The sequence below is a fragment of the Zootoca vivipara genome, chromosome 4 (assembly GCF_963506605.1).
Source record: "Zootoca vivipara chromosome 4, rZooViv1.1, whole genome shotgun sequence".
In the NCBI taxonomy this organism is placed as follows: domain Eukaryota; kingdom Metazoa; phylum Chordata; class Lepidosauria; order Squamata; family Lacertidae; genus Zootoca; species Zootoca vivipara.
In genome coordinates, this window is record NC_083279.1 from 87,222,211 (window position 1) to 87,278,593 (window position 56,383).

Consider the following 56,383-nt stretch of genomic DNA (forward strand, 5'->3'; position numbering starts at 1 on the left):
GCTCTGTCCCAGCTCCTGCCAACCTAGCAGTTTGAAAGCATGCCAGTGCAAGTAGATAAATAGGTACCACTGTGGTGGGAAGGTAAATGGCATTTCCACGCACTCTGGCTTCCATCACGGTGTTCCGTTGTGCCAGAAGCAGTTTAGTCATGCTGGCCACATGACCTGGAAAGCTGTCTGTGTACAAACACCGGCTCCCTCGGCCTGAAAGTGAGATGAGCGCTGCAACCCCATAGTCGCACTGGACTTAACCGTCCAGGGCTCCTTTACCTTTTACCATAAGCACCCATAACTGGCCTAGATATTATTGAGCTAGATGGAGCTCTTGATTCAAAATAAGACAGCTGTTTACAGCCCATTTATCAGAAAGCGTCTCACTTAAATGTCACAAATGGTCCTCTCCAACAATCAAAAGGCACCCTGTTTTATTTCCTCATGCTTTATATATTGCCTGGTTGTAAAAAGCGGTTTACAAAAAAGGATAAAACAGTAAGATTGTCAGTAAAAGGAAGAAGTTAAGAACGACTTAAAACGTTCAAAACATAATAATTTAAAACATTCAAAACATAAAACCACCAGTAAGCTAAATGCCAGATTAAAACACACGTCAACATTCTGCATGTCTGGGTAGGCTTAGAAGGTTTTTTGTTTTGTTTTTTAGCAAAGCTGCCTGCAATCAGTCAATAGGCAGAGAGTTCCAAAGTTTGTGTGCCACCACACTAAAAGATGAATTTGCAACCTCCAGTTCTGCAGAGCACAGCAGCTGAGCTGGCATTCTGCATTAACTACAGCTTCTGGATCAAATACAGTGGAAGCCCCATTCTTCATTTTATAGGGATCCACTTTTATGCAACGCATCTACTCAGCCTTTGCTTTTTCTTCCCCATGTCCTTCCTCAGAAGAGATACAGGATGTGCACTGGGAAATGCTCCAAAGGCATTGGGATTGCCCTCCTGCCTCTCGCTGTCTGTGCTATCGTCTCCAATCTCCTCCTCTACTTCCCCAACGGAGAAGTGTTGGAAGCACGCAAGATCACAGACTTGGTCTGGTTTTTCCATGGTATTCTTGGAGCTGGAATATTGGTAAGGAAAAAGCTTGCACTGTTTCTCTTGTTCATGTTTTCAGCTTTATGTGAAATGAACCTAAAGGGAACCTATCGCAGGGCAGATCTGGACTAGAAAACAGTGTGTGTGTGTGTGTGTGTGTGTGTGTGTGTGTATTGTTGTTGTTGTTGTTGTTTAGTCGTTTAGTCGTGTCGACTCTTTGTGACCCCATGGACCACCAGGCACTCCTGTCTTCCACTGCCTCCCGCAGTTTGGTCAAACTCATGTTGGTAGCTTCAAGAACACTGTCCAACCATCTCGTCCTCTGCCATCCCCTTCTCCTTGTGCCCTCCATCTTTCCCAACATCAGGGTCTTTTCCAGGGAGTCTTCTCTTCTCATGAGGAGGCCAAAGTATTGGAGCCTCAGCTTCATGATCTGTCCTTCCAGTGAGCACTCAGGGCTGATTTCCTTAAGAATGGACAGGTTTGATCTTCTTGCAGTCCATGGGACTCTCAAGAGTCTCCTCCAGCACCATAATTCAAAAGCATCAATTCTTCGGCAATCAGCCTTCTTTATGGTCCAGCTCTCACTTCCATACATCACCACTGGAAAAACCATAGCTTTATCTATACAGACCTTTGTCGGCAAGGTGATGTCTCTGCTTTTTAAGATCTGCAGTCGTCATGGAACCCAATATGTATATATGTATATGTACACACACACACACACACACACACACGTATACATATACGGTACATATACATATACAATACTTAAAAATACATATACATAAGATTCCCCTTTGTCGGTCCTATTGTTAATCATTTGCTCCTGCATCTTTTATGATAATCCAAATCTTTTACCTCTCCATTGTGTCCAAAATTCACCATTAAACTACAAGTGATATTCCAATCCTACTAATGATTTTAACTACAGGTAGGTAGCTGTGTTGGTCTGAGTCGAAGCAAAATAAAAAAATTCCTTCAGTAGCACCTTAAAGACCAACTAAGTTTTTATATTGGTATGAGCTTTCGTGTGCATGCACACTTCTTCAGATACACACCAATATAATACCAATAGCTCATACCAATAAAAAAACTTAGTTGGTCTTTAAGGTGCTACTGAAGGAATGATTTTAACTGTTTACAATGGTCTTTAAGATAAGTTACAAATTTTCCCCATTCCGTATTAAAATTTTGGTCTTCCTGATTTCTGATTCCATTTTAGCCTTTTCAGCATAATCCATCACCTTAATCTGCCCTTCTTCTCTGGTAGGGACTTTATCTTCCTTCCCTCTCTGGGCCAATAACATATGTATAAAACGGAGTCAAATGTATGCTGGAAATGTAAGGAAAAAGAAGGCACCTTTTATCATATGTGATGGAAATGTAAGGTTGTAAAAGAATTTTGGGGAATGATATATATAATGAGTTAAAAAAATGTTTAAAATAACATTTTCTTTAAACAAAAAACAAAAAAACCCCAAAGCCTTCCTTTTAGGAATTCTAGGTGCTGAAATCCCAAGGGAGCAGAAAAGGCTATTTATGTATGTGACCACGGCTGCATGGATGTTACTGGCCCAGAAATCAATACAGTGGTGCCTCGCTTAACGAATGCCCTGCTTAACGAAATTTCCGCTTAACGAAAGGATTTTTCAAGCGGAGGTTGCCTCGCTAGACGAATTCGTTTTATGAAAAATTCATCTAGCGAATCGCGGTTTCCCATAGGAATGCATTGAAATTCAATTAATGCGTTCCTATGGGCAATAAAATAAAATAAAATTCAATGCATTCCTATGGGATTCGCTAGACAAATTTTTCGTTATAAGAAAAGACCCGTGGAATGAATTAAATTCGTCTAGCCAGGCACCACTGTATTGATTTTATACTTTATGCAAGATGTAATGATGACCACCAACTTGGATGGTTAGACAAATTAATGGAGGATAAGAATGGCTACTAGCCATGATGATGATTCATAAAAGAATATATATACCTTTCATTAACGCAGCAGTTTGACTTCAGTCTTGACACAATGGAGTGCACCTCCAGTGATGAGGTCAAACTGCTGTGTCAGCAGCACCGAAGTGACCTCTCCAGGGCTCAAGCCTGGGCAGTGTATATGGAATTCTGGACTGATGTCAAGACCCCCCCCCCAGCCTCACTGATGTGGTCCAAAGGAAAGCAGACCAATACATTTGGGCCCAGGCTGGCTGCAGGAGTTGCGAGAAGGAGGCATACAAGGCACCGTCCAACCATCTTAGAAACTCCACTCTGAATTTGTGTAGCGTTTACTCCTTGGCCTTTTCATCTCCCGAATATATATAGGGGAGGTTTAGGATCAGAATTTCCATTCTCCTGGATGGGGGACCTTCCCAGATTGATGGGCCCCCACCTGCCCCTCACTTCTGGCTGGCCGTTAGAAGGACAAAGGCCAGAGTTGTGGGTTTGTGAGCTGAGTTAGAAGCAGACGCAGGCAGAAACCTGTGAAACCAAGGCTGAGAAGAGAGGAGGAGGACAGGCTGCCGAGCCCCTGCCCCGTGTGATGAACTGTCTCTAAGGGACAGGCAGAGGGCAGGGCCACCCTGGGCGGGAAGAAAGAGGGAGCAGTGTGGAGCAATGAGGAATCTTTGTGCGTTTGCATCTAATCTTGCCCCTTTCTAAAATTTATTTCTCGGTTTGTGTTTTTCTTTTGGTTTGTGGAGGGAAAAGGGAGGCCGCCGCAAAGCTCCCCCACTTGCTGGGGCGCCCCTCAGCACCCCCTTGATCGCCCAGGCACCGTGGTGCATTGCGCCACTAGAGTTAATGGGCGAGCCGGGCCTGGTCCCATTGGGGAAGTGGCTGTGCCAATCGCGCTACTTCTGATAGCAAATGTTCTGGGTGAGGGTGGGTGTGACAAAAATGGGGGCTTGAGGAGGGGCAATTGGGGTGGGGGAGTGAGAAATGTCCCTATTTTCATGTGGGGAATGTTGTAGGGTATGAGATAAGAGACTTATGGGAGGCCACAATCAGCCCCCTCAAACAGCTGATTTATGATGCATTGCTTTTTAAAAGAAAAGAAGCAGCACCCAAGCGTCATTCTAAAGGAAAGGCGTGAGCAGAGAAGCAGCGTGGTTTGTGTTCTCAGTCAGAATATAACTTCTTGTGAAACATTTAAATAGAAATAGCCTAAGGCCAGATTGGTTGGCGTCAGACACGCGCATGAAGAACAGCCAAGGGGGAGGCGCTCCCATCGATCTTCCGAATACCAACAGCATCACTCTGAGAGTAGATATTGACCCTTAATGCAGACTGCTGCAATTAAAGTGCATATTTCCCTGTGAAATGACATATGCACTGACCGTTGGCGGGTTGTTCATTCCTGCAACCGCTGTTGTACATCAACATCAGCTTGTACTTCAACATCAACTTCGTTGGACTGGTCATGTTGCTTGGATGGCTGATGATCGTCTTCCAAAGCAACTTCTCTATTCCAAACTTAAAAATGGAAAGCGTAATGCTGGTGGTCAACAAAAGAGGTTCAAAGTCTGTCTCAAGGCAAATCTTTAAAAAATGTAGTATAAACACTGACAACTGGGAAACACTGGCCTGCGAGCGCTCCAGTTGGTGAACAGCTTTTACCAAAGGTGTCATGGGCTTTGAAGACACTCGAACTCAGGACGCAAGGGAGAAACGTGCTAAGAGGAAGGCACGCTTGGCAAATCCACACCGTGATCAACTCCCGCCCAGAAACCAATGTCCCCACTGTGAAAGGACGTGTGGATCCAGAATTGGCCTCCACAGTCACTTACGGACTCATTGTTAAAACCGTGTTTATGGAAGACAATCTTACTCGGCCGTGAGTGATCACCAAAGAAGAAGAAGAAAGTAGAAGACTGTTTGCATTTTGGATGCCATTGGTTCATTGTTAAATAACAGCTGGTGTTTTACTGCTGTTTCCCTGGGGAGCCCTTAAAACGTTTACCTTCCCCATGATTCCAGACACAAGGGCTTTACTCTCTATTCATCCCTAGGATGAAAAGGAAATTGTCACTGAACACACTACATCCAGAAAAGCTTGATTCAAATCCAGAAGAGCATCTCAAAACATTAGGCTGTTAAGGCACTATTGCTTATTTTTCAGGGCTACTTTGTTTCCAGTGTGTTATGTTTATAGCTCTTTCGGTGCTGGTACTGTAATGAAAGCCAAAACATTGAAGATCGCTTCCCCATCCTGCATTGTATAATAGCCTTTTTGAAAATTTAATGTGAGGTTAACTTATCATTTGGGGCAAAGCACATATTGATTTAAACAAATCCATCAACGAATGGCTCAAAAACAATTGGTTAGTGGATTTAAACTCTTAAAATGGCAACAACTGTTAGTTGGAGGGAATTATTATTATTATTATTATTATTATTATTATTATTATTACACTGCCCATCTGGCTGGGTTGCCCAAGCCACTCAGAGCGGCTTTCAACACATACAAAAGCATAAGATAACATCAAACATTAAAAACCTCCCAATACAAGGCTGCCTTCAGATGTCTTATAAAAGTTCAGTAGTTATTTATCTCCTTGAAATCTGATGGGAAGGCACAGCGGGGTTGCCGTGGGCGCAGCTGCACGTCAAACCGGCGGACCATGGTGGCCGTGGTGCCCTGCGCCACCCGTGGTCTACCTAGAGCCGGCCCTGGGAAGGCATACAAATAACTGTTGTTGGAGGCTATAAAAATGTCCCTTAAATGTCCCTTAAGCAGATGGAAAGTTGTGTTGTTGTTTTTTGCAGGGGTGTGGGGTTGTGTGCATTCACAATGTTTAAAAAGGAAAAGTGACTCACATAATCAATATCAAGAAGTGCTTAGAATTCCCGGGTCAATTAGGAAGTTGAGCCAGAGGTCACCATTCTGGGCTGTGCTAACTGTCTGAACCACCGAGAACATCTCTCCATTATGCCAGCCTTCTGGCAAAGTTCCACTTTAGCTGCAAAAGGGAAAGAGAGCGAGAGAGAGAACACAAATACAGCACGTCCTCTATGGCACACAATTGTCCTTGGAATGAGGCTAGATAAAATAAAAAGCAAATTTGCAGATTGTGCAGAAGGGCCTCCAGGAATTAGTTGGCTTTGGATGTCGTATGAAATGACAGAGAGCAATGGGTTGCTGAACTTCCTTTTTCCACCACCAGTTCCCTTCTGCAACCGAGATAAGAAACTTCAGCAATATCCTTAAAGTCTCAGGTGTTCTGAAATGGAGTGTCTGGCCTAGACTTGATGGGGTGTTATGGTTAGAAGAGTGTTGGACTATGACCTGGGAGGCCAGGGTTCAAATCCTCACTCGGCCTTATAAAAAGCTCATTGGGTGACCTTGGGCCAGTCATTAACTCTTAGCCTAACCTACCTCACAGGGTTGTTGTGAGGATGAAATGGGGAGATGGAGAACCAGCAGCACCACCTTGAGCTCCTTGGAAGAAAAGGTGTTATAAACAAACAAACAAACAAACAAAATAGCAAATCAAAGCGGTGAACATAACTCTTCTCATTGAGGTATTCAATTTTTAGTTAAGCCTCCCCACCCACCAAATGACAATTTATTATAGACTCTGTGCTGTTCATGCCTACAAGTTTTGTGCCATGTCTACAGGACGTCATCCTCAGCGAAATGATATCATTTCCCTATTTAATCCAGATTTACAGCTGCAGAAGTTCTGGTAAGGAGACAGAACCAACCAACAAAACGCCGTATTTACTTGAAAGTATCGCACACCTTTTTTGGCCAAACGGCGTCGAAAAAATTGGGATGTGCACTATAGATTTGATGGCGCATTTGCATCCGCCAGCGAATACTTTTTTGGTTTCAAGGTTTTGAAAATCTGAGGTGTGCATTAGATTCGGCGGCACATTAGAATTCGCGTAAGCGTAGTAGTAAAACTGGATTAAGGGGTGGCACCGTTCTGATGTGAACTTGCATGCACAAACAGCATTGCAGCTACAATAAACTGCTGCGTATGTGGAAGTGTCCTGTGATAAATGGTTACAAAAACGCTCTGGAAATCGGAGCAGGGAAGTGTAGTTATGACGTTATAGGCATTACCCAATAGACACCTTCCACAGATGACTTTCCCGCATTCAAGCGAAACCACTCTGAAATCCTTCAGGGCTGTTCCTATCCCATCCTCACCACCACAAAAAAAGTCTGCTTATTTGCAGACAAGAAGAATAACTATCAGACCCCGTCCGGCACTCCTGTTTAGAATTTTACCTTGCCTTCAGCTTGATGTCTTATGCATGCCAGCTACCCTCAACATTGAACACAATTTTGTCTTGGCAAAAGCCTAACCTATGGCACATTTTAATAAGCCTTTGTTTGCTTGTGTAACAACAACTACTGCTTTCTTCCACCACCATCTAATGTGTGCTTTTCTTTCCCCCCAGGTTTTCTTGCCAGCATTTATGATATTGGGTGCAGGCGAAGCCAAATGCTGCGCTAACAGATGTGGGGTAAGCAAAGCCTTGTAAATTGGGGGGAGGGGAGAGAAATCCTCCTTTCTGTTTCCCCTTCAGCCCAGTTTCGCCACATCATCTCTTAGTCAGCATTCCATGGTCAATGAGAACAGACAGTCCTCGCTGGGTTGTTTTGAAATCTCTTCCCCTTGATATCCTTCTCTACTTCTTCAAACTCTGGCTGGGTAACACAGAATCTAGAGAGAATAATGCAACTTAAAGCAAATCACATATAAAATTTAAAGAAAATGGAGGAACTTAAAGCAAAGCAAAATTTATAATGGCACAAACTAACAGCTATATTGACACAGCAATCAATTGCAGTAAGTGGCACAGTTAATATAGTCTCCTCCTAACTTCCTCCAGCCAGCCGATCTAGTTGTAAAACAGAAGTTCTAACTTCCCTTAAAATTCTGGTTTTCCCTAATAGCTTGGAATAAAGTTGATTATTACCAGTCCAGGGCAGTATGCAAAGTTCCCTCAGCTGGAACTGTTGAAGCATACGCTCCAACATTCCTCAGATGAAAATAGGGACATTTCTCACTGCCCCCCCCCAGCTGACCCTCCTCAGACCCCCCATTTTCTGTGTCCCCTCCTGCAGAGATTTTCCTATCAGAAGAAGGACGAGTGCCCCCTCACCAGCACATGCCCCCCACCATCCTGAGAGGAACCCTTAACACCCCCACTTTTAAATTCTTTGGTATATTTACAAAAATAAAAACACACACCAATAAATAAGTTTTAGAAAGGGACAAGATTAGACCTGGACACACAATTCTTTTTTATTAAAAAAAAACAATAGTCCTTGCACTCTGGTCCCACTTCTTTCCCACCCAGAGCGGCCCTGCCCTCTGCCCATGAGTGTAGCCAGAATTTTTGTTAAAGGGGCGGGGCAGGACTTCTGTTATGGGGGGCAGAGCCAATGTGATTGGTCAATTAGTTAAGTATTTCTATTGTTTAACTTGATCTAGGGGGGCAGCTGCCCCCCTGCCCCTCCTGGCTATGCCCATTTCCCGTCTGTCCCTCTGCAGTTAGGGTTGCCAGACTCAATAGAGGACAGGACTTCTGTGCCTTTAATTGCCCTGCTCTCTTTTGAGTCTGGAAACCTTAAAGAGAAACCAGCAGACCCTTTGCTTAGAAATTAAACAAAGGGTCTGCTGGTTTCTCTTTAAGGTTTCCAGACTCAAATGAGAGCAGGGAAATTAAAGGCACAGAAGTCCTGTCCTCTATTGAGTCTGGCAACCCTACTTGGAGCTCCTACATGACACAGCTTCTCCTCCTCCTTGCCCGCTCTCCAGCAGCTGATTTGAGCTGCCCAAGGCAGGAGGCCAGCAGCAGCAGCCATGCAGAGGCTATGGGATGCTTCCTTGCCGACGCTGCTGCTGCTTGGGACAAGGGCCAGCTCATTTTCCTCCCTGAGCTTGGCAAGGGCAGCAGCGCTGGCAAGGGAAATAGGGACATTCCAGGATCCAATCAGAATCTGGTATGGCTTTCGTAATTCTAGGACTGTCCCTGGAAAATCGGGACACTTGGAGGGTACGCGAGAGCACAGAAAGAAGATATAAGCAGCAGGCAACAAAAAGAAAAAAAAAGTTACCTGTGGATCATCTGTACAAAAATTACACAAACACACACACCATATACATATATGGTTTTTTAATTTCGGTTTGTACCGCATATGAAACAGAGAACAATTATAACAGCAGACAAAAATTAAAAGATGAAAACAAAACTCTAAGATGGCCACACAGAATGAGTACATTTGCCTGCGGGTTAAAATAAAGTCAAAGAAAAGACTGTCGGTGTGGTCAGATTATCAGTGTACGCTTTTTCATATTGATCCGGAACCGGGCCAGGGGATGGACTTTTGCATAAATGTCATTACTTGTGTTGCCAGGTCCATGTAAGATATAGAATATAATTTACCATACTCTAGGAGGGGAGGGGAGCATATGCGGGGGCCTTCCCTCACCAGTGGTTTTTTGTGCAGGCACTGTTGATCGTTTGACCCGCTCCAAGGCCTGTTTTTTCTAAACATGTTATGGTTTCGCTTTTGTTTGGCTTCCTTGCTGTTCTTCGTGTTGGAGACATCTTGTTCTGGTGACAGCACGATGCTTCCTTCTAATCTTATCCTTCAGAATGCCAAGGTCTTACGTAGGAGGCTGCTGCCTAGCACAAAACTGTAAACAGCTCACTCAGAGATGATTCAGAGTTGCACATTTAATCTATCTTTGATCCATCATGGCTTCTTTGCTGTGTGCTTGGAAATTGCCCGGAGGGTTCCTCCAGAAAACCTGTTTATTAAGCATCCGTCCTGATTTGTTTGCAGTGAGATGAGACGACATTGGTTATTTAACGAGCGTTTGCTCTCGTTATTCGCTCGCAGAGAGGTTAAATGACTGTGTTATGTCACAGAAAATTTTACCCCACAGTAATTTCTCATCACTTTCCTTATCGTCCGCCCAACTTTTGGGGAAGCTGCTTCGATGAGCAAGGTCTCCCAGTCAAGTACAATTGTGCAAAACTGAATTTGCAAATGTGTGATGGAATCCCACCTGAAAATAGCAACAATTTGGAAGTTGCTGGTTCCATGGGCCTAGCTAGGTTCAGGTGAACAAGCAGGGGATCAACCCTCTGCTAGTCAGGTCGAAATTACATATACCTTTTGGAGTTCCAAACAGCTTTGATGCTAACGTGTCTATTGCCTTCCAGATGGTTCTCTCTCTCGTCTTTGCTGTGCTTGGAGCTGTTGGTGGACTGTACTGTGTGATCATCTCATCCTTGGGGTTAATCAGTGGTCCTCTCTGTGATATTGGTGACGAAGTATATATCTACCCTTTCAGGAATGACACCTTAGCGTGAGTATAATGGAGCCCTTCTACCATCAACACCACCACTGCAAAATTTGCGCAAAAAAGTGGTATACCCTGCGGCAGCAAGGACATAGCTGCCAGGTTGCCCAGTTTTCCCCTCTCCCATTCTTCTGTCAACTTTCCCATTTGCTGTAGCAAGGGGTCCGGTGGGGGGGGGGCACACTTGATGGAGAGGGCAGAGCCAGCAAGCACAGCCTGCCCTCCCTTCCCCTGAATATGATGACAACCATATAAGCTGCAGGTGATTAAAATGGGCCTCCATGCAAGAACTGGAAAGCGTGGTTTGGAAATGCATTTTCAGCTTAGAGGCAATCTTATGGTTTATGGTCACTATAGTTTGTTGTCTTTGGCTGCAACAAGAAACAGTGGAAGTTTCTTGGAAACCAGGAAGAGGAAGAGAGAAAATTAGTGTGCTTCAAAAGAGAAGGAGAATATGAGAGCCTAAGGCACAGTTCCAACATAATTAGAAGACCCAATGCCACTTCAAAAATTTGTTTTAAAGGTAGCTATACCAACGAGATGGTTGGACAGTGTTCTCGAAGCTACCAACATGAGTCTGACCGAACTGCGGGAGGCAGTGAAAGACAGGAGTGCCTGGCGTGCTCTGGTCCATGGGGTCACGAAGAGTCGGACACGACTAAATGACTAAACGACAACATACCACCTTTTAGGCCAATTGCCTCACAAAGTGATCATAGTCACAACACACCAATAAACAATTGTTAAATATAGATTATTGGGACCCAGGTGGCACTGTGGGTTAAACCACAGAGTCTAGGGCTTGCTGATCAGAAGGTTGGCGGTTCGAATCCCTGCAGCGGGGTGAGCTCCCGTTGCTCGGTCCCAGCTCCTGCCCACCTAGCAGTTCGAAAGCACACCAAAGTGCAAGTAGATAAATAGGGACTGCTCCGGCGGGAAGGTAAACGGCGTTTCCGTGTGCTGCTCTGGTTTGCCAGAAGCGGCTTTGTCATGCTGGCCACATGACCCGGAAGCTGTCTGCGGACAAACGCCGGCTCCCTCGGCCTGTAGAGCGAGATGAGCGCCGCAACCCCAGAGTCGGACACAACTGGACCTGCTGGTCAGGGGCCCCTTTACCTTTACCTAAATATAGATTAAAGTACTGTAACACTTTATACTGAGTTCCCTATGACCCATGCCTTAAAATGAGCTAAGAATGTTGGGAAATTAAAGCTACACTAGGAATTTGGTTCATTTCAGACAAGTCATAGTTAAAATCAGCTATGGTTTGTTGGGTTCAGATGATGTTGCAAGGTGTGGTTAATTAAAAAGGGAAAGAAAAGTTTCTGAACTCTTCCCAGCTGCACTGGGGAAGAGGAAGTGTGTGGACCCGATGCAGGCTAGGCTTATTCCCGTTATGATAAACCATTGTTTCCTAGGATTCCTGAATGCAGCCTTTCAGTCTGATGAAGGAAGTATTTCTAAGCTGAAAGTTTCTAGCAAAACTCAGTTTTGACCTTTCCCTTTGTAGGGACAATTATTTGTTTAACCAGACAACCTGGAGCGTCTGCAAAAAACCCGAAAATATCATCCTTTGGAACATTGTGTTGTTTTCCCTCCTGCTGGCAATCGGCATGGCTGAAGCCATCCTCTGCCTCATTCAAGTGGTCAACAGTCTCATTGGCTTCATATGTGGCTTGAGGGAAAGAAAGGTGAGTGCATGAGAGAAAATTGGGGTGTGCACTTCAGATCTTCCCGCCTCCAATAAAGTGTAGCAGTACAGGGGAAGAGAGAAGAAAAGGCAACACAAGCAGCATTACGGGGCATTGAATAAATTCCTTATAAAGACAATTGTGCGAATGAGGTCTAGAAAACCATGAGTTGTGTTTGAGAGAATGAACGGGGAGCTTTATCCTTGGTTTATGAAGGAGTGCAACTGGTTGGCCATTTTGTATTTGGGTTTTAGTTGTGAAACGTTTGCTTTCCACTCAGAGCAGGTATTGGGAACCTTTGGCCCACCTTTGCATGGCTACCGCTACAGTTGCCCATTTGCATTCAATGTGTCATGGTTGTTGTGTCGTGGGTTTCTTAATACTAGTCATTGAGTGACAACATCTTCATGATAACAGCTCTTTATTTAAGGCAACAAGACAAGACTGACACTGAGGGCAGGGAAGCTACATTTATAGGGACGGGGGACTAGCTAGAAAGGGATACATTTTGGAGGGAACAATATCAGGCAATCACAGTGCTGCCTTTTGGAGGAAACCAATAAGACAGAGGACCCAAATACAGCAGCTTAAATGAACCAATAGTAGCTGTACTGTTATGTACTGAGCTGAATCATAGAACAATAGGATCCAGAATCAGCAGTCTGATTGGTCCGCAGGAGCCACCCAATCCAACTCCAGGTGGAAGTGAATCCGCAACCTGATTGGCCTGCAGGAGCAGCCAATCAGGCGGCTGGCAGAAGTGAATCCGCAACCTGATTGGCCTGCAGGAGCACCCAATCAGGCGGCTGGCAGAAGTCAATCCACAAACTGATTGGCCCACTGGTGTAGCCCTGAAGTAGCCAATCACGCAAAGCCCATTGTGTAAATAATGTATATAAGCAGATGGTTTTGGGAAAAGGGCATTCTTCTCCTTGATGACTACGAGCTGAATAAAGAGCATGAAATTCACTCTCGACTCCGAGTATATTTCATGTACCTTCTGGAACCAAAAGGCAGTTACTTTATCCTAAAGCAAATACAGACAATAATAGTACAGATATAAAATCCTTTGACTCAATACACAACACTTGTATTCCTATTTGGGGGGATCTCAGGCCTCTAGGTCAACTGTGGCCCTCAGACCTCTCTCTTAGGCCCCAAGGACTCTCCCCAACCTCTCTCCAGGCCTGCCCCTCCTCATCTGTGCTCTAGGCCCTCCTGACTGGAATGTGCAGGGCCGTCTTAAACGCCCCTGCCGCTGTGGTGCGCCGGATCTCTCCGGCGCCCTCCCGCCCCGTTTCCCAGCGCGGTGGGCGGGTGGGCGCAGCGGCGGGCGGGCAGGCAGGCACAGCGCAATCTCTCTGGCGCCCTCCCGCCCCGTTTCCCAGCGCGGTGGGCGGGTGGGCGCAGCTGCGCGGCGGACCGGCGGATTGGCCGGCCAGCGGGCGGGCGCAGCTCGCGGTGCCTTTCTGGCGGGCCGGCGCCATGGTGCCCTGCGCCACTGGGGGTCTACCTAGAGCCGGGCCTGGGAATGTGTCTTTGAACAGTGATAATCCCTCTTGGCTGACTGGCTGGAAGACGGGGGGCGGAAATGGCCTACTGCACAATGATAAAATTGACATGGTGGGAAGCAGCAATGCTTCTGAATACCAGTTGCTGAAAACCACAGGAGAAGATTGTGCTATTGTGCTCAAATCTGGTCAGTTTTATTGTATATAGCCAAAGGCCTTTACAATGGACGACAGGGAATAAAAGGAAAACTTGCTGCCAGCACAAATTTGGCTACCTGGGGTGCAATATATAGATGTTTATCTGCTAGGAGTTGTGCTCGGATCCTGCTTGTATGCTTCCCACTAGCACCTGACCACTATAAGAACAGGATGCTAGATTAGATGGACCATTGGCCTGATCTGGCCTGCTGTTACCGTATATAGCGTAGGGTTGCCATATTTCAAAAAGTGAATTCTGAAATAGTTTTTTTAAAGGAAATTCGCCCAAAACCTCCGACATGTGTTGTCATACTTCCAGATTTTCCAGGACATTTCAGCGCTTTCAGCCCAGACCCTGCTTCCGACGGCCGAATCCCAGCTATGTCCAGGAATTTCTGGACGTATGGCAACCCTAATATGGTGGTTCCCCATAGCTTGGGTGCACAACCTGTATCCACCAAAACTGTGTGTTCCGTATTGCAGGCCCAAGTTCATGGAACTCCTTTCAAGTTAAGGTCAGATATGACTCCTCCCTACTGAACATCTGGGGCCGAGTGAAGACTTTTATTGCTATTTTTACAGCAGACATTTAAACTAAATTCTGAAAAAGTAAAAGGAAACTATGCTATCTGACTGCGATCTTGACTTATTTTGTTAAGAGAACTCACCCTCCCTTCTTTCGCTTGCTTGCAGACGGATATTGCAGGAATGTGACCGACCTATGGAGAAGACAAAGGACAAGCAACCAACAGCCAACATGTGTAAAGTCAGGGTAGTGTGTGTTGTATATTTATAGCCGAGGTGGGGAGCCTGGGGCCCTCAAGATATTGCTGGACTCCCAAATCCCACCAGCTCCAACCAGCATGGCCAATGGTCAGGAATCATGCAAGTTGCATTTAACCTGGGAATATCTGGAGTGTCACAGGTTCCCCACCCCAGATTTATAGCAACCAGAAACACAGCGGATTCTTACAACCAAAAAAAGAATCCCAAAATGTTCTTTCTTTCTTTTTCAATAAAGTGAAACACTATATAGGTAGGGGAAAAGGTTGTGTGTAATTTATTTAGGACTTTTCTGAGATTATACTAGATGGACCATTGGCCTGATCCTGGAGCCTATCCTTATGTTCTTGTGTTTCATTTATACCATCTCCCTTTTGAAAGCAAGCAAAGGACAGGTGAGTGTCCTGCCCCCCCCCAACATAAATCCATTGGCTTTTAGCAAATAAATTATGCTGTTCGATTCAGACATATTCCCGTGTCATGTGGAATAGCAAAATGAATACAGTGGTGCCTCGCAAGACGAATTTAATTCGTTCCGCGAGTCAATTCGTTCTACGAAAAATTCGTCTTGCGAATCATGGTTTCGCATAGGAATGCATTGAAACTTCTTTTTTTGCCCATAGGAACGCATTAATTAAATTTCAATGCATTCCTATGGGAAACCGCGATTCGCAAGACGATTTTTTTGCAAAACGAATTCGTCTTGCCAGTCACCATCAGATCGCAAGATGCATTCGTTTTGCAAAAAATTCGTCTTGCAGGGCATTCATCCTGCGAGGTACCACTGTAAAAGGCCCTTTACGCTGCTGGGTGCAATACAAAGAGAAGCCAAAGTGCCCCAGCAATATTTAATCTTCTGTCCCACATGCAGATTCTACAGCTATTATTATAAATGAGCTAATTTTTGTATACTACCCATGCAAACAAAAATCTTGCCCTCCTCCTCCTCCTCCTCCTCCTCTCCTCTCTCTTTCTCTCTCTCTCTCTCTCTCTCTCTCTCTCTCTCTCTCTCTCTCTCTCTCTCTCTCTCTCACACACACACACACACACACACACACACACACAAAATGTGTTTTACATCACAGTCAGAATCAGTACGCCTCTGAATTGCTAGAAACCCCAAGTGGGGTTAAGTGCAGTTGGACCCATGTCTTGCTTGCAGGCTTCCCATAGGCTTCTGGTTGGCCACTGTGAGATCAGGGTGCTTCACTTGACAGTAGAGGTTCTTATGTTCTTAGTTGCCCGAGATTAAATCCCAGGAAAGAGAGAGACTGAGATTGATGTTTATGGTGTCTAGAATGGACAAGCAAATATTCTGAAACCTTTCAATTTACCTTGTTTTAGAGACGTGCGCATTTAAACCAGTCTTGTTTCTTATCTGTGCTTCCATCTGTATCATGTCTTGCCTGTAAATATTAAATGTTGTTGCATTATTGTTTGAGGCATGCTTCTTTTATTAGCTGGAAGAATGATTGGCTGAAAAGAGGCTGCATGGCAGAGTCCACTCAGGCAGGCTTGAAAAGTCCACATGTATCCAGTCTTGAAAACCTCATTTTGCTTCATATCTATTTGCTGCAGGGCATCCTTCTTCAAAGGAGATGAACATCTTGAATTTTGTATTCCTAAACAGTGGCAATGTAGGTTAGGCTGAGAGTAGAGATTGGTGATTTCATTTTTCCAATCTCTAATTCACTTCTTCATGTTTCTACATCAGTTTGCAAATTCTTCCTTTTTAAAGTCTTCGGGAAGATTCATAATCATTTTAGTGTGAATTGGCACATTTTTTCTGCAGTTTTGCCCAATGTACACATTTCTTGCAATGCATTTTTGTACCTTGTTTTCACTAATATACACTTTGCCCTAGTACATACATTTGCATACACATTCCTTGGTTGGAGAAGTGCACTGCAAAATTCAATTCAGAAAAGTGCTAAATGCAAAGGATGGGCATGTTTTGGTTTGCATCTTGTTTTGTGAATTAGGCAAGTGTGAATTGCATAAGTTCACCTTTAAATGTGAACTGGATCAAATTCCAGTTCCCTAGATGAAAGACATTGACTTGCACAAGGCCATCCAAATCATGGGTTGGCAACCTAAGGCCTGGGGGCTGGTTCCGGCCCAATCGCCTTCTTAATCCGGCCCGTGGACGGTCCGGGAATCAGCGTGTTTTTACATGAGTAGAATGTGTGCTTTTATTTAAAATGCACCTCTGGGATATTTGTGGGGCATAGGAATTCGTTCATTTTTTCCTTCAAAATATAGTCCGGCACCCCACAAGGTCTGAGGGACAGTGGACCGGCCCCCCTGCTGAAAACGTTTGCTGATCTCTGTTACAAATGCTTGAGATCTTCCCTCTCCCTTTCTTTCTCTTGTAATCCCCCCCCCCAATTCCAAAGTACCTTCCTTCTAAGTTTAAATGTACATTATTTATTTGTATCCACTCTTCTTAGCAACGAGGAAGAAATTCAGTTCGGTTCACAAACCTACCTGATTTGTACTTCCCAAAACAAGATACAAACGGGAATGCAGCAAAATCCACACGTCTCTGAATTCTGCAGTGCAACTCTCCAATGCTGAAAGTAACATTAAAATGCATCGTATATGGGAGAAATGGTTTGCAACAATGTGTAGGAGAAATGTGCTCTAAAATGGAATATAGGACACTGCCTTGCACCAAGATAGATCACCATATCTCAGGATTTCCTACAGTCATTGGCAGTGGATCTCCAGGGCTTCAGACAGGAGTCTCTCCCAACTTTGTCAGCAGATGCCAGGAGCATAGCTGCCAAGTCTCCCATATTCCCCGGGAAACCCCTGTTTTTCCAGCCGTTTCCCGCTGGCAGCCTGGATTTAAAAAAAACCCTGTGAATCCCCTGGATTCTTACTGGCCTGGGGAGGCTCCTTCTGCACATGTCTGGAGTCTCTGGACATGCGCAGAAGCAATTTCTGGCACGGTGGCCATTTTGGAAATGGGCATAGCATGTGTAGAAGCAACTTCTGGTGTCGCTCTACCCAGTTCCAAAATGGCCGCAGCACAACTTCTGGTTCCGCGCAGCTGCCGATCCCGGATTTTTCAGTCTGGAAGTTGGCACCTATGGCCAGGAGCTGAACCTGGGACCTTCTGCATAAGGGGTGGCCCAGGATGTTTTGCTACTGTAAGCAAAACATCCCCCCTCCTGCTGCTGCCCACAGATTCAGGCCCCCTCCCTGCCCCCGCTGTCGCCTCTGTGTGCCACCTTGCCACCACAACTACCACAGAACACAACACCTTATAATATGATCATGGGGCATCCAGAAAGTATAGCACAAGGACACAAATCATTCCCAAAGTATAATTGCAAACTAGCCTCTTGCATAAAATGTACCTTAAGGATGCCTACAAACTCAATGAGAGGTGTGAGCTTGCTTTTGCCAGGTAATCTCATTTACCGCGTTTCCCCATGTATAAGACGAGGTTATTTTATTTTTAATTCATGCTAAAAAAAATTGGGTCGTCTTATACATGGGACCCAGGTGGCGCTGTGGTTAAACCACTGAGCCTAGGGCTTGCTGATCAGAAGGTCGGCGGTTCGAATCCCTGTGACGGGGTGAGCTCCCGTTGCTTGGTCCCAGCTCCTGCCAACCTAGCAGTTCGAAAGCACGTCAAAATGCAAGTAGATAAATAGGAACCGCTACAGCGGGAAGGTAAACGGCGTTTCCATGTGCTGCTCTGGTTTGCCAGAAGCGGCTTTGTCATGCTGGCCACATGATCTGGAAGCTGTACGCCGGCTCCCTCGGCCAATAATGCGAGATGAGCGCACAACCCCAGAGTCGGTCACGACTGGACCTAATGGTCAGGGGTCCCTTTACCACATGGGTAGTGGAGAGGTGGGATGGGGGTTTGGTGCCTGCCGCAAGCAGGAGATTGTCAGTGGCATATTTGCGGGTGATTGGTCGGTGCGGCAAGTTCTGCAGGCTATTGGCTGCTGTGGCAATAGGGTGGGTGCTGTGCTGTGCTGTGCTTGCGTGCCAAAGATTGGTGGCTTCGTCGATGTGCGTGCGATTGGCTGTGGCGGTCCTGCAGGTGAGCGATTTTCAGCAGCCCCCCCCAAAAAAGCTCAATAGCTCTGGGCAATCTCCCCCCATTTTCTCAATTTGAAGTCCCCCAAAAGAGGGGGTGTCTTATACATACACGACATGTTATACATGGATAAGTACGGTATGTTAGGTCCAATGTGAGACAAACTCTCATCTCATCAACTCAAATAAACATTTCTCTTTTCTGATCTTGATAGTATTCTGTGCTATACTAGACGGACACGTTTAAAAGTCGTTTGATTGTCGTTGAATCTTCCTGCCACGCTTGCCATCCAGTGTGATGTGCAACACCCTTTAAGAACCACTGCTCCAAGACCTCACTTGGTATCCACAATGCCTATGCTGCATCTTTTTTGTTTGTTCCATTAATCTCTCATTTTCCCCCCAGTATTAAAGGACACACCAGTAGAGATTGTTTTGTCTGTTGAGAGAGAGAGATAGGCGGGGTCCTATTCCTTGACTACAACGTCATAAACTGCTCGGCTCCCACTTTGCGCACACCCCAGTTTAGTCCTTCAGACAGCAAAGGTTCGCCAGTGGAAGAGTTTGCAGAAGGTACGTCTGACAAGACACGGGCGTTTGCTGCTTGAACTTGGCTCCACTGCCAGAAACTCACAGCTCCTGATAGCTGGAGAAGATGGCTTTGAGCACAAGTGGCTCGGTGGCCCTGGTTGCTTTTTATGCTGTTACTTTAGCAACTGGAATATGGGCTTCCTGGAAAGCCAAGAAGCTCAAGAGCAGGAAGCCCAGTGAAGTGGCCATGGTGGGAAACAGGAAAATGGGTTTTTGCCTTGGACTGTTCACCGCTACCGGTAAGTACCAATTTCCCAAAACCAAGGAGGTTGTGGACTCTCCTTCTGTGGAGGTTTCTAAGCAGAGGTTGGATGGCCATCTGTCATGGATGCTTTAGTTGAGATCCCTGCATTGCAAGGGGTTGGATTATATGATCCTTGAGGTCCCTTCAAACTTACAATTCTAATGACTCATGGTGTGAGGCATCATGGTGTTATAGGATTCCCAATTTTTAAAAGGAACTAACATGATATCAAGGCAGAGTCTAGAAATGTGGTTGGGTGATTAAGGACCCCGGGAAAATGCCAAAATTCAGAAGGGGAAAGTCAGAGTTTTCGTGTTTGTGTGTGCATTTTTGTGTCTGTGGCCTTTCCTAGCTTTAACGGGGAGATGCCGGGGATTAAACATGAGACCTTTTGAATGCAAAGGGAGTGTTCTACCACTGAACTACTGCATCTGAGTCTTAGGTCTAGAAGTTTTGCAGCAGATTTTATTTTAAAGCACTTCTTTCCCCAGGTTATTTATTTATTTATTTATATTTTAAAGTCCCCCCCCAGTTATACAAAATAGTGAAAAAAGAAAGAAGGTTCAAATATACTAATATAGCAGGTTTTTATTTTATTTTAAAGCACTTCTTTTCCAAAGTTTATTTATTTATTTATTAATATTTTAAAGTTTTTCAGTTATACAAAAAATTATACACACACACACACACCGTATATATATATATATATATCTTATATGCATATATGTTTATTAATAACCTGCTATATTCTGTACACACTTGTTCCAAATATCAATATGTCTATCCAAACAAAGCCGGCATCTATAATCAATCTATTCATATGTTGCAAGTGCTGTCGTGTCTTCAATCCATTGATTAAAGAGGGCCAGATTTTTGTTTTTCAAATTCATCAATATCAGTCTTTTGGGCATACTTAGAGCATGTAGAAACCGTTTTCGTTGTCCAGATGTCAACTTCCATATAATAAGTGTATAATTCAAAAGAATATTTCCCTCTGAATATTTTAAGTTTTTCCTTACAGTTGTATTTATACAGTTCAACCCTTTCACCCAAAACATAGTGGGAACAGGACAATGTAAGAACACATGTTTCCAAGAGGCATTATCCTCCAACAAGGAGCTGCATCCGACAGTCCTTTTCTATACAAAAGTAATGGAGTCCAATAGATTCTAAATATTGTTTTCTGTTGTGTAAGCCTTAGTTTAGAGGGACCCAGGTGGCGCTGTGGTTAAACCACTGAGCCTAGGGATTGCTGATCAGAAGGTCGGCGGTTCGAATCCCTGTGACGGGGTGAGCTCCCGTTGCTTGGTCCCAGCTCCTGCCAACCTAGCAGTTCGAAAGCACATCAAAATGCAAGTAGATAAATAGGAACCGCTACAGCGGGAAGGTAAACGGCGTTTCCATGTGCTGCTCTGGTTTGCCAGAAACAGCTTTGTCATGCTGGCCACATGACCTGGAAGCTATACGCCGGCTCCCTCGGCCAATAATGCGAGATGAGCGCGCAACCCCAGAGTCGGTCACGACTGGACCTAATGGTCAGGGGTCCCTTTACCTTTTTACCTTTAAGCCTTAGTTTAAGATCCATCAATGCCTTTGCTATGGAAGCTAAAACACTCTCACACTGTCTAGCTCAGGGGTCAGCAAACTTTTTCAGCAGGGGGCCGGTCCACTGTCCCTCAGACCTTGTGGGGGGCCGGACTATATTTTGAAAAAAATATGAACGAATTCCTATGCCTCACAAATAACCCAGAGATGCATTTTAAATAAAAGGACACATTCTACTCATGTAAAAACATGCTGATTCCTGGACCGTCCACGGGCAGGATTTAGAAGGTGATTGGGCCGCATCCGGCCCCCGGGCCTTAGTTTGGGGACCCCTGGTCTAGCTGGTATAGGAACATCCAAATCTTTCCCCGCAATTGTTTCTTACAGTCTGCATATCAAACTTATTTATTAATAACAAAAATCTATAAAAAGTAATTGCCGGGTTTTTTGTTTCAGAAGATTTGGACAACTGTTCTAATACCTTCTGGTGTCTCAGAGGCTGAAAAGGCAGCCCAGGCAAACCCTGTTGTTGCTTTTTTAAATTAGTTTTTATTAAAGATTTTCTTGTGCTACGAAACAAACGGGGGGGAAAGTACATATTTTGTCTGCAGTTTCAATTCATAGTCTTTTTTGCAATTTGTTTACATGTAGTGAGAGACATTTTTGTTATGGACATCTTGCGATTGGGGGGAAATAGAAGGGGGAGGGAGGGAGAGATGGGGGTGTTGTTCTTTGTCACAAGACTTTGTAGCTGCAGATATTGCTATTGGAATGCATCTGACGGGTGGTAATGATCTCGTAAAACACTTAACGTATAAAATTCGTCTTCCTCATCTATCAGTTGATCCACAGTCATTATGCCGCTTCCATCCAGTGTTTCCATACATGCCACCTTTTTCCCAATTTTAAAAATGGGGTTCCCCACAAAGGCAATTTAGCGTGGATCAAATCTGTTTTTTGTTCGGCATTATATTCCATATCTTTCTAACTGACTTAATTGTGTCAAGAGTTTCCTTAATTTTCAAAAACTGTATTTTGATCTTAATATCGTCCAACCAACCAAAGGTGCCGTTAATGCAGATTCTCATGTGGCCACTTCTTTTCCAAAGTCAATAAATAAATAAAACCTCTCGTCAGTCTGAAAGAGAAAATATTGCAAAAGAGGTTTTCATTGCCAGGGATTGAGACCTGAGATGTCCTAAGTGCAATGCAAATATTCTATCACTGAGATGCGGTCCTTCCCTTGTTGTTGTTGTTTAGTCGTTTCCGACTCTTCGTGACCCCATGGACCATAGCATGCCAGGCACTCCTGTCTTCCACTGCCTCCCGCAGTTTGGTCAAACTCATGTTCGTAGCTTCGAGAACACTGTCCAACCATCTCATCCTCTGTTGTCCCCTTCTCCTAGTGCCCTCAATCTTTCCCAACATCAGGGTCTTTTCCAAGGATTCTTCTCTTCTCATGAGGTGGCCAAAGTATTGGAGCCTCAGCTTCAGGATCTGTCCTTCCAGTGAGCTCTCAGGGCTGATTTCCTTAAGAATGGATAGGTTTGATCTTCTTGCAGTCCATGGGACTCTCAAGAGTCTCCTCCTTCCCTTATCAGGGGCTTATAAGAATTGGGGCTAAAAGCAGCGCAGAAAAGCATTTATTTTTAGCTGGATTGTCCATTTTGAGCGAATTTCCAAGTTTACGTTTGTTCTTCCTGCTTTCTTTCAGCCACGTGGGTTGGAGGAGCCTACATCAATGGCACTGCTGAAATTGTCTACCTGCCTTCAAGAGGACTCGTGTGGGTCCAAGCCCCAGCAGGATTTGCTGTGTCTCTCCTTCTTGGTAAAGTTTTCAAAGAAGCTTAAATATGTAACTATTCCATCCAATAAAAATCAGTACTGGAAATGATGAGAGCCTCGTCCAAGGGGAATGCAGAAGTTTGACTTTGATTCACATTGCCCTTGTTGCATACGAAAAGGAGCAATCCAAACACAAGATCCGCTGGGATGAGGGGGTTTCCGGATAGATGGATCTTGGGCCGAATCTGGACTATGAAACTAAATTTCCCTATCTTGGGTCCGCCATAAATACTTAGAATCATAGAATCATAGAGTTGGAAGAGACCACAAGGGCCATCCAGTCCAACCCCCTGCCAAGCAGGAAACACCATCAAAGCATTCCTGACAGATGGCTGTCAAGCCTCTGCTTAAAGACCTCCAAAGAAGGAGACTCCACCACACTCCTTGGCAGCAAATTCCACTGTCGAACAGTGCAAACCCTCTGATCCTGTGAAGCCGAAGCCAGGGAAATACCCAAAAAGGGGTGCTCCAGGGGTGTGGCAGAGGCAGGGCAGAGGAGGAGACAGCCCCTATTTCAAACTCCTTTCAGCTCAGTCACAAGGCTTAGTAACCCAGCAGATTGCTATCCAACAATCCCTGAAGGTCACTGTGATGACTATTCCCAGGTTAGAGTGCTGGTCCAGGTGTGAGGAGACCCCGGTTCAAACCTCCACTCAGGTATGGAAACTTGCTATGTGATCTCAAGCCAGTCACCTTCTCTCAGACTACAGGATTGTTAAGGATAAAATGGGAAAGAGGAACCACGTATGCCACTTTTAGCTCTTCAGGGGGAATTTTGGGTCTTTAAAAACATTGCTTCCGCCCAGATGACAATAATAATTGCAATACAACTGCTTTTTAACAGGTGGGCTCTTCTTTGTCAAGCCAATGAGATCAAAGAATTACGTGACAATGATGGATCCACTCCAAGAAACGTATGGGAATGTGATGGCAAGCCTCATGTTTATTCCATCGTTGATAGGGGACATATTCTGGTTTGCAGCTATTCTTTCTTCCTTAGGTAACTAAACATCTCTTGCTTGTCTGAAGGACTGAAGGCTTGTTTCAGTAAAGTAGTAACTGCTTTAATTACAGCCCATGAGTCTGTGCAGCCCACATTTCCACTCCATCCATTTCAAATGTCTACAGATGGGGAAACCAAGAGGAGGATAGATGGAGTGATTTGCCCTAAATCGGATGGGGAACCTCAGACCAGGCAGCCCAAAGTGGCCCTAGATCTCTCTCTCTCTCTCTGGTCCTTGGGCACTCTCCCCAGGCCACAGCCGCTCCTCAGCCATGTCCTGCAACAACCCTACTTCATACCCACCGTGAAGAATAACCAGAACTGCTAGTGTTTCCACATCTGGGAATGTTCATAATGTCTAGAGCAGTGTTTCTCAACCAGTGTGCCTCCAGATGTTTTGGGACTACAACTCCCATCATCCCTAGCTAGCAAGACCAGTGGTCAGGAATGATGGGAGTTGTAGTCCCAAAACATCTGGAGGCACACTGGTTGAGAAACACTGGTCTAGAGTAGCCTTTCCCAACCTCTGGCACTCCAGATGTTTTGGAGTTCAAAGGCCATCAGCCCCAGATGTATGGTCAATGATCACAGTCCAATGATTGGAACTGTAGACTAGTAACAGCTGGAGGACACCTGTTTGGGGAAAACATCTGCTCTAGAAGAACATCTCTCCCTATGTTAATGCTTGTATCTCTTAAGGAGAAATTCTGTCACTTGTGTTGCACACTAATATAATGATATAAGGGAAATTGTGTAGCATTAAATTTCATACTGTAGCTTAATGTTGTCCTTTTTTCCGCAGGTGCAACCATGCAGGTCATTTTGGATATCCATGGTATTTTAGTCATTGTTATCTCTGCATGCACAGTTATAATCTATACTTTATTAGGCGGCCTGTACTCGGTTGCATATACAGATGTAATACAGCTGGTCTTTATAACAGTCAGCCTGGTAAGTCCCAATATTGTTATTTTACTACTCACTTGAAATGCTGGTTTGATTTTTTTAAAAAAAACCATATCCATATTCTACACACACGGGGCTTGGTCTCAGTCTCTGTGAGGGTGTGATGGGTACAAAATGCTAGGACAAAATTATGAGTCTGGGGATAATCTTTGCTTGCAGTGAATCTGAGCACCATCAAAGTGAATGAGTGCTCTCTCTACATGTGTGGAGCTAGAGCTTCAGGTGTGAGCAGGAGTTGTGTCTCGAGGACCCGCCACTGGAGCCAGTTCTCTACATAGCTGCCAAGTACCCCGTTTCCCCCGGGAAAACCCCATATTTTCTTACCGTTTCCCGCAGGTGTCCCGAATGGCAAAATACCCCATATTCCCCCGGATTACGGAGCTCCTGCCGACGGCCATGTTCTTCTGGTGCTGCGCCGGCACCAGAAGTCGCTTCTACACACTTCCGGACATGCGTAGAAGCGACTTCTGGTGCTGCAGACATTTTGGAAATGGGCACAGCGGCATCGGAAGTCCCTTCTACGCATGTCCGGAAGTGCGTAGAAGCGACTTCCGGTGTCGCGGCACTGTTGATCCCGGAACTTGGCACCTATGGTTCTCTATAGTAATCATCAGCAACCAGCTGCTCGTAAGGTCAAATATTGTCTGTGGGTGAGCAGCTATCGACCCATCACTCACCTATGTCCCCTGTTTGATGGATTTTGGTGAGCAGGAGAGGATATTTCATTTTACTTTCCTCTTTTCACTTGTGGGTAGCATATTTTGCAAACCAGAGCTCAAGGCTGGTGTCCTTGAGGGAACCTGGTGGGGGAAATAATTCTGATGTTTCTCTTTTTACCGCAAGTGGGTTTGTATCCCCTTCGCCCTCATGAACTCTGCAACAAAAAGCATTTCCTACACTGCTGTGCATGACGTCTTCCAAGCACCTTGGATTGGAAAAATGGAAGTGAAGTATCTTGGAAGGTGGCTCGATGACTTCTTATATTTGGTAAGAACTGCTCCCAAGGCAGATGGGGGTGTGCAAGCTGGTGGTGCTTGCTGTTTTATTTCATTCTGGCCAGACCGTAGACAGTGGCATATGGAGACTCTCGGTCACCCGGGGTGGCAACCCGCTCCGTAGTGCGCACTATAGCAGCACCGCCGGCAAACCGCGAGCAAGCTGTGGAGCGAGGTTTTTTTTACAAAGCCTCGCTCTGCAGCTTGCTCGCTCACCTGCTCGGTGTGCGCTTTGCTTCTGACTGCTGGGGCGGAGGCGAAGGGCGGGCCAGGGAGGGGTGTGCGGCTGCCGCCCCTCTCTGACCCGCCCCTCGCCTCCGCCCCAGCAGGAAGAAGCAAAGCGCGCTGGCCGAGCAAGTGAGTGAGCAGCCAGCTGCCGAGCAAGGCTTTACCGGGTGGCGGCTGGCTGCTCGCTCATGGGGGGGGGGGGGGGGCACCGATTGTCAGCAAGCTCCGCGCATGGTCCCGCCTACCACTCTGTTGAGTGGCATGTAAAGCAGACAACGTTGGCTGCTTCACATGCCACTCAACAGTGGCGGATGGCTGCAACATCAGGGCTTGTGCGATGGCAGTCGCTGCACCGGCGGCCGTCGTCGGTGGAGGTGGGGGGCGCGCCGAAGTGTTCCCCCCCCCCCCCGGAGTGGAACCCAGGGCACCCTGCCCCCATCGCCCCCCTTGCTACGCCCCTGACCGTAGAAATAGTTGTGTTGGATGAGCAGGGGAAATGTATACCATGTCTGCAGAGGAAAAACACCCGTTCACAGGTGCAATTTGAATTGGAGCCACATCTGAGAATGGATTTCCAAGCGGCTTCCTGCAACGCCCCCATTACTGGTTACACTGATAATTCTGAACAGCAAACTGCCTTGCTCTTTGCTCAAGTTTGGTCCACAGTGAGTGGGGGAATTAAAGATTTGGACCTTGGGGTAGTATTGCCCCTTTCTAACATTTGTTTCTGCGGTTTTCTTTTTGTAAATAAAATCGGGATTTTTCCTCAGGACGGTGGAGGGTTGATTATGTTGCATCCCATTTGTGAGGTGGCGGCGGCACTCGCCCCTGTTCTGATAGGAAATGCTTTGCAGGAGGGACGGACCCAAAAATGGGGGGGGGGTCAAGGAGGGTCAGTTGTTCAGGAGTCAAAAACGTCCCTACTTTCACCTGAAGAATGTTGGAGGGTATTAGATTGTCATTTGTTCTGATCTATTGCTGAATAGATTCCCAAGGGTTTTCCCTTGGGAAGAAACGAGGCAAGAGGGAAACCACTTGGAACCAGAGCAAAATTGGGAGTGAGCCCTTCATCACTCAGACAAGACTCAGTTGGAATGGAAGGCCACAAGGCCTAAAAGCACTTGGATTGTACAGTGGTACCTCTGGTTAAGAACTTAATTCGTTCCAGAGGTCTGTTCTTAACCTGAAACTGTTCTTAACCTGAGGTACCACTTTAGCTAATGGGGCCTCCCACTGCCGCCGCCATGCATTTTCTGTTCTCATTCTGAAGCAAAGTTCTTAACCCAAGGTACTATTTCTGGGTTAGCGGAGTTTGTAACCTGAAGCATTTATAACCCGAGGTAACACTGTATTGCCTGAAGTGACTTTTGGGCTGGCTGTAATGTGGTGGGAGGCTGAGTGATATGTTCATAACCTTCTGCTTCTCTTCCAGGCTCTTGGGAGTATCCCGTGGCAAATCTATTTCCAGCGAGTTCTCTCAGCCTCTTCTCCAAATGAAGGAAGACTCATCTCCTACCTTTCTGGACTGGGGTGCTTCATCATGGCCATCCCTTCTGTTGTCATTGGGGCTGTCGCTGCTTCCACAGGTAAGCCATATGTGTTTGCTCTTGTGCCCCACAAGAAGTTCACACCTGGGGGGGAACAAATGAAGCGAAAGTGACACAGAATACGCTTCAGGCAGCAGAGCTGCAATATCAACAGGCGGCAAGTCACTCAGCATACACACCTTGACCTAAAGAGCAAAACAATCCCAACCCATCCTAAAACCCTAAGCGGGGAGTGAGAGTGACCTAGGCTTGCCACAGACATAGGCTTAAGTGAGAAAGCTGGAACATGTCCAGAGGAGGGCAACCAAAATGGTCAAAGGCCTGGAAACAATGCCTTATGAGGAATGGCTTAGGGAGCTGGGTATGTTTAGCCTGGAGAAGAGAAGGTTAAGGAGTGATATGATAGCCATGTTCAAAAATATAAAAGGATGTCATATAGAAGAGGGTGAAAGGTTGTTTTCTGCTGCTCCAGAGAAGCAGACACGGAGCAATGGATTCAAGCTACAAGAAAGAAAATTCCACCTAAACATTAGGAAGAACTTCCTGACAGTAAGAGCTGTTCGACAGTGGAATTTGCTGCCAAGGAGTGTGGTGGAGTCTCCTTCTTTGGAGGTCTTTAAGCGGAGGCTTGACAGCCATCTGTCAGGAATGCTTTGATGGTGTTTCCTGCTTGGCAGGGGGTTGGACTGGATGGCCCTTGTGGTCTCTTCCAACTCTATGATTCTATGATTCTATGGTAGGGAAGGATATAGCTATCCAGAAGTAAGTGGAACGCAAGTTAGAGATAAGGAGGACTTTTGTTTGAGGGTTATACTCTTCCCACCAGTAAACTTCAGCAGCAAGGCTACAGCATCTCTCTCCCCCATTCCTTGGTCTTCATAGGGCTGGTCCTCAATGATACTGTAGTTACCTAGAAAAAGAGCTGCTGGAACTCACCATGAATGCCTCCCTTGTTCTCTTAGAATGGCAATGGTGCCCACCTGAGAGGTGCCAGAACTGAGTTCCAGCAAGTTCCAGCTGGGAAAAAGCCCTGCTAGTCCTTGAGATGATGGAGAAGCAAAGAGGAGGTCCCAGGGGAGCTTTGAGGGCTCCTCAACAACTGAACATCTCGAGTTTCTCAGTTCTTTTGAGCCAATGTGCTGCTATAGAATGGGGACAAGGTCTTTTGGATGAGCAATTGTCCTCACACCTTCATTCCATTGCTCATTTGCTACAAGTTCCTGTCTGTTTGCCTTTTTGTGATCAAAAGGACATGGCCTAGTGAGAAGCCACTAAGTGGTTATCTGTATGTTTCCTGAATCCTGAGTTCATGCTTGGTAGATGCTAGACTATGCAGAACCCCAACAGGAGGTGGGAGTTTGGTTTGCTTGATAACACAAGACTAGTGTATTGACCTTTAAGCATGAAGAGATCAGGTAGTCTTAGCCATGCCTTCCAGGGCACATTTTAGAGAAAGACTAGCTCCGAGATAGTTCATTGAGGGGTGTATTTTATATCAAATAATGCCAGTTTATGATGCCATGATCTACAACAGGTTTCCCCAAACTTGGGTCTCCAACTGGTTTTTTTTTTTTTACTACAATTCTCATCATCCCTGGGCCACTGCTCCTGCTAGTTAGGGATGATGGGAGTTGTAGTCCAAAAGCAGCTGGAGACCTAAGTTAGGAAAACTCTGGTCTGCAGTAACAAACCATATAAATTCAGATTAGCACACACCATAACACCACCCGGAGGACCGCAAGTCCTCCCTGATTCTTCTGGGGAGAAAGAAGTTGTGATGAATTTTAGGGACAGCCAATTTCGTTCAAAGACACGCTGTTCCTAACCTAGCCTACTCTCCCTGTTGGTAAAAGTGATAGGGAAGACTTCCTGTTCCTTTGCATGCGTTAACCCTCATGCTGAAATACGATCAAACCTTTTAACATACATGACGCTTCTCTGTTTCCTTCCTAAGACTGGAACCAGACTGCCTATGGCCTCCCCAGTCCCAACGACAGAGGAGAGTCTGCCCTCATCCTCCCACTGGTTCTCTACCATCTGTGCCCAACGTATATCGCCCTTGGTGGCTTGGGCGCCCTGGCTGCTGCCGTGATGTCTTCTGGGGATTCTGCCTTGCTCTCTGCTGGTACCTTGTTTGCTCACAACATATACAGGAAAGTCTTCAGGAAAGATGTGAGTTGCTGCGAATAATATCGACACCAGCGGGCGGAGGGAGGTCTGTGGGGGACGCAAGCGCCTTCACTATATTATTTTCAACGCCTGCTAAAAATTTTGTTTTGTTTTGACAAGCCCACCCAGATATGTGGAATGTTGATTTGTATTTTAATCTGTTTTTAGTTTATCACGGATTTTGATTTTTTAAAATGATTTAATAGTTGCTTGCAACTGTTTTTACGAATAGTTTTATTGTTTTATTCCTGTCGTAAATTGCTTTGAGGTTGTTGTTTTTTTATAATCAAGCAGTGCATACATTTTTATGAAATAAAAATAAACATAAAGTAATGCAGGAATTCCCTCCCAATGCAAAACAGAAGCATGATTTTCCCGCACCTGGGGCGGAAAAGGTTAAATCCTTTCTCCATGTCTGCCCTGATGCCGTCAATTATCCCTTCCCCTACCCCATGATATCTGTATTAAAAATGAAAGAAACTGAATGTTAAATGCAAAGCCAAATCTAGGTTCTCTCTATAAGAAGAGAGAAACTTGAAAGGCCACAACAGAAATATGCACTGGAACATAATAAAATTTAAAGATAGAAAGCCAGTAGTTACACAGAGTTACACTCAAAATGATCACAGGAAATAGATTCGTAACATTTCATAAAATATATTGCAAGGCTCCTCATCTCATTAACTAAACCGGCTCTTGGAGTTTGCGGTAAGCAGTTGACTTCACCAGTAAGAATATAGCAGAGACCTTTCTTTTAAAACGAAATGAAATAAAGCAATTCTTAATTTAAGGTGTCCCTGGGAATTTCCAGGAAGCGGTAACAACAGGGTTCAAGGCCACCCCAAATCCCAGAAAGACAATTTAAATAGAATACATAATAATAAGTGAAATTGGTAAAAGTTACCCAGCTGAGTGTAGTCGTGTCAGACTTAGGACCTAGCAGACCACCTGAACTCAGCTATGAAGCTGCCTGGGTGACCTGGGTGGTCCAGTCGCTGTGTCTCGGCCCCCAGCCTACCTCACAGGGTTGTTGTGCGGGTAAAATGGAGAGGAGGAGAGTCATGCACGCCACCTTGAATTCCTTGGAGGAAAGGCGGCATAGAAATGTAATAGCACCTAAACAAATAATAAAGCACATATTTCTTTATTTCCAGGCATCAGAGGAAGAAGTGCTATGGGCGATGAGAATGTCCATGGTGATCTTTGGCATGATGTCCGCAGGTCTAGCTTTTCACGCCCATTCCATTTATGACCTCTGGTTCCTGAGTGGAGAACTCGTCTACGCTCTCCTCTTCCCCCAGCTCTGCTGCGTCCTCTTCATTCGCAACACCAACACTTACGGCTCCGCCGCCGGGTTCTTCTTGGGCCTCCTGCTGCGCCTCTTGGCAGGGGAGCCCACCCTGAACCTCCCCCCGGTCATCCATTACCCAGGATGCTCTCTGGTTGACGGGGCCTATGTCCAGCTGTTCCCATTTAAGCTGTTCACCATGCTGGTATCTCTGCTGACCATCGTCTCCGTCTCGCATCTGTCCGCCTTTCTATTTAAGGCAAACGTCCTTCCCCGCAGATGGGACGTCTGTAAGATCATGCGAGCTGACAGGGTGGTCATTTCCTTACCCCAGAGACGAAAAAGAGATGCCTGCGCCAGAACAGAGTTTTGAGCAAATGGGAGACAAATTGTATTGGTATTTTACCCATGATCCTTCTTGAAACCATAGCTCTTTGATTGAGGTCATCTTCTATGCTGTGTGATTTATTGTTACAGTCATACCTCGGTTTAAGTACACTTCGGTTTGAGTATTTTCAGTTTAAGTACTCCGCGGACCTGTCTGGAACGGATTAATCCACTTTCCATTACTTTCAATGGGAAAGTTCGCTTCAGGTTAAGTACGCTTCAGGTTAAGTACAGACTTCCGGAACCAATTGTGTTTGTAAACCGAGGTACCACTGTATTATTCTTACAGTGGTACCTCTGGTTAAGAACTTACCTTGTTCTCGAGGTCCGTTCTTAACCTGAAACTATTCTTAACCTGAAGCACCACTTTAGCTAATGGGGCCTCCTGCTGTCGCTGCGCCACCGGAGCACGATTTCTGTTCTCATCCTGAGGTAAAATTCTTAACCTGAGGTACTATTTCTGAGTTAGCAGAGTTTGTAACCTGAAGTATTTGTAACCCAAGGTACCACATCATCATCATCATCATCATCATTATTATTGAAATCCATAGTCACAGCAAAGTGCCCTCTCCCATTGTGGCACAACCTCCAACACCTTTCTTTTTTTCCTAGTCCCATTAATCCAATGTCTGGGCTCTTTCAGTAAAAACATGAAGCCTTTGAAGCCCTTTAATCGGTGCTGCAGCTACAGATTTGTTGCTCTTCGATCGTTTAGTTGTATAGAGTGTCTTAATTGATTGGTTACTTTTGCCAAATTTGTAGCCCTCTGTGTAATGAGGGGGGAAATTCCAATTCTGAAATGCATCCTTTATCAACAGTACCATCAACAGTAGGAGTGGAGCATGTGTCCTAATTTACAGAGGACGGTCCTCTATTTGAAGGTGTCGCCTGAAGGGTTGACATTTTAAAGAATCCCAAGGAGGGAGAGTTGGAGGAGCTCGCACAAAGCTACAATTCCCAGAGAGGCATAGCTGCCAAGTTTTCCCTTTTCTCACGAGGAAGCCTATTCAGCATAAGGGAATTTCCCTTAAAAAAAGGGATAACTTTGCAGCTATGCAGAGAGGCTTAACAGTCAATGCTTCTTCACAGGGAACTCTGAGATTCGTAGCTCTGAGAAAAGGAACAGGAATCTCCTAACAACTCTCAACACCCTTAACAAACTACATCTCCCAGGATTCTTTGCGGGAAGCCATATTTAAATGAATGGTGTGAAAGTGACCCCAGTTTCTAAATAGCAGTTGCTCAGCACAAATAGTAAGAGAGATTGAGTTGCCTCGGTGCCTTCTGTTTGTGATTTCCAGATACTGGACTCGATGGATCTTCCTTCAAAAACTTTCTTTTCTTTTTGTATTAATAAAACGCATGATATAAAACAAGACCTGATTTGATGGTTTGATCGCCTCCTATTGCGCCTCTAATTACGTTGTCTTCCATAGATTTTGCCGTGTATTTTACTATTTATTTGCAAGCCACTCTGAGGCACTTGTGACTAATAAGCCCCCAACCTGCGACCGTGTTATGTACTGAGCGTCAGCCATCATTCTGTACCCACTGAAATTAAAATTTTGCAATGTTAATTTCAGAAGGCACATATTTCCGTTCACAAGTTGTGGAGGCTTGTCCATCTGAAAAATCTGTTTGATCTGAAGACTCTGAAAGCAAATATAAGGCATTATTTCCACGGCCTACTTAAAAAGCCCTATGGCAGGCTTCCTCAACCCCGGCCCTCCAGATGTTTTTGGCCTACAACTCCCATGATCCCTAGCTAGCAGGACAAGTGGTCAGGGATGATGGGAATTGTAGTCTCAAAACAAGGTTGAGGAAGCCTGCCCTATGGTTTGACCAGCCTCTCTCTTCCCCTCATGCTTTACTTTAATGCCTACATTAACTAAAGCTTCAAATGAAAATTCTAACCCAGCCTGGAAGCTAGGCAGTGTATATCAATGTTATAAGTCTGTAGTTAACTGACTGTATACCCTAAAATGTTCCCCACAATCTTTTGCCATGCAAAGGGGTTTGATTGCTGAAATGCAAGAGGCTCTTCAGAAAACAAGTTAACATGGTAAGGGTAAATAATATGCTAGGTATTGGTAAGGGGATAGATCAGTTATATCTAATTCTCTACACACCCACATGTGTGAGTTAGCAAACAAAAGAAAAATGGCTGGTGCCTGTTTTAACAAATGCAGGACTAGTGCGTAAAGAGCCCCAGTAGCATTCTTTAAATCCCACTGTTAGGCAGGTTTAGTGAAATATAAGAAGAGGCTTTTAAACCTTCTTTTAAAGCATTCCAACTACTTCAGGCAACTAGCTCCCTTTCCCCCTTCTGCAGAGAAACAGACCACACACTGAAGTAAGTTTAAAATATATTTTACTTACAGTTGTGCATTGTTCTTATCAGCAATAAGAAAATGCAGGTAAATGTTCTTAGTGGAAAAAATACATCAAAGAATGTTGAGGCAACTACTGAAATGGTTTAACTTTTTTTAGAAGACCCCCCAATGTTGTTGAGTTTTTGGTTTTTTAAAAACAAAAATGCCAAAAATTTGTGATTTTTCAATTGACTTGCCTTTGAAATCCCAGTAATGTATAGCAACTCTAGGCATGTCTGCCTCTGTCACTTGCAGCAAGAGAGAGAGAGAGAGAGAGAGAGAGAGAGAGAGAGAGAGAGAGAGAGAGAGAGAGAGAGAGAGAGAGAAATGGAACAGGAAATGAGCCTTACTTCCTCTCAGGAGGAGAGGAGAGGCAACACCACTGAACCTTCTCTGACAATTTAGAACTCTGTGGTCTGTAACCCTCTCACATACTAACTATCACCGTTAGGTTTGATTTCAAATCTCTCACAGATAGATACTTCTAACTCAAAGCAACCTAAAATTGCCAAAACCCACCCCACCATTTGAAGAGAGACAAAAAGAAACAGAACTGTAACCTTTGTGCAAAATTTCTGAAAACCTAATGCAACATATGGCAGATAAGGAGTGTTGCGGCTCCTGCTAAGCAGATGCTCCATTTGTAAATGCCTTTTTCTTCCATTATTAATGACTAGGTCCCACTTTTTATAGGAACTTGAAAAACCACAAGAGACTGCAGGAAAACTGCACTCAGAGCGATCTTGAAAGATGGATCTCTGTTACAAAGGCAGACATGCAAAGGAAAGGCACCCCTTGAAAACTATGGCTCTTAATCAGCAATCTAAGTTCAGATTTCACAGCAGAGATGGGCGACCTTTTCTCTGTAGAGACTTGAGCACCACATTCTCTTGGGGGCAATGTGTTGGGAGGTGCATGGTAGCAGAGGGTAGGGCCACCCCCCTTTCTTAAAAACATAAGAAGAGCCAGCTGGATCAGGCCAATGGCCCACCCTGTCCAGCATCCTGACCAGGTGCCTATGGGGAGCTCACAACAGGACTTCAGCACATGAACCCTCTCCCCTCCTGCAGTTTCTAGCAACTGCTATTCAGATGCATTTCTACCTTTGAAAGTGGAGGTGGAGCATAGCCATTGTGACGGGTAGCCATGGAAAGCCTGGTCCACTATGATTTTGTCCAATCCTCTTTTTAATCCATCCAATATGGTGGCCATCACTGCATCCCATGGAAGCGAGTTCCATAGTTTAACGATGTGCTGGACAAAGAAGTACTTTCTTTGATCTTCCAACATTTAGGTCCATGAGTTTATCTCATTATCAGAGCTTTTCACTACCCACTCTTTCCATGCCATGTATAACATTTTACACTTCTATTGTGTCAACTCTTATTCACCTTTTCAATGATGATGATGATGATGATGATGATGATGATGGTGATATTATTTATACCCTGCCCATCTGGCTGGGTTTCACCAGCCACTATTGGAGGCTTACAGCACATATAAAACATAGCAAAACACCAAACATTAAAAAACTTGCCTGATACAGGGCTGCCTTCAGATGTCTTCTAAAAGTTGTGTAGTTCTTTATCTCCTTGACAACTCAAGGGAGGGTGTTCCACTGGAAGGGTGCCACTACCGAAAAGGCCCTCTGCCTGGCTCCCTATAACTTCGCTTCTCGCAGTGAGGGAACCACCAGAAGACCCTCAGAGGAGGACCTCAGTGTCTAAACAAAAAAGTCTCCATTGGTCTCATCCACTCAATCTGGTGGAGCCTGTCTTCGCATGCAGGGGAAGTCCCTAACTCAGCACCTCGCACCAGGTTTAGCCAGCCACGTGTCCACAGTCGCATGCTGACAGCTTCTAAGAGTCACAGCTGAGTGGAGAGTCAGGTGGGGACGAAAGGTGGACAAACTACCCAGAAGGAGCATGATGTGCAGGGGTGGAGGAAGGGGTGTGTGGTGGGTGCGTTCCACCCTGGGTGCCACCACTGAGGGGGGTGACAAAATGCCGGGCGGCATTCACCGCGGGGCCTGCAGCGTGCCCAAACCACATGTCTCTCCTGGGAGAGACGCAGTGGCTTGGGTACACACAGGTTCCACACTGCCCAGACGATCCGCCCACTGCCTTCCCTCTAGCTGTAGGATGGCTGAGTGGGAGAAGGAAGGCAGACTCTGGAGGCCCTGTGGTGCGCCCCGCCCCTATGGGCAGCTTGCTCCGCTCCTGCTGATGACGTGTCCCCCACCAGGGGTCCCCTAGCACCCCAAACACTCCTACTCCTTGAAATCAGACCTACTGAAATTAATGGGCCTAACTTAGTCGTGCTCATTCATTCCAATGAGTCTACTCTGAACTGCATACGACCCTATGCCTGTTTACTCGGAACCAGAACGAAGTCCAGCTCAGTTTAGGATTTCCCTCAGAAGTAAGCCCAGCTCAGCGCAGTGTAACAGGCAGAACAGAAACCAGAGGAATTATTCATCTGCTTGTCATGCGGCAGAGCCGGCTGAGTGGCTCATTTCCTGAAAGGAACATTACACTGCTTGCTGCTGCTGCTGTTCTCCGCCAATTGCATCCTCAATCAATATCGGAGGGAGGGTAGATATTTATTTATTTTAAGGGCGTGAGAGCCGAGGCAAAGAGCCAGGCTTCACCTCACAGTTCGGTGTGGGTTTTCCAAGGGAAGGCTCTGCGTCTGAGGGAACGCGGTGAAACCTGAGGGAACCTGCAGAGACTAACCCACACAGCCCCTCGGGTATCCGATTGTTTGCTGGCTTCCAGGAAGAGGGGATGGAAGAGAAGAACAGGGTGTGGGACGGACAAGACACACACACACACCCCAATCTGGATTCTGACATGCGGTTCTCCAGACACTGGATTAAATGAAGGCCGGCAAACGTTTCCCGTCTTCTGATGAGGCCTCTCGGCTGTCTGCAGAGCTGCAGACAAGACGTACGGCTAGCAATCGCCATCCTCTGCCTGACAGCTGGCTGGGCTCTGCCGAGTAAGTGCTTTGGGCTCCTCGCAGTCCCCACACCTCTTTCCGCCGCCAGATCAGGTTGTGGTGCCAGGCGCATTGCTGAGCTCGGGTCCTGCGTGCAGGTTTGCCACAGGGGTGATCTGCTTGGCCGCTGTGAGAATGGCGCACTGGGCTAGATAGGGTCATTGCTCTGATCCAGAAGAGCCTGTGAACATCCCGGTCCCACAGTGGCCAGACAGACGCATGTGGGAAACCCGCAAGTAGGACCCGAGCATAAGAGCACTCTGCTCTCCTCCTGGTTTCCAGCAACTGGCATGTTCCTTGTGTGTTCCTTTCCTAAACAGTCTCATCACTTCCATCACTGCTGCCTCCCTGTTTGGTGTTTGTTTGTGTGGTTCAAGATGCATGGAATTGTTTTTTTAAGACCTTTTTGAAGTTGCTTTTGTTGTTTGCTGGAAAGAAGGGCTGCGTATAAATTAAACAGATTAATTCCTTTTGCTGGTAATCCCCAACTAGCATGCAGCTCCTGAAGCCCAGCACTGCTAGAGGGGGAAACTTTAGCCTAATAATTGTCTTCCTCCATCTTCTTTTTCATCTCCTTTGCCTTCGGCTCCCTTCTTCCTTTGTGGCAAAGTGTAAGCATTTGCTGGGCTGTGGGCCAAGGTGGACATGGCAGGTCGCTTAGATTTAGAATAATAGAATCACAGAATTGCAGAGTTGGAAGGGACCACGAGGGTCATCTAGCGGCCCAACCCCCAGGAATCTTTCGCCCAATGTGAGGCTTGAATCCATGACCCTGAGATTAAGAGTCTCATGCTCTACTGACTGAGCTATTCTCTGGGGTTTTTTTTCAGTTAAGGTATTTGGGCTTGGCCTAAAAAGGAACACAACCTGGTGCGCTCCCCCCCCCTCTCTCTCACACACACAATCTCTCTGCACACTAGAGTTATTCCTTTGGGCATCTGGAGTCCATATATTACATATTTTCCAAACTGTGTATGTAGTTATACATGGTTGTATGTGTACCCAACCACACTGCAGTCATTTGAGCCTGTGGTTGCTCCTACCATTGGACAGAGTGAGGCAAGTGCTTCAGGCGGCAGATGCGGAGGGCAGGCAGGCAGCAGTGGCGATGCGCTGGAGAACAGATCAATTTGTGCTGCATGGCCTGTCCTATGGACCGGCTATCTTGCTGTCCTCAGGTGTGGTTGGACATAGGAGACCACCTCTAGGGTCTGAGGTCCCTCCCCACCCCTGTAAAGTATTTGAGCAAGCTGTCGTCGTCCCCCCCCCCAAGTGGATGGGCATTTCCATTCAAATGGTGTGCATGCACTGCCTCATGTGATAACATATGCAGGGCGGGGCTTACCTCCCCCACCCCAATATTTTGTTCAAGTTGGTAGAGCATGAGACTCTTAATCACAGGGTTGTGGGTTCAAGTCCCACCTTGGCCAAAAAAAATTCCTGCATTGCAGAGGGTTGGATTAGATGACCTATGCAGTCCTTTTCAACTTCACAATTATATGATTCTAAGTTGGTGGAGGGTGCTGTCCCATTGCCAGTTTTGATGGAAAATCCCACAGCCAGTCTGATCAGCATCTCTATGTAGGAGAAGGAATCCCCACCTCAGGCAGCAAAATGCCCTGTTTGAGGCTGAAGCACACAGCTGTATTCATCACTTAGAAACTTAGGGAGCTGCCTTATACTGGGGCCACCTGTGTTCATCTGTCTCAGCCTTCTCTGATCTGAGGCCCTCCTGACAGCCCCAGCCAGCATGGTTGATAGTCAGGGACGATGGGATTTGTAGTCCAAAATTATCCGGAAGGCATCTGGTTGGGGAAGACTGACCAAGCCCTCTCTGCCTGCTCTGACTGGCAGTAATGTTTATGAATGCTGGTTGCTGGGAATCCCAGTGTGTTTTTGTGCTCATGCCCTGCTTGCAGATTTCCCTCTGTGGTATCTGATTGGTCACTGTGAGAACAGGAGGCTGGACTAGATGGGCCATTGGCTTGATCCAGCAGGCTCTTCTCAAGTTCTAACTTTCTGACACAATACCCAAACTGAAACAGGGCTACAAATATCTCTGGCCTTTGCAATGCAATTTTCCAGCCAAGCAATGTGTACAAAAATGTACACATTATACACAATGTGTACAAAAAAGTGTACAAAATTTGGAGAAAATAATGTACGAAAACACAAAATTGCATACAGAAATGTGTACATTGGAATAAGTTGCATTAAAATGACAATGAGTTTCATAAGGATCTCTTTAAAGAACTTAAGGTGTAGCAAAAATAGGCCTAGAGAGAAACCAAATGTAACAGATTTGTCCATCCCGAGTGACACTAAATAGCTGGCCTCCTCACAACCAAATTTATTTTTATTCATGGCATTTACAGTATATCCCACCTTTCGCTCCAGGTAGCACACGTGTGTCTCCCCCTCCTCATTCAATCCCCACAACAACCCCATGATCTTAGTCTGAGAGGTAGTGACCAGCCCAATATCACCCAGAGAGCTTTGTGTTCGAGTGGGGATTCGAATCCTGGTCTCCCTGGTCTTAGATGAGCACTCTAGCCAGGGTTTCCCAAACCTGGGTCTTCAGCTGGTTTTTTTTGAACTACAACTCCCATCATCCCTAGCTAGTAGGGCCAGTGGTCAGGGGTGATGGGAACTGTAGTCCAAAATCAGCTGGAGACCCAAGTTTGGGAGACGATGCTCTAAGCATTGTTTATATGCCACCCTAGCTCAACACAGACAAGGCCAATCCATCACCCAAAGAAAGGCCGACTTCCCCCTTTGCTTTCTTCTTCCAGCTCGAGGAGGAGAAGCATCATTGCTGGTCTCACAACCCAACATGAACACCACGGTGGCGCAGAACGTTTTGCTGTCCGTTGCGCATACCTTTGGAGGCTCCCCCGTCATCAAGTGGACCCACACGTCACCCAGGGGCACGTCCAAAATTGCCGAGTGGAAACCGCGAAGCTACGCCAACATATCCAGCGGCTACGTAGACAGAGTGAAGATTTATGACAATGGTTCTCTTCAGCTGCTGAACGTCGATATCAGAGATACTGGTTATTACTTAGTCACGGTGAGAGAAGAGTTTGGGATCACCATCTATGGCACCATCCTGTTGAATGTTTATGGTATGAAATGAGAGGATTTAATATTTTCTCTATTGCCGACTGCTCGCAATTCGCTCTTTGGCAGGAGTTGGGAGCTAAAGCTGGGCTGAATATCCCCATCCCACAATTTCATCATAGGAATGCTTGGCTCGCGCAGAAATGGGAAAGGTGATAGTTGGAGAGTTTTCAGGGGGTAGGCAGACTTTTAAGCCTGACCTTAAGTGGAGAATGTTTCCCTTCTTTCTTTTTCACCTCCTGCCTTACCACCCAAAACCAGGTACAGTATGTCCTTGATCACCACAAGGTGTTTTTTCACACATTCAGCTGAATTTGAGTTAGAAGCCTCTTGCAGACCTTCCCTGCTTGATGCGGGGGAGCTCAGGAACACAATGTCCACAGATAGATCATTCACCTGTTCAGGTAAATGTCCGAGAATGTGCCAAGAAGCTGGCATCTGACTAATAAATGAACGGATATTTATCTATCTAGCAAATTCATTGCCACCAAATTACCAGCAGTGGTTCAGGGTTGGGTCACTGTCAATTGCCATCATGGATCATTTGCTAAGTGTTGTTGTTGTTGTTGTTGTTGTTGTTAAGGTTTATTGGATGAATAGATGTGCCGTGTTTCTCCAAAAATAAGCCATACCCCGAAAATATGCCATACCCCGAAAATAAGCCATAGTGATAGGCAGTTTAACCTTGTAGGTTAACCTTGTAGGTTAAACTGTACCATACTTAATAAAAAAAGACATCCCCTGAAAATAAGCCACCGTGTGTTTTTTTTGAGGAAAAATAAATATAAGACGGTGTCTTATTTTTGGAGAAACACGGTATATTCTCTGATTCAGGGGGATTCCCATTCTACCCAGGGGCAGAGCAAGCTGTGGTTTTGGTGCTGCCAAAACGGTCCGCCTGCTGGCTCCCTCTGAGCTGTAGGGTGGCAGACAGACTCCTCATCATCTCTGTGATAAAAAACCAACAACTCTAGCTCTGCACAAAATGCTCACCAACTTTGGCTCCTCCCAAAAATATGAAATAAAGTCAAACCATTTTTGCAGGGTGACAAGAAATTTTCTGCACCAGGTACCACCTGACCTTGCTACATCACTGATTCTACATCTTGTTATCCTGATCTGGGAACCCTAAGGCATTACAGCAGGACAAAACCTTATGAAATAGAGAATTAAAAACCTGATAAAGATCAGGTTTTCAACAGATAGAGGGTGGTGGCCAGTGGCTTCTCCTTCTGTGTGTTTGTGTGCTGTCTGCCTTTGCCTTTCTCATTGCTGAGGGAGACTTCAATGAAAGTGAGATGCAGCCAGGATCTAAGTCAGACCATGGCAACAGAATGTAAAGTCCTGGGGGAGAGTAACCTGTGCCAGGTTTGTGGTCCCGTTTCTGAATGCTTCCCACGTAAGAATCCCCAACTCCTCCCTGCAAGTAAACAATGAGCATGGGACGGCGAACGCTTTTATTTGCATAGGGAAACATTTCAAAATGCAATTGCTTTGACTGCCCACCTCCACCAAAAACCCAAAACAGATACAACTCCATTTCTATATCATTGCTCTACTGCAGGGGGGGCCAACTCTCAAGAGACTGTGATCTACTTGGGGGTAAGCTGTTAAGCTTTTTTTTAAGGAGGAGGAAAGCCCTGTTTTTTTAGAAGTTGTTGAGCTTTTGTAGGGGAGCCAAAGTTGTTGAGCTTCTTTGGGGCGAGCCAGTGATCTACCACAGACGTCCAGTGATCTACCGGTAGATCACGGTCTTCCTGTTGGACATGCCTGCTCTCCTGCATAGGTAGAACAAACTCCAGATAAGTCACAAGGGTGATTGATGGCAGCGGCGGTGGGGAAATTCAGAAACAGAGAGGTCCAAAAGCAATGAGGGCTTGGCAAAAAGGCTCAGCTGGGATCCTGCCAGACAACCTGTTTATTCAGCATTCATCCTGATTTGCTTGCACAAAGCTTATGCCATGGTTAAATGGTATCTGATATTTACTGTGCATTTGTTTGTGGGGAGGTAATTCAACAAGGAACATTCCCCCTGGTTTGCTTGATTACACACCCTCCCATTAATCATGTGTTCACTTCCCAATGCATATGACTGTCACTTTCCTAGTTGCAAAAGGTGTTATGGTTTTTTCCCCTTCTTAGTGCATTTGTTGTGCTGGGGTGACAGAGGACTTTAAACCCCTTTAATTGTGCAAACCTAAATAAAGGATGTGCACTTGAATCTATCCCACAGGATAGTGATAGTCTGGAGGCACCCCTCGATGACTCATGATTTCTTTTCCAAGTGTCCTAAGTCAACTTTCACTGTGTTGTCTGCCTCCCCTTTTCCTTCAGAGATTATCTATGAAGACCTGCATTTCGTAGCCGTCATTTTTGCCTTCCTCGCAGGTGTGTCTGCCATTCTAGTCTGCCTCATGTGGCTGTGCAATAAATTAATGCAGCTGTTTCAGAAGGAGAGGCACCGGATCAAAGGTAATCTTTGCAGCAGCATGTAAAGGAAATAAATAATCTTTCATTTGCTCCAACTGTACCTGTTTGTCAGAGATAGCTCCTGATTTGGGGGGTGGGGTTTGCTATCCATTCTCGGAAAATGGTTTCTTTGGAGGATGCTTCGTTGAATTGTTGTTATTGCGAGTTGCAAACACTGTTCTTCAGCAGGAATCGGAAACCAGCGACCCTGCAGTTGGCAGTCCAGCTCCCATCAGCCCCAACAAACATAGCAGAGATCAGGAATTACAAGAGTTGTAGTTCTCCATTCCTCTTAAGAAGAGTTTAGCTCCATGGACATTAATCTGGGAAGCACATGCATATTTCTTTAATGCACACCTGTAACTTTAAAAATGGGCCACGGGTGGCGCTGTGGTCTAAACCACAGAGTCTAGGGCTTGCCAATCAGAAGGTTGGCGGTTCGAATCCCCACGACGGGGTGAGCTCCCGTTGCTCGGCTCCTGCTCCTGCCCACCTAGCAGTTCGAAAGCACGTCAAAGTGCAAGTAGATAAATAGGTACCACTCTGGCAGGAAGGTAAACGGTGTTTCTGTGCGCTGCTCTGGTTCGCCAGAAGCGGCTTAGTCATGCTGGCCACATGACCTGGAAGCTGTCTGCGGACAAACACCAGCTCCCTCGGCCTGTAGAGCAAGATGAGTGCGCAATCCCAGAGTCATCCGTGACTGGACCTTATGGTCAGGGGTACCTTTACCTTTAAAAATGCATGCACGTGAGCACTAAAGCAGCTAGTGCCACTGGCATTTTACATTCTGCAGCAGTATAATTTGAACTCTGATCCTACTCAGGGACAGTGCTGAATGCATGCTAGGAAACTTGCATGTATGCATACTTCAACCCTTAAACACACTCGCAGAAGATGCACATCTTTTACAATGCACAACCCTGGGAATGTGTCTAAGGGACATTGGGACCCAGGGATTATCATCTACACTGGGATCTCAATTTGAGTGCCAAAGCACAGTTACACACGAGACAGTTGCAACAGTATATTAAACAGTTGTGACATTCTTTCCCATCTCTTCAGGAGGCAGGAATTTCTTAGCAGGCAAATCAATGTAGGAAGGATGCCCTGAAAGAGGGATATTTAAAAAAATCAGCCAAGTGTAAATCTGGGCATATGGTACAGACAAACCTCAGTTGTTGAACATAATCCGTTCGGCTTTTGAAATGTTCGACAACCGAGGCGTGGCTTCCAATTGGTTGCAGGAGCTTCCTGCACTCAGGCAGAAGCCATGTTGGATGTTTGGCTTCCGAAAAACGTTTGAAAACCGGAGCATTTACTTCCAGGTTTTCATTGTTCGGGAGCCGAAACATTCCAGAATGGAGGCGTCCGGGATCTGAAGTTTGACTGTACCAGCAACAGTGCTGCAGTATTCAGACTTAATCTCTCTCTCGTCCCCCACCCTCCTTCAGTTCCTCTGCACCTTGTTTGCAAACTGCATTATCTATTTGGCTTGAAAGATCTTCGGGCAATTTCAAGCATGCAAAGACATAGACAAACACAGCAGGCTGTTTGCTTTACAACTATGGCAGTGGCAGCTGAGAACACCTGCGGAGAAGGCCTTATTGTGCCACAGCCCTTGTGCAAACAAGCGGACTTGTCATATCCCTTTCCATGGAATGTCAGAAGTTGCCTTAGATAGGCGATAATTATTTTCCAACTGGTGGTAGCAGCTCTCTAGGGTATCAGCTAGAGATCTTCCACATCACCTGCAGATAATTTTTAAAAAACAAGAGGTGCTGGGACCCTCTGCTTGCTAAAACAAAGTGCACTGCTACTGAGGCACGCCCAGTCCATTTAAAGTGACAGTCCCTCCCTCTTTTGACACTTTGCAGTCCTGCTTCCTTTGCCTCTTGCTGCAAGACCGCAAACTCTCCCGCTGCTCAGTTTTATGCAACCTATGAGCTTCCTATCAGATTTTTGTGAATGGGACAATCACAACTTCCATCATCCTCGACTGCCCATCTTGGCTGAGGCGGATGGGAACTGGAGTCTGAGGAGCACAGATTCCCTATTCCTGCAGGATCAATCCCCTTCTAGGCCTCATATGAAGGCACCCCCTCACCGAAACTATCTTCCTTGCTGAGTGAAAAGTGCCTCTCCTTTGCATACAGATGGTCCCCCTGGTTTAGCTTCATTAACTCCAAAATTTAGGACCCCGCCCAAACCTGTGCTAAAGTTTTGCAGCCATTTCGCAGCAAAAATCCTGTTTTGCAGTGCTCCCCCCAAAAACCAGGTTTTTCAGTTAACCAAAAATGTAACCTTTTCTGAATTGCTTCAATTTGGCAATAGTTTTGCAGTGAACCCTGGCATCTGCCCATAGGGCTGGGAAAAGGGCAGTGCCTTAAAAACCCTGGAGAGCCATTGCCACTTAGCATAAACGATACTGAACTGGTCTGACTCTCCATTCCCCTCCCGGCAACTCCATTGCCTTTCCATGTTCCATGACTGGGTTTTCTCCATACAACTGACACCAGAGCAGATCTGGAAAAGGAAGGATATCAAGAGAAATAGCATCTGCAAAGCTGCTGTAAATGTAGTGCACACACTTTACACTTGGATCTTTTGGTTTAATTGGTACAGATTTCAGAGGGGAGGTGTAGTATAAACATGGGCCTGTTTAGGGGAGATTATGTAACACTAATGCCCTGTTTATAGAGATTTGCAGCAGGTTTTCACTATGCTCATGAGTTGTATGCCATTATCTCTTAGCTATGTTTTTTATTTTGGAACTGCTCCTTTCCAGTCGATCCGTTCTCTAAACAACTACATTCTCCTTTCATTTACAGCAAGCGCAACTGAAGAGACTGAGCTGCAAATGATGGGGTGTTAAATGTGGAACAGTTTAGATGTACGAGACAATTTTCTACCTCAAAAATGAACACTAGTAAGAGAGGAGACAGGCATCCAGAAGACACAAGATGTATGTTTCTTCTGTTGTAAGATATTTCCTGAACCAGAAAAGCAAAGATTAATTGGAAGCTGATTCAGAGACGCTTTTGAGAGATACTGTGGAATTTACAATGGACAGAACATGTAAAGAGGACGGAATGCTTCTGTTGTTCAACCTGTATCAAGAACAAACACTTAAACTTTGCACTGGCAAATATGACGACGACATGACTGAGGACTTCATGTGCTAAAATTTGCACCCACGATAGTGGACAATCTTGAATGTGCATAGGTAGGGGGGGGGGGAATGCAGCCTTTTAAGGAAGGTGCAACTGTTTACAGTGGTACCTCGGGTTAAGAACTTAATTCTGGAGGTCTGTTCTTAACCTGAGGTACCACTTTAGCTAATGGGGCCTCCTGCTGCCGCCGCACGATTTCTATTCTCATCCTAAAGCAAAGTTCTTAACCCGAGGTACTATTTCTGGGTTAGCGGAATCTGTAGCGTCTGTAACCCGAGGTACCACTGTATTAACTTATTCCATTTTAGAAACAAATTAAAGTAGTAATGGGCAACTCGCATCAAAAACATTTACCGATGATTGGGTTTTTAATTTAAAGAATAAACCAACATTAGAATGATGAAGTTCAAGTTCTTTCATTGACCTTTTGATGTTAGACGACAAGATGAGCATCCCATTTACTTATTTCTATCCCTCCCCTGTTTTTCTGGCACTCAGGACGGTGTAGATGGGGATCATCTCATTTTGTCCTCACAACCACCTTGTGAGGTAGGTCAGGCTAAGAGTGATATGGCTCAGTGGGGATTTTAATACGGCTTTCTAACTTCTAAATACAGTACTGCATACACTATGCCACAAGCTTGCATTGATATTTTGCATTTAATTCCCTGTGCTTGTATGTCTTTGGAATGACAATAGCATTCCAATAGAATGGTTAAACGAAATGGTGCTCGCAACTGTCTTTAGCTGTGGCTGTTGGTGAATGTTTCAGGAATAAAACTGACAAATAAGCTGCCTTGTTAAGTGTTTTGATCATCATTAATAAAGAGTTATTACCTGAACATACATCTGTGACATCAAAAGTCACAGATGCGGATCTGAGCACTGCAGAAATAACTACTGCTATGGCAAAGACCTCCTCTAAATGGAAATGTTCCAGCCTGTTCTGGGCTGCCCTTGCTAAACTGGGCATAACCACATTTTCTACAGAAGCAGCCCAGGTAATCCCTTTATAAAGATGGGGCAAAGAGGACTTCCATTTTGCAAATCTCGTGAACTATTCATCAAGGACTTTGGACTCGAGCAAGACAACAGCAGTGTAATTCAACATTCAGAAATGGCAGGAGAAATTGCTTCCAGAAATTGCTTCTGGGGGGAGGAGAAAAATGAAATGAATGACGTTTCACACGTTATGCAACTTTAGAACCATCAGGAGTGTATAAGAGTCATTCCCTTTTGTGCCAAAACAATAGTCCTTTTTGTTTCGTCGCTAAGCCTAAGAGCAGGGTGTCAAGGCTGCCATGAGGAGCTCCATTTTGTACACAAAGTTGCGTCCTTCCATCTTGTTCCATTGAACCTCTTTGAATGGGCCACGAAGGTTGTTCCATTTGCTGTCTTGAAGCACGTCGCTTTTGGGGAGGTCTTTGCACTGGGAGCGTGGGAACTGAACCATAATCTTAGTGCCGCTTTCTGGACCATTGCGTACTGCAGAAAACAAGCACAGCAACGCAACAGCATTAACTATGCACCATTTTGTAAAGCTTTAAAACTAAAATGGTAATCCCATTAACCCAAAGGTTCCCACGGTGACATAGCCCATCAGTTAAAATATGCAAATAATATCAATCTGGCGATTGTGCCTTCAACAATTCTTAGGGACCACACAAGTCCTCATTAAGTCGTACTGTGCCATTTTTGACTTTCCAATCTGAGTGGGTTGTGGTTTTTGTTTTGTTTTTAAACTGCAGAGTGTAAGAATGCTGTATTTACTGTACTGGTTCCTTTAACTGCAATTTCTTTCCTTTTAGCTCACATGCATGAAGCACATAGGTTCTCAGCAAGTTTTAATTCCCAGCACAGTACCTGAAATAGAATAGTCTCCATTTGGTGACGCCACAGTTATGGCCGACGCATTGCCAATGCTCTCCACTGGGCCCAGACCCACGTGATTACCAAAACTGAGCACATGCCATCCCATAACTTTGGCCAACTGCTGGACTGCATGCACTTGATGCTGTGACATCTGAAATAAAATTAAAAAAAAATGAATGGGTGGATGTTTCAGTTGCATTTTATCCCCTTCGTTCCTGCCTCCTGCCATATTCTCTATATTTGCTCTCTCAAAAACGCAGAGCAGCTACTTTATAATAGCTACTGTAATATAACTGCATATCTGCATTTAATCTACAGCAGTTTCCACACTCAAGAGTCATCATTGCAGGAGCTCTGGTACCAAACAAGAGTGAAAGATATCCAGAGATTCCAAGTGACACAAAACTGCACTTTTTGGTTGTCTGTGACTATGAGCAAGCCATCCTGACTCAGCTGAAGGCTCCCAAGGCAAAAAGAATCATTTAACAGAAAAACATACTTTCTAAGCATACTACTGGTAGAATCAAAGCTGGCTCAACAAGTTCGCACTACTAACTTTGGACTGAAAACAGGTCCCTAGTCACAGACATAATTTCCCTGTTCTTGCTATTTGCCACTAGCACAATATTTTGCAGATGCAGCAGGAGAACTTCGAACTCCTACAACTGTATTAAATCTGCATCTGCAATCCCAAGACGTCCATTTTAAAAAAGAAGGCATTCAAGGTCCTGCTGCACTCACCCACCCACCACAGAAAGGCAAAAGATTCCTGGTTTTTACCTGAGAGAGAAGAAAATCTTGTAACTCTTGTTCTTGGTGGGATAGCGTAATTACTCTTCCGTCTCTATGTACTACTCGGATCTGCTCAACGCCAATATTTAGTTGCAACTGAATGGACCTTTGAAAGCAATAAGATATGAGCACAACTGGTGCTTTGGGGTGGTGGAACAGTGGTTACCTCCATTGCCTGAGAAAGTCAAAAGCATAGCACTGCACCACAGTTAAAAACCAATCCTTCAACAGCAGCAATCCTTAAAAGCAGAGTGAAGTAGAGCACTATAGTGAATAGGGAAATGATATTTCAATTCAGCAAAGAAGCATTGCAAACACCATTGGGAATCACGCTTAGCGCCCCCTTTTTCAAAAAGACATTTGAGCCTCTAAGTCAGGCATCCCCAAAATTCGGCCCTCCAGATGTTTTGGACTTCAATTCCCATCATCCCTGACCACTGGTCCTGTCAGCTAGGGATCATGGGAGTTGTAGGCCAAAACATCTGGAGGGCCGCAGTTTGGGGATGCCTGCTCTAAGTTATGGTTATTGGGGAATGACCTCCCCAGCTGGGTAATTACAGAGACATCCAAATATTTTCTCCACCCAAGGAGCAAGGTGCAAACATTTCCCCCCTTTCACACTCACTTGCATATCTGCTCATAACCTTGAGAGGTGATCAGGACTTTGACACTTGATTCATAGACATCATTGATGTTTGACCAGTGCGCCTGAATTTGTGGATCCTCAATACGGCTGGCAAGACTGTCGATGGTTCGAGCAGTTCTGAAAACAAAAAGAACAAGATCCCAGAAGACTTGGAGGCACTGCATTTTTATACTGGTGAGGAAAAGTAATAAGCTCTGCCTGATCACATTAGACATAAATGCCTATAAAAATAAATTGGTATTGATAATATTTAAAGCCTGACACATCTCAAATGCTACCGAGACTATGATGCCTAACTTTAAGCGAACCTTACGTTGCACATCAATGTTTTATAGGTATTCCTGAAGACACTAGCAGGCATATATTATTCAACACATTGATCGGTTGAAGCTGCACGTCTTGCAAAACAAGACAATAAATGTAGGAAAAAGACTCTGAGCATTGCAAGGAAAACAGAAACAACCACCAGTAAAACATACATACACTGGGGGGGGGGATAAGACGTGGGTTTTTCTGCAATCAGCTTTCCTTAAGTAACATTACCTTGCAGGTAAAATGTATTAGGTTTGCTCCCTCACTTTGTTTTTTATTCTATTTTTATCCTACCCTTTCCCCCAAGGGCTTCAGGATGGTGTTTCTCTTCCCAGCCATTACATCTTCACAACAACCCTGCAGGATAAGGCAGCTTGACAAGCCTTTCCTAGTCCCCAGTCAGCTTGTGTGGAGATCTGAACCTGGGTCTGCCTGGGTGCAGACTGACATTCTAACCACTAAAGCGCACTGGCCAAGTCTAGCATTTCCTGATATCAGATATCTGGACCACCCAACATAATTGAAATGCTCCCCTCTACTCATTGCATCCTCCCCTGATTTGAGCCCCTTTCCCAAATCAACTCCACTCCTTTTCAATTCTCATTCCATGTTGTCCCTGGAAATTCAGCCTGGCCATTGACCAGCAGGGCTCTCCCAAGCAGAAGAGCTGGTCACAGTCCATCATTTGGACATCATTGGGCATTGATCTATATAGAATATATGTAACACTTCATATTAAACACACTGGAAAAATCAGTGTGATCCAGTACAGACAGTGGACAGTCTTACTTAATATGCTTATGAGAAACGGATTAAAAGTTCTGCCTGTGATAAACAGCTTCCTATAGAAATTATCTGGGAGTGTAGTCAGTGCTCTGTTGCTGATGAAAGGAACTCATCTGTGGAATGGAGGAGGGAGGTAGTTTCGCATCACCTCCCAGTCTGCTGTTCTCCCCTAAATCTTCTCCCGACAAGAGCTGTTATTCAGCAACATCTGCAGGGCCAAAGATTCCTTGCCCCTTCTCTGAAGAATTCCTTCCATAAATTGAAAGAAGATATTGGATACAACCCCTGCCACACAAGCGAAGCGTTCAGGCGAATTAACTTGCAAAGTATCTACGTTATGCAGAAAGCGCTCTCCAAAAGATACATTTGCATACCTGCGTCTCAGAAAGATGTGTTTTGCCTGCTTTATAATCTTCTCTAGCAGCCCCTCACTTGGTTGCAAGGAATTGATTTCATTTTTATCAAAAGCCTGAGGCCCCGCTAGTCTCATTCTCTTATGGCCAAAAGGTGCACTAGCTGGGTGAGGCATCATGGTGGAGCTCAGGGTCTGCTTGTGAAACTGAGGAGGGGAAAAAAGTTGCTATAATGAAGCCAAGGGAACAAGCCAATTCTAGTCTTAAGTCAGAAACTGTGCAAAGACCAGCAAAACAGAACTGTTTGTCAAGTAACAACTGTATACAACTTGATTGAATGATTTTTTTTTACTATTGAGAAAATACAAAAGCAAAAAACACACCATGATTTTGTATCAAACAAGCAAAATTACTCCTGGGTTTTGTAAGGCTCAAGAATACTGGCCAGAATAGGGAACACAGATCCTGAAAACCATTTATCAGGAGAAGTACCTAGTTCTTCTCTTTTTGATGTAAAGGAGACAATTAGAGATTGTCTCCCCCTTCCACCTTGGAGAGGGAGTGAGCATATCACCTAGGGGGGATTATTGGGTTGTATTTGGTTTTTATTATGTATTTTGTGTTTTTTATACTGGAATTTTTATGTTGAGAACTGCCCTGAGATCTACAGGCACAGGGCGGTATATTAATTAATTAATTAATTCTCATCAGGAGGTCTAACAATCAGAGACTTGTCCTGAAATCCTTCACTGCCTTACCTATGAACAAAACTCTCCACTATAGTTTCTGGATGTCTTCTGTCTTTTCTCTAGTTTGCAGGAGCACCTGCTCTATATCAGCTATGTCACCCTGGAGCAGCTCTGGGGAACCTACAGTCCTCCAAATGTTACTGGATTCCCAACTCCCATCATACCCAGCCAGCATGACCAATGGTCAAGGATCATACCGGTAATTAGTAGGTTCCCCACTGGTGAGCTTGAGATTATCAGCAAACAATGACACTCAGGAAATCGTTCTCAGAAGAACAAGAGCTTAAAAGATATTTGCTTCCCAGAGATCTGTAATTTTAATTCAATTCACCTTCTTAGATCCTCATGCATGTAGGATAAACCTGTTCATGGATACTCAAGTACAGTATATCTCATGACTTCTCTCTCCGTATTGCAAAAATAACAGTGCCTTCCCCCACCCCCAAAGTCTTTGATACTAATTCTTCCAGTAATGCATTTGCAATTGTACTCTGGGGAGAGGTTCTCAGCCATACATGGAGATCAAGGAGGGCTAATGGAATAAAAACCATAGGGACCAATATTCTGTCATGATTAGAGGCAGACCCACAAGTTGCCAGTTTGCACACTGAGATAATAAAAATGCTTCTCAGGAACCCGTCAAGAAGCTGTTCTGCAAATGGAGTATGCTCTTATTTTTTCACAATCTAAAAGTTCCTGCTACCAAAACCAGAATCCACAATAGAGGAAGGAAAGAGTTAGTTGTGTGCTGGTTCCAGCAATCGAAAGACACAAATCCCATGCAATCATTTTGTTTTCATTCCCCGCTTTAATTGGCCTTGCAAGAAGATCTGCTACAAGTCCGACTCAATGATACTGGGTGGGACAATGTTTGCTGGATAGTGCTGATTGTTTTATCTAACTGACAGCACTGTGCGGAAAAGCAGCACAGTCTAGGTTGTTGTCGTTGTTTATAAGAAGCCATGGTACCCAGAATTAGCCACTAAAGTAAACATAGCCTAGATACTACCACCCTTCCAAAAAAAAAAAAAGAGAGAGAGAGAAAATTCCATAGCTCTTAATGCAAATATTACACACCCTCTTAGCAGACAATTAAAACAACAACAGCTGCTTTCTTTAAGTGAGCTAACAGGAAGAACAGAGAAAGCTGACAGTACCTCTCTAATCAGCTGGTGCAAATTATGCTCTAGAACGTAAAGATGATCCTCTGGACTTTGCTTATCGGAAGCAGATTTCTGGGATTTCTTGTCATCTGAAGAGTGACACAAGGAAATGGACAGCTGCAAGCCTACATAATGAAATGGGGCAGAGAGAAAGCATGGCTTAGTTTTAACTCTGAAGAGCACAGCAACACATACAGCATAACAAGATAATTTTTTTACTCCATTTGTCCTACACACAAACTTGCCGATTTCTTAAATATAAGACATAAACATTAGCCTATGGAAATGGGGAAATTTGCTGGCAACTTTGCCTAGATCAGTCCATGCAAGCAAGATGATAGTTTTGGGTATCTTTTGGACAGATGAGAGCCATGCACCTGAAAGAGTCGTAAGACTTGGAAAGGTACTAGGTTAAATGACACATCTTTTTAGATCTGTTCTCTACACGCATGCAAAAAATTGCCAGATCCTTCAATTTAATTTGTCTTGGAACGCTTACCTGGAAATGGCTGAGAAATTATTTGGTTCTTCACAACTATGTGGGGAATCTGAGATTTAATTTGTACAGCTTCTCGAGACAGTTGAGCAAAGATTTCTTTACACAGCAATACATTCTGTGCCGTCTCCAGCTTCGTTTGCCAATGCAGAGCCCCTAAAGGAGAGGAAGGGAAAAACACCGTTGTAAAGTTGAGAGAAGCAGCTCTATTTATATGGACATTCAAAGTATTATACAACCTAAACGATGAGAAAGAGATGGCTGATAAAATGTGCACACAATTTGAATCTTTTAAATACAACTCAAGTTGAAGACAATACATAACACTGCCTATGCAGAGCTCAGTGGGGGTGGGGGGAAAAGAACACATTTATTTTAACGTCTAGATCTTTGAGCAGAGTATTATGAATCAGTGAAGACAGTGGGCTTTTCAAGAGTAGGTTTATTTTTTAATAGGTCTATTCAGTTTTCATGCGGACAAGAATCTTTTGAGACATACCATTCAAATACAGACCATAACTGTACCTGGCTTTGATTTCAGAAGCGGCCTTTTAAACAGATTTACTGTACCAAGATCCCCTATATCGGGTGCTTGCTTCTGAATAGACACCTATATTCAAAAAGAAGCAAACAGGGTCATTTTGTATTCAAAGAACACACTAACAAAACGTTAAAAGCAGCAACTGGACAAACCTTTATATAGGCAGATCCCTCTAAATCACTTGGGATTTGAACATCCAATGGACAGTAATCTTCAGGAATCTTTTTATCCAAATCAATGTCTGTGTTTTTTATGACCTCAAATGTACCGTGATGAGGAAAGAGAGACCCTAAAAATAAAAGTAGTTTAAATGTTTTGGATGACGCTGAGAGACTGTGGCATGCCTAACAAATTCAAAGAATTGAACTGGACACTATCTTAATTATAGTTCAAAGCTAAGGAGTAGTTGGTACAATACAGGGGTTGGCAACCATATATACTACCTAGCCCCTCAGTTGCCAATACAGTGGTGCCTCGCTTAACGAATGCCCTGCTTAACGAAATTTCCGCTTAACGAAAGGATTTTTTGAGTGGAGGTTGCCTCGCTAGACGAATTCGTTTTATGAAAAAAACGTCTAGCGAATCGCGGTTTCCCATAGGAATGCATTGAAATTCAATTAATGTGTTCCTATGGGCAAAAAAAAAAATTCAAAAAAAAAATCAATGCATTCCTATGGGATTCGCTAGACAAATTTTTCGTTATAAGTAAAGACCCGTGGAACGAATTAAATTCGTCTAGCGAGGCACCACTGTATACCTTTCTCCTTCTGCTCCATGCTTCTTGGCGGGGCCAGCCCTATTATTAGTGAGTCAGCTGCCTCAGGCTGTGACAAGCTCCCCATTAGCTGATTCATTCTGAGCCTCCACACATTCCCCTCTGCTAGACAACAGTGTTCCACATGTCCCCTAAGCTAGCCTGCTGCCTTCAAGTGCAGTGGAGGATGCTGTCCTGTTGCTCATGTTGAAGAAAGATTCAACAGCCACTCCAAGCAGTTTTTGTACATGCAATGTAGTGGGTGAGGCACCATCTTGCTACTCGCCTCAAGCAGCAAAATGTCTTAGGCAGTCCTGCTTCAACTCAGAAGGAGGAGATACAAAGCTCTATCATGCGTGGAAGAAGAGGTGATCAAAAACATTATTAGTAGATTCAGCAAACTTTAGACCAATCCTTTGCCTATCATACCTGCACTTTTGTAGCTCAAGTCCCCAAGGATCTTATCCCCAACCTTCCTCAACTTCCAGTGCTGCCTCAGTCTTAGTAACTCAGAGTTGAAGTCTCTCTGCCGCTTATTTTCCTGGCTCTCTGCAACCGATTTAGATAACCTTTCTGCTCCCTTCAGAAGAATTTGGGCTGCTCCAGCTAACGACTTCTTCTTGGAGATCAGCTGCAAAACTTGATTCTAGAAATGAAGAAACAGAACTGCAGTTTTATTTAAATGTGACTTTATCTGTTGACACCAGTGATGGGGCAACCTGTGCCCCTCCAGATGTTCCCAGATCACAACTCCCACCATCTACAACTGTTGGCTGGTACCAGTGGGAGTTCTCAGTCCATCACTATCTGCAGAGCCAGTGGTTCTCCTTTCACATTATAAAAACAACAAAACAAAACCTCAAGCAGAAAGGAAACTTATATTGTGTCTTCCAGGCAACAAATCAAATTTGGGCTTAAAAGCAGGTGTGGACAAATTCTAATTCCCTCTTTTAAAAAGAAACTACTTCATATTTGACAATGTAGCCCACAGTTAACAATACATACAAACAGAAATACAGTTTAACCAAAATGGAACAGTTCATCTTTCCCAATAGTTTTAATAGTGGTCTGAACAGAACAGGTGTGCTGTACCTGTTTTGGGGTAAGTGGTTCTTGCACAACTGGATCCAGAGTCATGAATTTTTTATCCTTGACAATGCTGAGAACATCATAGAGCACACACATCTCTGTCAAAGCGCTTCTTAAGTTATTCCTCACTGAATCCCAGGGCCAGAGCGAAGGCTGGAACTTTACCAAACCTAGAGCACACAAATGAAAGAAAAACACAGGAAGTCTATATACTATTGCTGGAATTATCAAGAGAGCTATTCCTTTACACAGGTGCTGCTATAACTATGGCTAGAAAGCTGCATGTCATGGTGTTGCATCCCTTTAGTGAAGGGTCAAAGGTCAGTGGTAGAGCATCTGCTTTGCACGCAGAAGGTCCTATGTTCAATTCCTCACTAGCTCCAGGTAAGGCTTGGAAGAGACCCACCTGAAGCCCCAGAGAATTGTTGAACCAGTGGTCTGAGTCACTATAATGCAATTTCCCATGCTTGTTTCCTCTTCAACTCAGTGAGAGGGGGTGGGCAGCTTTAGAAACTTCCCAATTTAAAAAAAAATATGAATATCAATACTGGTAAAATGTGCAGGAAAGCAGTTTTCACCTATAGATTTTGAGATACATGCTAGTGGAGCAGACTGCCTAAATTATCCTTTGCCTGCAAGTATGTAAGCAGAGGTTAGATAGCTATCCATCAAGGATGCTGCAGCTGCAGCCTTTGTATTGTAGATCCTCCACTGAACCAGGGATTGAATTAGATGAATTCTTGGAAAACTTCTAACTTCATTAATCTGTGATTCAGTGTGGTTGAGGGGTGTACTGAACATCTTCCAGGATGCACAGTTGGGGAGGGGCCACACAGAAGTCCAGGAATCCAGTAGCAAAACACAGAAATTGAATGCATATAAAAGCATGTTTATGGCCCAGAACCCTCTGCAACGCACCATAGTTCTTCATTAGACTTGTAGGAAATTCCTTAATAAACAAACCAATGCAGAAAAAGTTTGCCATCCACCAGATGGTGGTTTGTGTCTCATTAGGTGTTGGATATTACATGAAATAAACCAGACATTTTGAATTAGGTGAGAAGCTTGTTGTTGTTTTTTCTCCCCCAAAGAGAAAAATGTGTCAAAATCCGCCAAGGTCCTTCTCCATGAATTGTCCTTCAGTTGTCCACACCCACCAGATATTTTTAAGATATCCAAGCTGACAGCTCTGAGGAAGGAGTTGGCATAAACACTCTCCCCTCCAGTAGAAATAAGGAGGTGGGCCAGATTGCTGGCAGAGGGGTCACATG

The 56,383-nt window shown here is 44.9% G+C and overlaps 4 protein-coding genes across 4 annotated transcripts in view; 3 read left to right on the plus strand and 1 right to left on the minus strand.

Moving 5' to 3' along the window:
• Nucleotides 1-911: 911 nt before the first annotated feature.
• Nucleotides 912-14,492, plus strand: LOC118085100 (transmembrane 4 L6 family member 1-like). The gene is made up of 5 exons (XM_060273299.1): nt 912-1,082; nt 7,458-7,523; nt 10,239-10,384; nt 11,889-12,069; nt 14,472-14,492. The coding sequence occupies exons 1-5, from the start codon at nt 912-914 to the stop codon at nt 14,490-14,492; spliced, it is 585 nt and encodes a 194-aa protein (XP_060129282.1).
• Nucleotides 14,493-19,383: 4,891 nt separating this feature from the next.
• LOC118085455 (high-affinity choline transporter 1-like) lies at nt 19,384-32,782 on the plus strand. The gene is made up of 8 exons (XM_035116121.2): nt 19,384-19,450; nt 22,715-22,828; nt 23,690-23,845; nt 24,651-24,799; nt 25,658-25,801; nt 27,470-27,623; nt 29,539-29,756; nt 30,908-32,782. The coding sequence occupies exons 1-8, from the start codon at nt 19,399-19,401 to the stop codon at nt 31,412-31,414; spliced, it is 1,494 nt and encodes a 497-aa protein (XP_034972012.1). The 5' UTR covers nt 19,384-19,398; the 3' UTR covers nt 31,415-32,782.
• A 3,692-nt stretch (nt 32,783-36,474) lies between these two features.
• VSTM5 (V-set and transmembrane domain containing 5) lies at nt 36,475-45,599 on the plus strand. Its single transcript, XM_035115520.2, has 4 exons — nt 36,475-36,800; nt 39,593-39,925; nt 42,255-42,392; nt 45,218-45,599. Exons 1-4 carry the CDS (start codon nt 36,710-36,712, stop codon nt 45,259-45,261), a joined length of 606 nt encoding a protein of 201 aa, XP_034971411.1. The 5' UTR covers nt 36,475-36,709; the 3' UTR covers nt 45,262-45,599.
• A 313-nt stretch (nt 45,600-45,912) lies between these two features.
• The window catches only part of MED17 (mediator complex subunit 17), an 11,423-nt gene continuing 952 nt past the window's right edge, over nt 45,913-56,383 (minus strand). Inside the window, exons 2-12 of the mRNA XM_035115519.2 lie at nt 55,116-55,282; nt 54,453-54,669; nt 53,422-53,558; nt 53,254-53,338; nt 52,732-52,884; nt 52,227-52,357; nt 50,342-50,526; nt 48,849-48,986; nt 48,212-48,329; nt 47,423-47,582; nt 45,913-47,044 (exon numbers count right to left, since the gene is read on the minus strand). Coding sequence (XP_034971410.1) covers nt 46,836-47,044; nt 47,423-47,582; nt 48,212-48,329; nt 48,849-48,986; nt 50,342-50,526; nt 52,227-52,357; nt 52,732-52,884; nt 53,254-53,338; nt 53,422-53,558; nt 54,453-54,669; nt 55,116-55,282 — 1,700 coding nt within the window. The 3' untranslated portion in view covers nt 45,913-46,835. The remainder of the gene's footprint in view (nt 47,045-47,422; nt 47,583-48,211; nt 48,330-48,848; nt 48,987-50,341; nt 50,527-52,226; nt 52,358-52,731; nt 52,885-53,253; nt 53,339-53,421; nt 53,559-54,452; nt 54,670-55,115; nt 55,283-56,383) is intronic.

Bases quoted from the DNA above. Each gene is read 5' to 3' on its own strand.
- LOC118085455 (XM_035116121.2), top strand. From the start codon at position 19,399: ATGGTGGGAAACAGGAAAATGGGTTTTTGCCTTGGACTGTTCACCGCT. The intron at 22,829-23,689 runs GTAAAGTTTTCA...GCTTTTTAACAG, and splicing joins TGCTGTGTCTCTCCTTCTTG to GTGGGCTCTTCTTTGTCAAG. The intron at 23,846-24,650 runs GTAACTAAACAT...TTTTTTCCGCAG, and splicing joins AGCTATTCTTTCTTCCTTAG to GTGCAACCATGCAGGTCATT.
- VSTM5 (XM_035115520.2), top strand. From the start codon at position 36,710: ATGAGGCCTCTCGGCTGTCTGCAGAGCTGCAGACAAGACGTACGGCTA. The intron at 36,801-39,592 runs GTAAGTGCTTTG...TTCTTCTTCCAG, and splicing joins AGCTGGCTGGGCTCTGCCGA to CTCGAGGAGGAGAAGCATCA. The intron at 39,926-42,254 runs GTATGAAATGAG...CTTTTCCTTCAG, and splicing joins CATCCTGTTGAATGTTTATG to AGATTATCTATGAAGACCTG.
- LOC118085100 (XM_060273299.1), top strand. From the start codon at position 912: ATGTGCACTGGGAAATGCTCCAAAGGCATTGGGATTGCCCTCCTGCCT. The intron at 1,083-7,457 runs GTAAGGAAAAAG...CTTTCCCCCCAG, and splicing joins TTCTTGGAGCTGGAATATTG to GTTTTCTTGCCAGCATTTAT. The intron at 12,070-14,471 runs GTGAGTGCATGA...GCTTGCTTGCAG, and splicing joins GTGGCTTGAGGGAAAGAAAG to ACGGATATTGCAGGAATGTG.